This window comes from Girardinichthys multiradiatus, chromosome 12 (assembly GCF_021462225.1).
Source record: "Girardinichthys multiradiatus isolate DD_20200921_A chromosome 12, DD_fGirMul_XY1, whole genome shotgun sequence".
NCBI lineage: Eukaryota > Metazoa > Chordata > Actinopteri > Cyprinodontiformes > Goodeidae > Girardinichthys > Girardinichthys multiradiatus.
In genome coordinates, this window is record NC_061805.1 from 22,566,083 (window position 1) to 22,638,171 (window position 72,089).

General features: G+C 38.7%; 2 protein-coding genes across 3 annotated transcripts; one reads left to right on the forward strand and one right to left on the reverse strand.

Annotated features, from left to right (window-relative positions):
• Nucleotides 1-8,431: 8,431 nt before the first annotated feature.
• On the reverse strand, nucleotides 8,432-38,618 carry lifra (LIF receptor subunit alpha a). Its single transcript, XM_047380811.1, has 18 exons — nucleotides 38,463-38,618; nucleotides 26,451-26,653; nucleotides 26,156-26,292; nucleotides 25,743-25,896; nucleotides 25,296-25,571; nucleotides 23,601-23,727; nucleotides 19,877-19,995; nucleotides 19,559-19,695; nucleotides 18,771-18,927; nucleotides 18,615-18,679; nucleotides 18,235-18,466; nucleotides 17,953-18,138; nucleotides 17,681-17,782; nucleotides 17,393-17,539; nucleotides 16,220-16,354; nucleotides 15,969-16,059; nucleotides 15,726-15,792; nucleotides 8,432-15,586 (listed from the first exon to the last, which is right to left on the reverse strand). The coding sequence occupies exons 2-18, from the start codon at nucleotides 26,554-26,556 to the stop codon at nucleotides 14,900-14,902; spliced, it is 2,925 nt and encodes a 974-aa protein (XP_047236767.1). The 5' UTR covers nucleotides 26,557-26,653; nucleotides 38,463-38,618; the 3' UTR covers nucleotides 8,432-14,899.
• A 170-nt stretch (nucleotides 38,619-38,788) lies between these two features.
• On the forward strand, nucleotides 38,789-57,681 carry cep78 (centrosomal protein 78). Of its 2 annotated transcripts, XM_047380173.1 has the most exons (18): nucleotides 38,799-38,816; nucleotides 39,008-39,078; nucleotides 41,130-41,318; nucleotides 42,789-43,057; nucleotides 43,168-43,343; nucleotides 44,925-44,997; nucleotides 45,093-45,196; nucleotides 45,359-45,533; nucleotides 45,660-45,773; nucleotides 47,646-47,710; nucleotides 47,832-47,934; nucleotides 53,525-53,642; nucleotides 53,794-53,836; nucleotides 53,983-54,138; nucleotides 54,282-54,359; nucleotides 54,527-54,708; nucleotides 55,409-55,571; nucleotides 56,667-57,681. In XM_047380173.1, exons 4-18 carry the CDS (start codon nucleotides 42,796-42,798, stop codon nucleotides 57,231-57,233), a joined length of 2,379 nt encoding a protein of 792 aa, XP_047236129.1. In that variant the 5' UTR covers nucleotides 38,799-38,816; nucleotides 39,008-39,078; nucleotides 41,130-41,318; nucleotides 42,789-42,795; the 3' UTR covers nucleotides 57,234-57,681. The 2 variants fall into 2 exon arrangements, with proteins under 2 accessions (XP_047236130.1, XP_047236129.1); XM_047380174.1 differs by lacking the exon at nucleotides 45,660-45,773 and having other exon boundaries at nucleotides 38,789-38,816.
• The last annotated feature ends 14,408 nt before the right edge of the window (nucleotides 57,682-72,089 follow it).

A 72,089-nucleotide genomic window follows, 5' to 3' on the forward strand; every position in this document is an offset into this window, starting at 1 on the left:
AAAAACAAATTACAGTTTTGTAAGGAAAGTGTGAAATATCTGGGCCATCAGCTCAGTTCAGGGGGAAAAACAATAATGGAAGAAAGGAAAACTGCAATTCTGCAAGCACCAAAACCATTGACAAAGAAACAAATGATGTCTTTTTTAGGACTCACTAATTACTGTAGAAGTTGGGTGCCAAATTATGCAGAGCTAACAGCACCCTTGCAAAGCCTGATGTACAAAGAGGAACTTAAAATGTCTGACTACCTAAAATGGAGTTCTGAAGCAGAAGATGCACTCTGTAAATTGAAACAAACTATGGTGGGAAGTTGTGTGTTAGCATTACCAGATTACAACAAAGACTTTGTACAAATGGTAGACTGCAAAGGAAATTTCATGACCTCCGTGTTGACACAGCTACATGGAAGTAAATATAAACCAGTAGCCTACTATTCAACCAAAATGGATGCAGTGGCGTGTGCCCTTCCACATTGCGTTAGAGCAGTGGTGGCTGCTTCCCTAGCAGTCACGTCTAGCGCAGATGTTGTACTATTCCATCCACTCACTTTGAAAGTACCCCATGCAGTTTCAGCACTGCTTTTGCAAACTAAAATGAGTTTTCTGTCACCTGCAAGACATCTTTCCTGTATGTCTATCCTGCTGTCACAACCACATCTCAAAATAGAACGGTGTACAGCACTAAACCCAGCAACATTAATCCCCACAGAGGAGGATGGAGAAACTCATGATTGTGAAACATTATCTGAGGAAATAGCAAAAAGCAGAAAAGACTTAAAAGATACTCCTTTGACAGAAGGAGAAATATTATTTGTAGACGGGTCTTCCAAAAAGGATGAGAAAGGTAAAACAAAAACCGGATATGCTGTAGTGACTCTTAATAAAGTACTAAAAGCAGAAGCACTCCCTTCACACTACTCAGCGCAAGCTGCTGAGTTAGTAGCCTTAACTGAAGCATGCAAATTAATGACAGGAAAAAGTGCAACAATATACACTGATAGCCAGTATGCATATGCAACAACGCATACTTTTGCACAACATTGGAAAAATAGGGGTATGATTACCTCCACTGGAAAACCTGTAACACATGCAGCACTATTAACAGAGCTATTGCAAGCAGTCCAACTGCCAAAAAAGCTTGCAATATGCAAATGTGCAGCACACACCACAGGAACAGACACTGTGACTAAAGGCAACGCCTTTGCTGATAAAACTGCTAAAGCAGCTGCAGAACAACAACCAAGTAGTCTTCTCCTAGTAACAATGGAACTAAAAGATGAAACATTACTGGAAATGCAACAACAATCACCCCAAAATGAAATACAAACCTGGCTAAAAAAGGGAGCTCAACTTAAAGAAGGAATATACACCTGACCAGAAAATAAACCTATCCTACCAAAAAACCTATACAAATGGGCAGCAATATCGAGTCATGGAGTTTCTCATGTCTCGAGAGGAGGAATGGTAGGATTAGTGAACAAAATATACACAACATATGGATTTAACTCTTATTCAAAAAATTTTTGTAGAACATGTTTGATCTGTGCCAAACACAATGCACAAGGGAACTTCAGACCAAAAAGGGGACAGTTCCCCAAAGCAAAATATCCTTTCCAACACATACATATGGATTTCATAGAATTAAATAAAAGTGAAGGAAAAAAGTACTGTTTAGTAATAATAGACTCTTTTTCTAAATGGATAGAGTTATTTCCTACACAAAATCCTGATGCATTGACCGTAGCAAAAGCACTATGTAAAGATATCATACCTAGATATGGAATTCCAGAAAAAATATATAGTGATAATGGAACTCATTTCGTCAATCAAATGATAGAAAAAATAGGAGAAGCCCTACAAATGGATCTTAGACATCACTGCGCTTATCACCCTCAAAGCGCTGGTCTAGTAGAACGAATGAATGGAACAATAAAAAATCGATTAAAAAAGTGCATGGAAGAAACAGGAAGACCATGGACTAAATGTTTAGACTTAGTAAAGCTCTACATAAACATCACAAGCACAGGAGGACTAACACCCTATGAAACCCTGTTTGGGAGGCCATATAGATTACCATTCTTTAAAAATAAATGGGAAACTGATGATGAAAGCACACTAGCAGATTACATGAGAAAAATGTTACAGCAAAAACAACAAACAGATGAACACGCAAGTGACCATGAGCCTTTTGTGTCTACACAGGAAAAACCATTAGTTGAACCTGGAGACTGGGTCCTGATAAAAAGCATAAAGAAGAAGCATTGGCATTCACCTAAGTGGGAAGGTCCCTATCAGGTGTTGTTGACCACTGGAACTGCAATTAAGATTGCAGAAAGAAACTCATGGATCCATCTGACACATTGTAAAAGAATAATAGAACATGACTAAAATAAGTTTCTTAATAGCAGTGTATATTCTAACCATCATAATTTGTGTTGTGGTCATAGCATTGTGGTATCTGCTGTAGCATTGTGACTTTTCAACAAACCTACAGAGAAAAGTCCGGCTACAAAGGGAATTGTAATTATAGTTTACAATTGTCTCAAACCGGTGAAGATCTCCACAACTCTGTTTAAAGGTGCTTAGGAAAGGTTCCAATCTATAAGTAAGATGTACACCCCCACACACAAGAAAATAGTGCTAGTAGCTGGAATAATCTCAGTGGTAATTGTAGGAGCTATTTTACTATGGGAACGTTTTTACGAAGAAAGAAAAGATTTGAGTAAAAGACAAATAAATGTTAATTCCTGCCCAAATGATGTAAGCATCAGAACCACAAAACTATGTGTACCAGTACAGAAAACCACTACAGTAAAAATACCCTGGGGAACGCTTGGAACAGCACGTGATGGCGCAAACAAACATGCCGCATTGTATAAGAAGTGGGAGTGGTATTTGACCTATGGAGATGTGCAATGGTGGAGTTGGAAATACTTAGTAGCAGAAACAGGACAGGACTGGTCTGATTGGTCCACAGGTCCAGCAATTAAATGGAGAAGACAATTGACCCTGATAAAAGATGGAGGAGGTCTAACCTTGACTGTGATCTCCCCCAACAACACGGGATGTACAGACTTTGTGGCGGCACCATATGTAGATTCTAGCCAAGGCCAATATTACTGGCAGATTCAAATATGCGTTAAAAACATTACTGAGCCACTTGCGGTAATACGGCATGATGCAGCCACACCTGAAAACAAAACAAACAAATGGCATATGGGGCTAAAACTATTAGTGGAGTTCAAGACAGAACCAGTAACCCCAGATGACTGGTTCAAAATATCTACAGGAATATCTAAAATAGATAACAACTGGCTTTTAATGGCAGAACAGGCTGCCCAGGCAGCAAAAACAGATTGTGTAGTATGCATGGGAGCCAGACCACTGTTACAGGTGGTCCCCTCAACGTTGACAGAAAAATGCTTAGTAGAAGTAATGAACAGCACAAGACTCTCAACAAACTGTACTATGTGGGATAAGATTTATCCTTTGACTACCGCCGAAAAACAAAAACCGATGTTTTCAAATAAGGTTGCTCCAGGAAATTTTTCCTGTATAAACCGAACAGGTGTGGGATCAAACATAAGCAGACTCAATAAAGATCAATGTCACTCCATCATAGCAGTAGGTGTCAGCTTTAAACCTAAAGCACGCAGCGACATCTGGTGGTGGTGTGGAGACGATAAACTGTATGACAGGTTGCCATACAACACAACTGGATTGTGTGCATCAGTGTCATTAATATTTCCCGTGTCTGTTATTCCACTCTCAGTAGCAGAGTTGTTGGGTACAGTAGCCAGCATATTTCCACACACCTGGAAAAATAGAGAAAAAAGATCAGGATGGAGTAAAGACGACCCTACTTATATAGATAGCATAGGAATACCAAGAGGAGTTCCTGATGAATATAAGTTAGCAGATCAAGTAGCAGCAGGTTTTGAATCCACCATATGCTGGTGGTGCACAATAAATAAAAATGTTGACAGAATAAATTACATCCATTACAATGTGCAACGACTAGGAAATAAAACTGAAGAAGGATTCTCAGCCATCCATGAACAATTGTCAGCTACCTCTCTAATGGCTTTCCAAAATAGAATTGCTGTCGATATGCTCTTAGCTGAAAAAGGTGGAGTATGTTCAATATTTGGGCATCAATGTTGTACATTTATTCCAAATAACACCGCAGCTGATGGGAGCCTCACCAAGGCCCTGGAGGGCCTTAGGTCACTTAACAGCAAAATGAAAGATCATTCTGGAGTTGACACCACAATGTGGGATGGGTTTGGAGAAATGTTTGGTAAATATAAACAATTAGTGTTGTCTATCCTTATGTCAATAGCAGTCTTTGCAGCTATTCTCACATTGTGTGGATGTTGCTGTATTCCGTGTATAAGAGCTTTGTGCACTCGCATAATAACCTCTGCTATTCAGCCAGTCAAAACAGAAATGTCAGAGATGTATGCCCTCCTGAGACCTGAGGAGACAGAAGGAGCCAGTGATGATGATGATGATGACCAGGAAGAAGAAGAGACTTCTCTGCATTTCCCTGATCTGTATCTTGACCCTGACGACAATTAGTTGTATACAGTAAACTTAAAAGACCTCCTGCTACTTTTTTAATGACATGTACAGATAAAACACACCATGATGTCTTAACTGAAAATCTGAGAAGAAAAGGTTAATGATTGATGTATCAAGTGTTTAAAACATTTATAAAGAGGAGGAAAATGTTAGGGTTAATTAATGATTATATATGTTTTAACTTTAATAGAAGTGAAGCTTGCTGTTCAGAGTGATTATATCTTATATGTACAAGAGCTGCAAGATAGAGACAGGATGTTCTAGAACATTCTGTCAGTGCAGCTGTTTCTAATCAATATGAGTGTGCATCTCTCCCTGTTTTGTGCTTGGAACATTTTGTAACCAGGGCCTCTTCTCTTATGAATAAAAGGCAGAGAGAGCAGGGGCTGTCTCAGAGTGTGTTTGGAGGATTGTAATTGAGCAGCCTCTGAGACACTCTCACCTGCAGGTTAAAATGAACTAACTTCTCTGTGTCTTTCTTTGTGCAGAATTGTGAAAGTGTTTGGTGTTTAAACCTAACAGCTGCAAAGATCCAAAGCTCTGGTGGGGAAATCTGTTAATAGGACGACGCTAACAACAAATCTGACTTTTATGGAAGAGTGAAAACAAGAAAGCCATTGTTAAAACACAAAAGAAGTTGCATTTTTTTGTTTGCCACAAGCCATGCAGGAAGATGGCAAACATATCCCAACATGGCTTGTTATTCAGTTTTGCTCTGGTGCAAGCAAAATTAAATACAAAACACCATATGGCAGAAAATGGATACTGTACGTTACCCTGAACTAACCCTCCAAACTGTTAAACATAGTCATAGCATCATGCTTTGGAGGATGCTTTTCCTCAACAGAGACAGGTAAAGAAGTTAGACTTAATGCATGAAGGAATCACGGTACATACAGGGCAATTATCTGGCAGAAAATCTGTTGGAGGCTGTAGAGACCTAACAGAACAAAGGACATAAACAATTAATGAAATGAGCCCATTTTTCACCAAAAACCCCAGGATTTGTTTTATCAGGGTAATAGGAATCCCAAGGAATCTCATAATTCTTTTTCTATTGCCTAGAGACGTCAGGCCCATTTATTTAAATCAGCCTAATGATGTATGGGGAAGTCGAGAAGAAACCTGCAATACACCTTAATTCCAGCAGATGGCATTACTCCGTCTATAAACTAATAATTTTTTTCAGCTGATCAATATCAGATGAGCAGCTTTAGAGTTATACAGTTTGTTAATTCCTTCCATTATCCCCTAAGTCTAACTGAATCCACAAGCAGGAGATGTTTAAATCATTATTTTACATTCCATTTTTTACCCACCTGCACCTGGCCAAAGATTCATTAACTACTAAACAGTGATTAACATATTTATTTTCTTTTATTATCATCAGGTATACTCATATCACAGAACTACAGAACATGTTTTTAGTAATAGATTTACTATGTTTTTAGTAATAGTATTAGAATAAAAAAACTGATAATCAGTCCAGAATTATAAGAAATTGATATCTTGACTGTTTAATTATAAGCAAATATTTATATAAAGTAGAAAATGCAGAGGATGGCAGGATCACTGAGCTTCTGCATCCAAACCTGGAACTGTTGTCTTTCCTCCTGCAGAGCAATCTGCATAAAACTATGAAAATTCAAAAATATTAAAGATTTCCTACTCCACTAAAGTTAGGTTTACATGAAAAGACCGTGTTAGGGAAATGTGTATTTTTTATGTAGATGGAAAATTTAAAGTGCTCTGATCATCAGCACTGCATTAAAACATTTATCTTACAGAACTGGGGTGAAATAGTTTATAATTAATGTCTACAATAACTTAAAATGTCTCAAATTTCCGGCGAAACATATTCCATTTTATTATCTGGTACTTGTGGTTATTCGCCACATACCTACTAAACACTTTATATTCACTTTCAGCCGCCACAAACAGATAACAGGTAGCGGAAACCAGGGAGTCTTATCACAGAGAATGCTAGCTCATAGACACATTCATTTTCTCAGACTGAATCTATATTCGCACAATATGTAATGAAATGCATTTATTTGAAAAAGAATTTCACTAAATTGAAACTGAATTTAGTCATTTGAAACTGTATTGCCAAATCATCTACATCTGGATCTGCATCTGGATCTACAGATGCATTACCTGCAAAAAATGCACGGATGGGAGATATGATATTTGTACACTAGTAACAAAACTTAGTTATGTGAAGGTCAAATTTACTTTGAAAGTATAGTTTATTATATTGAAATTTCTGTTTGACTACTTTCACTTTCAGTTCTATAATTCAATTTCTATAATTTGGCATTTTGAACCGTAGCAATGGAGCGTACATGTCGGATATTATTCACCCAGGGGCGTGTCTAGAATGTTTTTCTTCGGGGGGGCAGGTAGGGGAACAGATTGTTGAAGGGTGGCACCCTGAAACTTTAGTCTAAGGTCTGAAATGTAAGCTATTATGTTTCTGTTCTGTTTCTGGTTTGTCATGTTTCTGTTTTTTAATAAAGCTAAGAAAGAAAATTGGACCATCCTAAAGCTTCCAGTTATATCTCCCAATTGTTGGAAGATTTGTGTGTGAATTATCATTGCTTAGTTTAAAAAGGTTCTTTATCTTTATGATTTACCATTAAAAGACATTTTCATTTATTTAGTTGGGTGAACTTTGATAGAAGTTCACCCAACTGAATACGTTTTTACCTTTATTTTCAAAGTACTTTTATGAACTATTAACCGAATTGTCATCATGTTTTAGAGATGCATTTAGGTAGTTGCTATGCAGACTGAGCAGGAATTTTTGTGTCCGCAGAGGAGTTTGGGAAGCAGGCAGTTCGCACCCCAGCCAATCTACGTGTCCTTGAATGCCAGATGTGGACATGTGTACTGTATCAGTTTATGGACAGAACCAGTTTTATTCAGTAGGACTTGTATTTGTGAAACTGTGTGTAGCCACATCCACGATGCTGTAACATGAGTGTTTTTTTTCTTTCTTTAATAAAAGGCTGTGACACAGGGCAGCTCCTCTGAGAGAATGGACTGTCTCTCCCTGACCAGCCAAAGATAACTTTGAGTGCTTGTGTCTTCATTGCATACCTTCTCTGAGTTTATTAGTCTGTCTAACTCTGACACCCATTAAAAAGCTTCAACCCTACAGCATCAATTTAATTTTGACTCAATAGTTGTTTATAGAACAAAATTTTGTTTTTCTGTATACAGTATATTTGTTGTGTTGTTTTTGTTCCTAAAAATTTTTTAAAGAAATTATACCATCATCAGAATGAACAAAAACTCTGCACATGTGCAGCTCATTGCCAGTTGTGCCTCCGTTCTGTGACAACCAATCGGCAGCCTGTTGTAGCCGGTTGCTGCGGTGGTAACAGATTCAGTTCATTTATTCGGCGACTTTCTCAGAATGTTTACAATAGATGTGCTAGATTTAGTGCTAGGTGCCCTTTTGATTAAAGTTGATTGGGATCTTTGAAAAGGTGCTAAATCTAGTGACAAAAGTGCTAATTTGGCGGGGATGTCCAATCAATCCAGGGGTAGCCGGTGCCACCCTCAGCCACCCCTGTGGCCACGCCCCTGTATTCACCATGTCACATGACCATCTATAAGAAGCGTCATATAAACAGATGATGGACTAACAATTATGCTACCTGTAGCTATTAAACCATAACTGTTTGCATCTAAATGAATGTTTTGCATGCAATCAGATCTTGATTTTCTACTTGTAAACAGTCCTATTAGATGAGGGGGTTGGGCAAACACTCTGAAGAGTGAGATGCTTATTCACAAAACACTGAATTTAACCCAAGCAACACTGACAAAGTGACAAGTGTTCAGACAAAAAGCACTTTATTGCATTTAACATGAATCAGCAATTTGTTGTATTGATGCTAACATTCACACAGAAGCTATTTCTACACTGCTTAGGTCCTTAATAAAATATTCTGCAATATACTCTACATTTTACAGAAATTCAAGGGAAAACATTTTTTACAGATAACATTAAAGCCATGTTATCATGCAATGTGTTAGTCAGAGTTAGTGTTTAAAGTCAAAGATAACAAAATCATAGGCATTTTAAAGGCTTACAAAGCCACTGAAATTTACATTACAGTGGCTTTGTATTTAAAGTTTATGCGGCATGCATCAAGTTCAGAAAACCATCGAGCTAATATTGAGATGTTAAACTGTACCCTGCATATCTTTTCCACAGAGATGAAGAAAAAAAAAAATGATATGCAAGAGTTTCCATGTATCAGTGGTGGGTATTCCAGCCTTATCCGAATCATCTCTCATAAAAAGAGTGTGTGATATGATAGAAAGTTGAGTTAAACAATTTTAATGTTTATATTTCTTTTTTGAAAAAACTTCTTGTGTTTCATTACGCGAAAAAAAAAAAACGATATAAAATTTTTGCTGTTACAAGGAGACAACATATAGAGCAATTACTTGTACATAAACCGTTAAAAGAAATCAAAAGTTGCCAAACCTGGAACACCATCTTCAATGACTTTAAAGGATATCATTAACAATTTTTCAACACTCATAACTATATGCACTCTTTACATCAGTTTTACAAGCCAAAGAAAAAAAGGCCAGTTTCTTAGTTGTAAAAAAAGCTGGGCTGATTGCCCATTAATAGTAACTTACTTGTAATAAACATCCATTAATAGCATTTTTATGTCACAGTAATTTTTATTAAAGCTTGTTGATTTGAGGCACTAAAGTAATATACCACTGTCAGCCGAAGAGAATACAATTTCTGACTTTGAAATATGATTAATTGAGCAACCCAGAAAATGTAAGAAGTGTCAGCTAAACTTTCCATACAGATACTTTTGTAAGGCCTCTCCAATGGTGCATCTTTACCAAATACACAGTGTCTGTAAAGGGCAAATATATTTTTGAGCCACGGAACTTAAAAATCTCAAAAACCTTAAATATAAAAAAATACCAAAAAACCTTTCAGTTGTTCTTCTAATTATTTTTAAAAACTCATTTTTCTAAAACCGAAACATATCAAAAAGAAGACACTTTCATATACTCATGATGACATAATGGTTTTATTGGCACCATCTTGATGCCTGTCACTCCCTGTGGCTGAAGATAAAAGAAAACAATAAAAAAAAAGACCTTTTGATCAGGAATGTGTTTTCAACCCCACAGGAAAAGGATGATGGTAAGTACTTTTGCTACAGACCATGCATGGAAAAAAATATAATTGAGCACAATGGAAGTAAACGGGTGACGAAGCTAGATTAGGCTGAGAATTGTCTCGCCTGGAACTACTTATTCCCACAGGATTATTTAACAATTGAAATTTTGAATTTAAGGCAAATACCAACCCGAACCTGACGGAAAAGGACACAACACAGTTCTTGCCATGGTGACTATCGAGGCAACTGCCAGTGTTGTTCGTAAACATACACTGCCAGCGAAGAAAATGCTTTCTTTTATAATGCTTTTTACTTTTATTTGTCATCCGGCAGTACAAACATCTGCTGATGCCTACAGATCACATTAATCACTTCCTCCAAATGTTTCCTCTGCATGTCTATCCACTATAAATAGCTGTAGCCTTGGCATTTTTTTTTTTCTGTGTGCTTGAGCCAAATGAAAGAGAATATTCAACTACAGCTGTCGTACGAGTATTTTATTGTCCCTTCCATCCACCACTTGAAGTGACTTTTGGTGCCAAACAACATGTGGGTTAACTAATTACAGTCTGACAGAGCTTGAGTGAAGTGTGTTGGCCCAGTAATGGAATGAAACCACCGGTGAACTACACACACAGAGAACAAAAGACTGGTAAAAACTCTGAATCCCAGAATGCAGTTTTAACCCATCCCCCTGCACAGCTCCTGATAAGAAATCACAGCTGGAAACCTTTGTGTCTACAAAGGTCTATGCGCAGCAGCAACTCATCATCTTTTAACAGACAGCACTGACTGGCCGCTTTGCACGTCAATGTTTGGACCTCGCTGGCTGAGTAAAAAAAAAAAACATCATATCTCCATCTTCTGAGAAACCTTGGATCCAAAAGTTAACTACGGTCTGCTGTATGCATAACCCAGTTACAGTCCTCCGGCCACAACTAAGACTAGTCACCTTAACCTCTCTGTCTGAGCTCCTGCTGAAAAGAACCTGAGCCAAAGATTCCCCGAGATGAGACGGTGTTCTCGACTACGTTGAATAAGCTTTTTTTGCCCCTGCGCTTCCCTGAGAGAAGGAACTGCAGCATTGCTCGGCGATCTTGTGAGAGTTGATAAAGGTTTTCCGCTACCATCTATGAGTCCATAACTATTCAATAAGTCACTGAGGGTTAATCAATACAACTTTAAGAAATGTCCAAAAGGTTATGAATTTCTAATTTGGCTAATTATTCTTAAAATATTATTTTATTTACCCCCCTTGATTTGCATTGTAAACAGGTTGTTTGAACACTAATTAATTTTAAAATTAATTTGACCTCTTTCCAAATTCCTTAAACTAACCTTGGTTTTTAAGCAAACAAATTCATACTGAAATATGATATCATTGCATAATATTATTGATTATGGTTCATTATTCTGTTTCCTTTTATTATAGTTTATTAGTTTTCCTCATAATTTTTACTAAGCAGCTTAGCTGAATGTTAGCCTAGTTAACGAGTTTGTTAACCAACTTGGAATTGAATTATCCTGTTGAGATATTCTTGAGAGAAATTCACTTCTTCATCTATTGTCCTAATACCACACCTCAACAGGCAGGTAATCATAAAACATTAACTGAGAGAGACAGAGCTGTTTGGCTATTAATTCCTGGTAATCAGGTGGTGCCCTGACTTTGTGATTTTGATCTTAATTACTAACCTTTTTAATAATTGCCTTTGGCAGCTTTTAAAGTCTTCATAGCCAAACCAAACACATTGTCCCACAACAAGTGACATGTTGTGTCCAGGTAATAATGTTTTGACAGTTTCATAATTCCAGTATAGTTTCACCCTTACATTTAAAACAGACCAATTATGTGGAGAAAATTAGATTTGCAAACTTATTTCTTGGCTTGCTAATACAAAGTATTCTGGGGACACAGTTGTTTGAAGAATAGGACTGATGACGGTTGTGGGCGTCAGAGTAACAATGCTGGTCAGAACTCAAATAAAGGTTTGGGCAAAAACTGTTACAAATTACAAACAGACAGGGCTCACCACAGAAATCAGTCCAAAGGGTGCTGGTTTATCAAGTCCTCAAGCTACTGCACTCAGACAACATTTCTCCTAGCCTATCACTTTCAGCTGCCTTGTGCATGCTGGTTTTCCTGTCAAGCTTTTATACTTTTGATTTCTGAACACGAAAAAGTATTTAACAATCAACAGCTACAAGTGAGAACACAACTGAAAGGGAAAGGCTGAAAAAGCTATATTTGCCCCTTGACATGTCTTCTTTCTTTCATTCAAAGTAATTTTTCTGACTGTTTAAAAGCCAAATGACGATTTAGAATCTCATTTTGATATATGGTTTCCCCTTGGTCCCTTTTCCTGAACTATAAAAACAAAAAAAAGTGGCTTTATGCATTTAAAAGACAACAAACATAAGCTGTAGTGTAGTTTAAACCAAACAAGGATTTTACATAAAAAATATATTTTCAACATTAACACTCCAGTAGGACCTGTATGTCCACAGTGCATTTTGGATCAGTTGTACATTGCATACCTGCAAAACATTTTTAACACACTTCTTGATAAGGCAGTGAAAGGTGAAGTGGTGCAAATTCTTGGAAGCATAACACCTATCAAGATAATTTCTGCGCTGTACACAGAGGATAGATTTAATATTCAGAAAACATTTAATACCCATAATCATCTCAATAATGCACAGCACAGCTTTACAAGTAGACACTGGCCAGAAGTTAAATGTTTTTAAGAAACAAAATGAACTCTACTGGTTATGGAAGACAAAATGAAAACTCAATAGAAACAACAGTTTTCTCAATAAGTGATATGAGTTTATATTAATATTGTAGCTTATTTTAGTATATCTAATGGGTTTGATCCCCACACATGTTCAGACCACAACAGAAAGCACCACTTCTTTATAAGTGCGTCTTTCGGTCCAAACAAAAATTAAAAACAATATATAAAATGTAACCTACTTCACTACTATTCATTTCTGTTAAAGCTACTTGACATATTTTCTTTCAGTAACTCATCAACTGACAGCAGAAAAGATAACCCCAACAGCAGACCGAGAGAATACTCCACATTTAGTAGCACCTCTTGTAGAGATGTGTAGAATCCTTCAAAAAAATTAATACCTAAGAAAAAGCCAACTTTGAATGAAATGTTTTGTGAGTTTTTTTTTTTTTGGGAAATAACTTTTTTTTTTTTGCAAATTCACTGATGTGAAAAGTTTTGTACCCCTTAAATCTATGTAGAATTTGTTCTTTTCTAAGCTGATCTGTGTCGGGGAACTTTTAATTACACATCAGGTAAAAAAAAAAAGAATAAGTTGCAGCTTTGCACGAAATGTAAAACAAATGCAGTGATTTTCAAATCTCATAAACCCATATTTTGTTCCCATTGAAACAGTAAACATCAAATGTTTAAACTACAAAATTGTCCTTTTTTTCCTTTAAAAACAAATAAGATAATTTTGCATTTAATGGTAGCAACATATCTCTAACAAGCTAGCAAAAAGGCAACAGAAGGCTGTAAAAGTAAAAAGTAGGATTAATAAAAAGCCGGAGGGGCATTCTGCAACTAAGTGGGCTAAATGACAACAGGTCAGAGAGAGAAATTGATATATAAAATATCTTAGAGAGGCTGAACCTCTGAGAAGTAAAGATGGGCAAAGGTTCACTAGTCTGCCAATTTGGGACAAAGTGGAATATCTCCTTATCCACAGTTCATGATATTAAAGGACAAGAGCAAAGGTCAATACTGGATGCAAGTGATTTTCCGGTCTTCAGGCAGCACTGCATTATAAACTGGTCGGATTCTGTTACATGTATGACTACATGAACAGTATGGGCCGAGGCAAAGTGAAAAACTGTTCTCTGGTCATGTTGACCATGTTCGGTTGAGATGTGTTGCCACCATCATTATTTATTCCTAAATATGGTACAATTTCCTAAATATCTGAATTGGTTTCTTTGTTCCACTGTGATTAAAATATTGGCGTATGGGTTTTATAAATAATTATATTTTAATTTTACCTACATTTTACACAACGGCCAACTTTAAAAAAAAAATTGGGCTTGTCATACCATATGACTAGTGGCCACTTAATCTTATCCACTCTTTAAAATTGGAAAGACAAGAAAGCACACCATTTATGTAAGACAGATGAGTGCTCAGGTTCATAAAGGGGGGATTGCTACAAGAAAAGAGCCACTCACCAAAGCTTAACCGTCACTACAGAGCAATGATTATGTTGCTGCAATAAATAATTCATTATTTTACTTATTTTATCTTCACCAAGGGTGCCAAAAATGTGCAAGGTGCTGCTTACTGTAAAAGGTATCAAATCTTCTGCCTTCTGTTTGTTCTTATATGTCAAACTAAAATCATAAAGTAGCAGCAAAGGCAAGCCTCATCAGGTCACTACCATCTTGCTACAAAGCTGCAACTAAAAACACGGTGAGGACAATCAGAAATTGTAACTCATTACATGTAATAAAACATCTGCAATGATTTGGGGACTCCATAAGTTATTTTGCAAGATAAAACAGATAGGCCTAATGATGTCTGGATGAAATCAGTCCATAATTAGTTCAGTTTTTAAGAATTTGCTAAGGTTCAAGATATATCTTTTCTTGTACTGTGTTCAGACTGAAACATCTGAGTTTAATATAAATTTACACATTGCAGGGATTGTTTGTGTATGCATGCTTTTAGTCAGAATTTAAAGTTTAGATATGCACAAAAAGAATACTAAACATTGCAATAACTTCTCTTTTCTAGTGTTTAAGACTCCTTTTAATAGTGCTCTCAGAGGGTTTCAAACTTATTTTTGTTTCCAGTTTTTTAGACTCCAAATATTTACATAACAAAACAACTAAGCTGAAATGTAAGCAAATCTGTAGATATTTCATGACAGAATACATTTTCTTATGCACATATTGATCTATATTCCACCAAAACGGAGTCAATGACTTGTATATTTGTAGACTCTTTTGCTGAAGACACATTGAAAATAATTTTTTAACTCAAAATGCAAGTTTTAATGAGGAGGGAAGATTCTTTCTTGCATGTCGATATGGGACACTGGTAACAGAAATCATTGAGGTTATCCCCACTGACAGATAAAATGAGATACTCTCACGGTTTGGCAGATGACAGCAGGTTGGTGAACCAGGCTGCGGCCGATGATGATGGCTGTCGTCTCTCTTCTTCGTGTTCCTCGCTATCAGGAAGGAGAAACTGAGTAGAAGCTACAGAGGTGGGTGAACCCAGCGAGGGGGGTGGGCTTATCTTTTCATCAGTCTCAGTGGGAGAGTCTAAAAGCCAGGAGCTCTGGGGCTTGTAGCCTCCAGAACTAACAACCTGGGGCTCTACAAGAGGCTCAGGAGAAGCTAGGTTTCCACCCAGGGCTACAGGCTGCATCTGTGGCTGGTAACCCCCTCCTCTATCCCCGCTGCTCACAGAGAAACCAGTGTGTGGTTGGAAGCCCTCAGAGGAGCACTGAGAGTCTGAACGGAAGACCAAAGAGGAGCAGGATGTCTGGATACCCGTGTACGTCACATCAGTGTTGGCTGAATCTACAGAAGACGAGGAAGAAACTGAGGAGTCTGGAAAACGCGGCCTTATGGGGCGTTCATCTACCACTTGGTTGTAGTAGCGCAACGACTGTGGCTCATCTGTGTCTACTGGCTCATCTCCAATTCCCTCCCCATCATCCTCCTCTTCCTCAGGAATGACAACAAGGGCGTCCTTACTAGAATCCCGCTCAGGTTTCTCTATGATGTGGACCATACTGTGGGGAGGTGGCTTCACATCCAAAAGTCCCTGAAAGAGAGAGAAATTAATCACTACAGGGTCAGTTTAAAATGTGTTTAATTAATATGATCCAAAGCAGGAGGATGGCGATTGGTCATTTGTATATGCAAGCACAGAAGAGTTGGAGTGAGTTAAGTTGGTACTGTACCTGTGTCCTGAACCAATCACCAGGCAGCTTGGGCTCAGGGATGTCTGGATAGAACGCCTTTTTTACCCTGGTACAATCAAAGCATTACTTGTTACACTGTGTGACAGTTAAGGTCATAGTTTTTACCAGTGTGGACAGTATGGTTAGATTCTGAAAAAATGTGGATTTGCATATAGTTGATACAATATTTTTAAGAATACAAAGAAACAAGAATGATACAAAAGAAGATCAAAACATTCTTACCATCTTCGTTTCTTGTAGCAAAAATAGGCAACAGTGGCCAGTAACAAGGTCATCATTCCCAAAGAAGCCAAAATTTCCAGAATCAGTCCATCTGGTGTTAGGAGTAAAAAAATATGAAATAGGACACATGCAAAGAACAAGTATTTTCTTATGTATGAGAGCGTACACTACACCCTGACCAAACCCAACCATAATTTCCATAAAAACAATATTTACATGAACATATTAGATTTAATTCCTAATTCACATACCACATGACTCCAGCCTGATGGAAGCGGTGCCGCCAGTATCCTCGCCTGCAGATGTGTAGGCCTTGACAGTAAATTTATGGATGCTTACAGAAAGACCCTTTTTAGTGTATGTCCTTGTTCCAAGGTCCAGATTTGCTATCAAAATAACAGGTTGAAAACAAAAAAGGGGAAAAGAAATGGAAGCAACCAGCATGTTAATGAGTGAGATTAAATGGAAGCTGAAAAAGCTTTGTGTACTTTAAAAAAAGTTTAAGGATCCAAAAAAAAAAAAAAAAAAAAGCAAGAAAGAAAGAATAAACAGTGGAATGAGAGGAAAAAGTCATGAAAAGATTTAACATCTAGAACAGGGGTGTCTTAAGTGGGCACAATTCAAAAATTACACAAATTTGGCCTGCCAGATTTGTTGAGAACACAACTGATGCAGGTGGATATTTTTTGGGGCAATTTCTTTGCCTTTCAAAAAATATTAAAATCTTCTTAAAATGGAAAATGTAAGGTACAGCACAAAGTATCTTATCAAACAGATTTTCTGCTTTCATTTAAATTTCCTGTTAAATAGGACCTCAAACATTCAGTGGCATTAACTCAAAAACAGACTAAGGGCACACCCATTCATTACACTTAAATATAGCAAATGTTTTTGAAGAAAGAGTGACCCATAAACTGTTCTTGTTGCTTAAAATAGACTAAAACAAAAATAGCTGAAGACCAAGAAAATAGAAAACAATCGACCCCACATAAGTTATGTATGCCTTACTTTAAAAAAGGCAAAAATGTGAGAGCCTTTTTGTTTCAGAACTACAAAATGTACTTATCCCTGACTTGCGTTGTTTCATTAACATATTAAGCTTTTAAAAATACTATATAATCATTTTGGCATATTTACTTAAAATGGTTCACATTTCTTGATTACTTCGAATTTAAAAATTTAGTCCCACATGACAAAAAAAGTTTGTACACCACAGATCTAGGCATCATACAGAAGATACAACCTGAATATTTTTACCATACTTATCTAGACTGGGAGAAAATATCTAAATCAATCTCTATACGTTTCTAGACTGCATAGTAATACTCTTTTCAGAAATTTTGTAAAATGAATGATTCTTTTGTTAGATTTTTTTTCTTCATTAAACGCTTTACTGTGAAAGATCTACCATTTGCAAAATTTACCAAGACGTGTGAGCTGGGAACCGTTGCTGATGTAAACGTTGTAGCCTAGGAGGAAGCCTCTCCTGCCAGCCAGTGGGATCTCTTCCCAGGTAAGGACAACATCACAGCCCTGCTGAGTGATCTCCAGCCTGACAGAGCTGGACGGCGCTGTAGAGGTCACAACAAACAGAGGTAAGTTAAACACAACGGTACATGAAATGACAACAACGGCTTGGAGATTAACATGCAGTATAGGTATAGAATATCTAAAATCATTGGTTCATTTTCTGGATAAAGCACTGTTCTTACCCAGCTCCTGCATGTATCCTTGCCAGCGATGCGTAAGTACTGGGAAATCTGACGGGCAGCCATAGAGGGAAAAGTTGTATCTCACCCCAGGCTGGAAGTCGGCTGATGGCAAAAAAATACATTGATGCGACATTATACAACCTATGTGTTGTACAAAGTGTTATACAATAAAATCTAAAAGATTTTACCATGAATCTACAGCAAAAATCAAAGACTTCATTTGAGTTTTGCTGAGAAGACTCTGTATGCATAGGCCTGAATACCAAGCATACCTGACTGAACAGAGATGTTAGTGTTTCCAGCGTCCAGTCTGATCCAGTCCACAGGGCAGTCACGCGTGCATAAGGCATTACACCACTCAACCAAATAACCGCATGTACTGTTGTCATTGTGCTGCCAGCTCAAAGGGAACCCAGTGCTGGTATAAACTGTCTGGGCCAACGCAGGGGGCTCATCATCTGAAAATGAGAGTCCACAAAACACCGAGACTTGTAAAAAACAAGCAGGCATGTTTGACTAAATATCCCACAGATTCACCCTCTCTCTGCACATACCTATCAAACGCAACAGTACACTTGCAGGTTGAGACATCCCCTCCACGTTCTTTGCAATCACCGTTGCAATGACTTTGTAATCACCACTGAATGAAGCCCATCGTGTGAGGTTGACTGGCAAAACTTTACTTTCCGGAGATAAAATCTCGGTGTGTTGTTCATTTTCTTCAGAATTCCAAAGAGTAACCTTGTAGCCCACGATCTGACCGTGGCTCTGCCGTCGTGTCAGAGGCTAGAAGAAGCGGAAGCAGAAATAAGAGAGATTATTTTGATAGTTGAGTTTGAAAATAAGTTAAACTTTTTTTTTATATGAAAGAAGACTAATGTAGAATTAGGGTAACAATATTCAACAAAATTCAAACTTTGAAGAAAAAGATCACCTTCCAAACAACCAGCCCAGTGTTGTCTCTGTTCATCCACATCCACACATCAGGGGCATCTGGAACTACAGAAGAAATAAAACGTAAATCATTACACTCAACAGGAAGTTATTGATATTTCTTACAAATAGAAATTAAGATAATTAAACTCATTACCATAGGGTTTGGTTTTAAAGGAAAGTGCTTTGCTCCAGTCTCCCCACTTCCAGAAATTCTTCTGGGATCCGCAGCGGACCTTAACTTTGTATTCCTCGTCAGGTTGGAGGTCCAGCAGAACCGCAGAACGGAGACCCACACCAGAGAAATTTCCGAGCTACACAAATGAAAACAAAACAAAACAAAAAACTTTTATTAAATTACTTAAGAAAAAATATTAAAATTAAGTTTTCTATTTAAGAACTTAAGTTGAGCATATCTCCATCAACTTAAAGGTGGCGATTCTCAGCCCTGAGATTATCGAACCTTAATACCACTTTAGGTAGAACTTTGGGGTAGCTGCAATGCATCATGAAACAGAGGAAGCTTCCCAATCAAGTGAACCAACACCACATGGATTACTGGACTTTAGCCATAATTAGAACACACATTTTTCTACAATGGAGAAGCTGGTAGAAGATTTTGATTTTAATTCCTTAAACTACAATAAACAGCAGAACTCTGTCGAGAGTTTCCCAGTAAAGGATCTTCCAGTTTTGTCACAAAGCAATAACACCCATATTTGTCAGCAGGAACTGAATCAAAAAACAAATGAAAGATCGCAGAGCATTTCTCAGAAAAAATAAATAAAAAATGAAATGAAGAAGCAACAACTGAACAAACTTAGTAATTTAAAATGTAAACAAATGTAAATTAAAACCCAGTATAGAAAATCTGGATGTATTTAAGGCTTTTAAATTATATTATCAAGTTTTTAATGACTTCTTAGAGATCCTGCAAAAACTTACCATTGTATTGTGACTAGCGAGTTCTACCTGGCAGACAAGAGCCAGAGAGGAATAGCTACTGTATGTCCACTCCCAGTGCACAGTCGCATTCCAGGCATGGGCAACAGGAGTCAGCTTAACTGGTGCTACTGGGTGCACTGTGGGGAACAGTGAAACAATACAAGTTCATGAGGAGCAAATGTCTTTGGCGAAGACTCAGAATCTATATTTGTCATTTGCATACTTTTATCGTGTTAAGTTACGATCAACCAATATTAACTGGGTCAACTGAAGTGTATATCAGAAGTACTGGTACTGAGCAAAGGTCGAGCCGCCTACCTCTGTGACTAACTTCGGCCGAGTCCGTCAGACTGTACTGACCAAGAGGATTAACAGCCAAGAGAGTCCAGTTACCGTCCCACTGAGACAGCGTACACCTCTGCCTCTTAGGACAGTCCCTACAGACAACAGATATCATGACACAACTATTTACTTCAACATACTACTTCAAATATCTAATTCAAAGCACAACAGACAAGATTCCTACAGAATTTCTATTTCAAAACTACATACATTTACCAGATTACCACGCATTTTTAAGAATTCACTAAACAACTATTTACTTGGGTTTTATTGACTGTGTTGTGAACCAATACAGCGCTAAAGCTGGTTTTCGATTGCACAATGTGGCAAAGCGTATACCATTATATATGCCTGGAAATGTCACTTTTTTGGCATCTGAACCAACTTGGATACCCTCTGTTGCAAAATTCACAACATCAGATTATCCTGCACTACAGAAAAAAAATCTTTAAAGCACATCTACACCAAACTTGTTTTAAGAACCTCAGATTCCAGTTTACAACCCAATATGAGATGGTCTAAATGCCACAAACAGTAATGAAATGACCTGTTTGGGAATGAGTGTGCATTTATCTATGGGTTCTCTATCAGTAACTCAAAAACCAAATTGAGCGGGCTAAAGGGTGATGTGGAAAAGCAAAGATAAAGACATCATCTACATACAAATGAATGCAAAAAGCATGTCATTATTCAGAAATTCAGACTTTTATTAACCGCAGAAGAACCTCAAGAAGAGGAAACAGGCACATTTTGGCCAGCTTTCAGATGATTCCTGTAAAATGTCTTGATGATAGCCAATCCACCATTAAGCAGACATACTGTAGCAAGTTGTTACTTAGCCTAAGTGCTTTATAGTTTTTGTCTCTTTCTCTGTTGTTTTTTGTCTGGAGAAAAATATTTTTTGGAGAAAACCAGATGAAATGACCGTAAAGAGCTCAGAGCTTTTATATCAGATAGTAAGTGAGTAAAATCGCTGCCTGGAAATTATCATTCAGTCACAGCCACATCAGTGATGTCCCATTAAGATTTTCTGCTAATATACAGATATAATAACTACACTTTTCAGTATTATAGCATTTTAAATGAGTGTGGGCAGGTAAAGTGCATTACATGGATTGGCAGTATTTTATCGGTTGTCCATTACTGACTTACTATTGCGTTATAACAGTCATCGTGCAATAATAAAAATTGATACTAAAGATAAAATTGTTACTTTTACTCTCAAACTCTCTTTTTACTGTTGGTTCCATGAAGGCAGTTCTAAATGCTGCATTTAGGTTTTAACAATATGGATAAAAGCAATCCTTGTCCTGTACTGCTTAGCAGCACAGTTTCACTACATAATGCAATTCTTGCAGCAAAGAGGCCAATTTTACTGACACTTTTATTTAAGACCGCATGTATTGATGTAAAGCCAAGAAGACAAATGGTATTTGTGATATTCTTTACTGTCACTTTTCTTGCCCTTGTGGAGGAGTAAGAGAGACAACGAAGAGCTCAGTTCAATCACCTTGTTTACTCAACTCCAACTTTGAACAACAGAGTGCAACAAGGCGCCAGAAACACACATAAATCTTTATGTCATGGAGTCTGGGTGTGAGTAGAGCACTTCCGTGGTCTACTCACACCCCTCAATAAATACTGCAACATATTGTGATAACGTATGAAGTCTGTTCATACCTTTAGATGATGATATAATGAAAATATAGGGATTTTATAACAGTTTTTCCATTAATAGAAACAAACCCCATAAAGGAAAACATCAAATGTTTACATATATATTTCCATTTTTCTGTTTGATTTTAATTTAAATTTGTAGATTACCTGTTAGTGCATGGATTTATTGTGTGCATTATTGTACTATTTTAGTTTAACCTTTTATTGTCATTCACCATCTTCATTCCTTCTCATCTAAGTGCAGACTGAAATGACTAAAGGCTAAAGAACATTTCTGAACAGATTATTGTTTTAAGCATAATTGACAATTCATAAGTACAAGCTGAAGTCTCAGACTGTGTTGCCCAACTCAAAAAAGGTGTAAATTAAAAAAGGTAAGGGACATCAGGTAATTGCCTTCTTGTAACATAAAAGCTAACTTTGCAAGTAAAAGAAAACAATGACAAACTGATGCATCTGTGCAATGGAATAGAAAAGGATTTGACAGAATCTGCATTATGAGCCGTGTTGTAATCTCTCCGCTTTGACAGTTCGTCAATGCATTTAGATCCTTTAAAACACTTCATATAATCATACTGCTCAACCCCATCTTAACATTAAGCTCCCTACATTTTTGAATTGCTAAAATGTTAAATAACTAAAATACTTTGCAGCACTATATTTCCCAACTCTTACTGTAGAAAGCTCATGTCCCTTTTTAAAAGCATAGTTGACAGTTGATAGTTGACAAGCATAGTTGAGTGTACTGAAACCTCCTTTTGTCTTTTCAAAAAAAGAAATATTACATTTCTACAACCTCTCAATGCAACACAATCAATGAGTTCATCAGAGATCACCTAAAAATTTGTCTATTCTGTTGAAAACAAAGTTGATATCTCTGTTTTAATTTCATACAATTCCTTGGAAATTTTTACCCTTCTTCATATAATTCGCAGGAAGATTGGTTTTTCCTAATGCCCCTGAAAGCTTCACTCACTTGATCTTCCTCCAACCCATCATGAAAACTGAGTGCCCGGTCTGTTTCAGATGAGCTGCAGCATCAGGTTGCAGGAAAGCAAATTAAACAGCTCGACAAGTCTTCCGAGTCACAGATGTTGCATCAATGTTAGCAAATTAGTTGCAAAGGAAAAAACATCTGAATTAGTTGCACCAAAATCTACTTCAGATTAGCTAGTCAGTCCCTCGAGACGACACCTCTCCGCTAGAAACTTTGGCTGCCAGGAAGCTGTGTTGTGTTGGATGAAACACAGACCAAAACTTTTGTCTATCAAAGAAGCATCAGATTTAAACTGATCATTTATGTAGCTCTGAAACGTTAGGCTTCCCTTATGTCTTTATTCTCCTTTTTCCCAACCCGTTAGATTACTAGTAAAGTTAAACCTTGAATTATGCCAGAAAATATATTTGAATGTTGCTGTTTCTGAGACTGGCATTTTCAGTGCTCTTTTAATGACCCTTGCACTGATAAGTAATTTGTAAACGTCTGTTTAATTTATTTGGTTTCAGTTAGTCACCAGTGAACATTCGCTCTTTCATAGAGAATTTCAATCTTTGTTACGTGCTGACAGGACTTTTAGATAAAGTGTTAATTTTTCATGTTTTCCATTTTAATACATATTCATCCTAAGAAAATAGAGAAATCGCTTTCGAAAGACAAAATAAATTGTCTTTTAAGTAAAATTATTAACAATATGGGGAAATATTTCATCCTTCAGATGAAATATTTTGTTGGTCTATGTGTTTGATAGTTTTTATAGTTTACACGACTCATGTATTTATGTAATTAAACATAAATGTACTTTATCAACGCTACAGCAATATTCCCCAGATTATCTAAGACCTAGTTAAAGTTTGCTGTGTTGTGCAGGAACCATGTGGTATTTTGCCACTGGTTCAGTTTCTGTTTGGCAAATGGTGGATGTTTCATCTTGTTGCTGAATGTGTGCAGCTGTGCTACACAGCAGTTTACGGCCGAGTAGAAGATCTTTATCCACGTATTTACTTTCTGAGTGCAACTGTGTACCTCTCGTTTACAGAGTAGTGGTTTGCGTTCTTGCGATACAGGTTAGTGCTTCGTCCTTCCTCCCACTGGCACTCAGCTATGATCAAGTCACGAGTCTCACACTCAAACTTGCTGAGTAGGGGTGGATCTGGAAATGGAGACAACATTAAAAACTGAGATGCTGTATTACATACATGGCGTATACAAAAACATAAAAGGTTTATTATAGACACATCTGAACAAAAAAACAGACACCAAGGTCCTCTACAAATACTGACACTCCTAGCAAAGATGTGTAAAAAAAAAAAAAACCTTGAAATACGTTATATTTACTCTATTGACATGTCATTTGAAAAAAAACATCCAACCTTTAAGTTGAGTACATTTATTCAGTGGAAAATGGTACAGCAAGCTTTTCTTCCCATAAATCAGGTACAGATATTGTTAGGACCACTGCTGTTCACATGTTGTAGAACCCGTCTTGGCAATTGGACACACTTTTACACAATCTCTGTGGACCGTGCAGAGTCCTGGGTCCCCTCTTACACACTCTCCTCCTCAGCTCACACCAGTACTTTTTGATAGGATTTACATGTGAGAACTGAGATGGCCATGGAAGTGGAGTTTATGTCTGAAGTGATTAATTTTTGTATTCTATGATCATGTTTTTTTGACCCATTTTTTCCAGCTAAATTCACCTAGATCAGCCGAAAAGCTTAGTTTTAGTCTCATCGGACCTAAGCACACATTTCCAATTAAAGTCTTAGGAACCTTCAGTATAACCCATAAGTTTGTTTGTCATGACATGTAGATGGTGTCCAATTGTGTTTTCATTTTACATTTTTATGTTTCCTTAACCTAAAACATTTCTTTTACAAGGTTATGACCAAGGCAGGAGGACAGAAGTGGTTTTAGACACAATATCAAACATGAAAGGATACAATAAGAGGTTAGGACAAGATGTAAAAGCATTTATAAATAGATTAACTTTGTTTCAAGTGCTTTAAATTACCTTTAAAAATGTTCAGCGAGACCAGCTCCTGGAGAATTAAGACATCCAGGAACTGATTCCAGGCAGATTAAGACATCTACCCAGTTCAGTCTGAGCTGTTGGACTGTGAGAAGGTACTATTTGCTAGGGACAACTGGTCATCCAAAGATGGCCCACTTCCCCGAGTTTTGAAGCTTATTGACCTCATCATTCTAACTGTGCAAGCAAACCTGGATCCAATGTTGCTGCCATAGTTATACACGGTAAGTTTTAAATTTTGCTGTAACTATACATAGGGACATTTATAGGCCAGTAACCGTCTCCTCATAGGCATTTCCTGACTCATGAAGATCAGCACCAATCTACCTTTATTTGAGATGTAGATAAGAAAATTGGGCCTATGTGTGATGGCATATTTATACCCCAGGGAAGTAGGTTTCCCCCCCCCCGCCCCTGACTTAATAACTGTCTGGATTGTCCCTAAATTTTCAGTGTGAGATTATCACCCTGTAATAAAATATTAATTTATTTTTGGGCTCCTTAGACATCTTTACTAGGCGTGCCACTAAGTGTGGACAGCTCAGTATCCCACACTACATTAAATCATGGTCTAATCCTTAAATAACTACTTTTGTCAAAACCTAGCTAACTCTTTATACCATAAATAGACTGATTTATCATCAGATGACTTTTCACACTTCAATCCACACACACACATCTCTTACATCCAACAAAAATGACAGCTCCTGTCAGTCTAGACGGGTAATTTGAAAGACAGACAACGTTGGTTCCACTTTGGCCAGATATATTCTGATTAACAGCTGTGGTGGCATAACTTCGTCGACTCAAACGTTTCACGTTCATGACTGTGGTGCCGTAGAGGATGCTTTTAAACTCCTTCCCCTCGTCAACAATGCAACAGAATGTTGTGTTCGCCCCTACAGGCACGGTGCGGTCCTGGGGAAACATATTTTGAACACTGTTGCTGGGAAGATCTCTTCCTGTAAAGAAGAAGAGATGAAGAAATAACAAAAAGGTTATGAGCCAAGAAAAAGTTGAAGTCCTTGCCAAATTTATGGTGACACCAAACAACCAGTTAAGGAAACAGTATTATGCTGCTTTAATAACTGGGAAAAAGTATTATACTTGGGAGTAATAAATTTCCAACTGACCTTCCAGGATCTGAGGTTCGCTCCATTCACTTATTGTTTTTCCTTCTCTTGAGCGGACTTTCACTGATAGTGATGTACACTCCAGAGGTTCGACAGAGGTCCAGGTCCATTGGTGCTGACCACCATCCTGGTTCAATACTGCAGAGACTGTGTCCTGCAAATAACAATGGAGGAAGAAACTCAAGCATATATCTATACTTACCTCTCCTTTGTTCCACTTACTCAGGGTTGGAAAGTGAAACAAACACTACTGTATGCGTAAACGACTAAACAAAGCCTTAGTTGTGATGTTGGTGCCAACCAAAAACAGCACAGCGTATGAAGGCACTTTTTATAAAACACACACCTTTTTAATAAAATTGGTTTAAAAACTAGGTCTTGGTTAATGAATTTAAAGAAAGTAAAATTCTTACATAAAAGACAGTTTCGTTGAATTCTGTCCTTAAAATTATGAGATCAAAGGTTGTGGCCTCTCCTCCCAACCAGGAAATGGATAGTTGCTGAGTGGAAAAGTTGGCCGAAAGGCTCACTTGCTGGGGTACAGTAATGGCTGCAAAAGGAAATAAAAAAAACGTCATTTATACTTACAATCAAAAAGTTTTTGTCACATGAATTTTCCATACTTTATTAATTTTTCTGAGAGCTGCACAGAGACCTTAACCAGAATTTAGAAGCTCAAATTTGCCATAAATAGAAATTTGCTCTAACCAATTTTAGCTTGAGTGTTTATAGCTGAAATGCCAAGAAGAACAAAGGCGAGCCAGACAGAGCTGTAGTTAGGCTTTGCGGTTGGGCTGTTGGGTAAGTGAGGCATAATTGTCCACTGTCTGTTGATGATAATGCGATGTTCCTCTGCACTATGGTTACAACAGGCTAAACATCCTGAGAGGCAAGTGAAAGACAAAGGAGACCTGTGGAAGAGAAAAACAGCAGAGAGACATCAGTTTTAATGCAATCCTGAGGCAAAGAAAATAATACCCAAGTGGTGTATAACTAAGACTAAAAGGTGACAGCTTTTTATTTTCATTTATTTTTTTCTTTTACAAAAAACAAATCTGAAAAGTGTGGTATGCATTTTTATCCAGCACCGCCGAGTCAATACTGAGACCCATCTTTGAGCTGCTACACTACACATCGTTGTCCATTTCCCTTTGCAAAATAACTCAAGCTCAGTCAGGTTGGATGGAGAGTGTCGATAAACGTCACTGTTCCAAGTCTTGCCACATATTCTCAATTGGATTTAGTTCTGGATTTTGGCTGGGATGTTCTAACATGAATATGCTTTGATCCAAACCATTCTATAGTAGCTCTGGCTGTATGTGTAGGGCTGTTGTCCTGCTGGATGGTGGACTTTGGCCCCAGCCTCAAGTCTTTTACAGCTTCTAAAAGGTTTTCTTTCTGCCCTACATTGAGTTTAAAAACTCTGTGGTTCATTGATGTGAGACAGACAACAAACTACTCGTCTGCAATGAGGATTCCATGGATCCCCATAGCATGATGATGTCACCAGAGATGTATAGTTGTGTTTTATATCGAGATAAAATGGCATAGTGTGAACTCCGTTTACTAATTGCGTGACTTCTAAAAGGAAACTGGTTGCTCCAGATTAGGGGTATCTGAGCAAAACAAAATATACATTGAAGCTTTCCTTAGAAACCAGACAAAGTATGGAAATGTTTAAAAGGAGTTGATTACTTTTGCAAGGCAATGTTGAAGAAAACCTTATCTAAAACCTATAGTGGTGGAAGGGGTCAGTGTCAAATGTTCTGGCACACACAGGTTTCACAGGATTGTTTTTCTTCATGGTTAAATTTAGGGAGGAGGCAGCTGTCTATTCCAGCAATTTCAAATCCCTGCAATGCTCTGTGTCTGGATGCATGCCAAACTCATTGGTCTGCCGGGAAAAGGTTTAAATCAACCATGGAAAAAAAAACCACTGACAGCTGTAAGGGTGAACTATGAAACACACAAGCCTGAGAATGCCATTTCAAAGTCTAAAAATGTTCCTAAAGTTCTTCACTTTTGTAGAAGAAAAAAAAGACAACATATAAAAGAGCCAATTAATAAAGTTGTATAATTCTAGAGGTTTTTACCAACTGCAATAAAAAAAGGATACAATCTGGAATAAAAAAAAGTTTTAGTATCTGGTTTTAAATGAAAACATTGGAAATGGTTATTAGAAAAAGAAACTAACAATTTGTTGTTTAAAGGGAGTGCTTACATTCAAGACTATTGGACTTCCTTTGTTCTTGCAGACTTTTGACCTGAACAGACTGATGGGAAACTATAGGCTTACAAACTGTGCATGTTGAGACATTTACACGTGCGGTATTGTGATAATCAACTGTGTCTAACAAAACCAACCTGCTCATCCTGCAAGTTTCTCATTTACCTGGCCTTGAAATGTTTCAAGAACCTATTTCATGGCTGTAAAAGCCTCAGTAAAGGAACATCTGAGCTTATATCTGTTTTGTATGAGCAATACCCGCGATCACCTCTTTTGCTTCATGTACATTTTATTCACTGCACAAAAAGCAATCAGGGCATTTTCCTGACAGATGCCAATTTCCGTGTTTCACTCGGCTCTGACAGTGATTTGGATTTGTTTTTTTAAAAAGATATGCTGCAGGTTCTTTGACAGAGGTATCAGTATTGAATGTAACAGAAAATTAATTAAACAATTGTCCCCATAATGCCCGATCCTTTATCTGATTTTTATCAAACACAAAAACAGGGCCTCACTGCTTGTTCAAACAAACAAAAATTGGGAGCTCTTAATTTTGATGCATTTATTTAATAGAAAAAATTATTTTTTTTGTATTTGATTTGCAATTCACCAATTAGAGTGAGTTGATCAAGGCAAAAATGGCTGATTCTGATCTCTAGTCAGTGATTGGTGAATCTGTACAACATCTGGGTCAAACTGATTTCTTTCACTTAGGGTAATATTTCTAAATTAAGTTGCTTCAAAATATGAAATGGAAATAAAAAAAATCTATGTTTTTATGTATTCTTGTCTAGATTACTGTAATGTACTTTGTAACATTCCTAACAAAATAAAATCCCTTAATGTCTCCAGATGGTACAAACCTCTTTAGCAAGACTCCTAACAGACGAACACACATGCCTCTTATTTAAATGTCTCTACATAGGGTTTATCTTAAAGCAGTCATCTTTTAAGGCTTTTCGTTACATTCTTCTTCAATCAACTCTGATCAGCTTCCTGTCCTTGCTGAAGATAAGCATCCCCACAGAATAATGCTTACACCCTGTTTCACTGGACTCATGTCAGCTAACCAGAGACTACATTACTCTGTTGCACCTCGATTATATACTTGACTTCCCTCCTCTTTGTGGTGTATTGATAATGTTGGTCCCTTAAAACAGAAGCTGAGGACTTTTTAAATCATTAAAGCTATTGGTTAATTATTTTATTTTATTTGACTGATCATATTAAAATGTATTGAATGGTTAATATTTTATGTTTAAGCACTTTGTGATTTTTATCTGTAAAAGATGCTATATAAATAAACCTTACCTAGCATCAAAATAACCTAAACTTGGTGTCCCTTATACAAGCCATTCTGAGTGGCATTTTCTGGAAATAATTAAAATTTCCAGGGTGATCCTCAGAGACTGGTAACTGGTAAAAATAACATGGTCATGTTGAGTAACTTATTGTACTTCAAACAGTTTCAAGATAAATATTACATTATTTTAGCAGAAAAACATTACATACAATTTAATGAATCATCCTCCTTGGTGACATAAATTCAATACATTTGTTAGAGCAGGGGTTGAAACTAACGATTTTCAATCATTGAGCCAATTTTGACAATGGCAGAAGATTCAGAAAAGAGTCATAATATGTAGGCAATGCACTATAATGTTATGATGCATAAATCCCAACAACACAATTATCCCACTTAAGACCACCTGTAGAGCACCTGCTGTTTAGTTTCCGCTGAGTGTACATTTTTACTTTGGCTCGCTGGGCATGGCCGACCTTAACAATGTAGTCAAAACAGCCAAAGCAGAAAATCGACTGAAAAGCTTCTATCTGAAGGTCTTGGAGCACATCTGTGATCACCACTGTGGATGCAGCATCAGTTATGGCCTTAAGGGAATGTGCACTCTGGGATTTCACACTGGTAAATCGAGAGCTTGCGGGATTAGGAAATATGAGAAAGCACCGAAATTGTGCTTGTAATACCGGTCTGCAGAATGGCAGGCAGCAAACTGGGGGTTCAGACCTTGAAATAAAATTTTAAATAGCCGCATAAAGTCATCAGTCTCCTTACGAGGGTCCCAAACAATCTTCCAGGGAACCCCACCTTCTGTCACTGAGACAAAACCTGACATCTAACCATCAATCCTATCTTCCTTAGGCCCGAGCCTGCACGCACACAAGCATACGCAAAAGACAAAGAAAAACCTTGCTAATTTATTCACCAGTAATACACTCACAAGACATGTTTACATCAGCCCCATTGTTAACACAAACAGCCAATTAGTCAATCACATGGCAATAATTTAGTTGCCAAATGGGCTGGTCCGGGTATGTCAGAAACTGCTGATCTGCCGGGATTTTCACAAACCACCATCTTTTAAGTTTATAGAAAATTGTCTAAAAAAAAGCACACATACAGTGAGCAGCAGATTTGTGGACGAAAATGCCTTATTGATGTCAAAGGTCAGACGAGAATCGTCAGATTGGTTAGATATGAAAGACAGTAAGCTCAACAATCCACTAGTTACAACCATGGTATGCCGAATACAATCTCTTAACAATAACGAAATGGAAAAAACGTTGTCTTGGCCAAAGAGTCTGAATTTCAGCCAGCAACCTTCCTAAATGAATCTGTGCCATAAACAATGAGGCACTTATGAAGGTGTAACAATGAGCCATTGTTACATGTATATTTATATATGTTGGTGAAGGACAACACAGTTAAACAATATCTTGTTTTGCAATTCAGTTTATTTTGGGTGCAAACGATTTGTTTGGGATGTGGCTTCTTTAGCAGGCCTCATCTTGGTTTTTCTGTAAAGGTAAATTAAATGATCTTTTCAAGATAATAAATGATTGTTAAATTTTAATTGCATTAAAAGGAAAACATATGAAAGTTCAATTTGAGTACTTACCCCTGCCATTTCCCTGTCCCAGCAGGTGTGCAGAGGCAAAACGTTCCCCGGGGGCTTGAGCACATTTATTGGTTCTGGGACGCACCATCAGGGAATGGGAAGGGAGCTTGGTTTCACATATGTTTTCTATGTCAAGTTTGGAGTACTTATTGGGATTAAATTAAAAATATTTTGTTTTGTCTTGATCTGTAATTTATTTTATTAGCTGTTCATTTAATGTAAATATTCTTGTTTGTTTATCCTTTTTGCAGTTGTATGTCCCTTGAAATGGTTTTTCCCAATTTAGTTTCACCTCCATTTAAGTAGTATGTCTGTCACTGTCTGGGTTGTTGTTGGTGGTGTGGCTTGGTTACTTTGCTGCATCAAAAAAGATTAAAGCAGTTTCAACCAAATTTTTTCGGAGTCTGCTCTTTTTTTTCCAACCGTTCTTGGGTCCCACCTCAAAGACCGCTAGTCCTCCTGACAAACATGTGACAGAAGGCAACAGGGGGTCCAACCTAATACTAGAGGTATACCTAATAAAGTGGCCAATGGGTGTATTTTCCAGGCATCTTGATCCTTCATACCTCTGCGCAGTAATCCGAAATGTTTCATCAGTCTGATTTAAGCAACTTCCAACAATACATTTTTTTTCTGTAGTTTATGTTTCTTTAAATTTATTTGAAAACACAAAAGTTCATCCAAACAACTGGATGTCTATGATAGAACTGTAAAAGGTGCAACCCAATTATCTGAAGTCAGACTATTATCTCCCGTTTGATTGTTTTGACTTTACTGTACTCATTCTTTTTACATAATATTTGATTTAAGATGCTGCCTGCTATTTAGACCCTGTTTGCACCACATCAATCCATTAAAATCCTTTGTTTCTATTTTCTGTAAACACATGGCAACGTTTTAATTACAATCTCTGTCCGCAACCTGCCTGCGATCCTATATAAGGATCACATCCAGTCTGCGATTCAGCTCACGTAACATCTCAGTCTGAGAGTTGATCGCTCTGAAGATCCCATCATACATGCCAGGCAGCCTTACAATGGCCAGAACAGCTGCTGACATTCTCCGAATTTCTCGATATGCCAGGTAATCGCTGACTCCAAAAGGCAGAAATCCTGATATCAAACATCCAATTATATACACATCTTCCACATCCTCGACTGACATTATCGACAAACACACAATCCTTCACTTCTGCTAGGAGTCCATCTTGTATCCGGAGAAAAATGTCCCGTCCGGGCAAGTGGGCTCTCCCGACCCCTGTCTTCTTTTCGAGAAAATTTGATCAATTGCATTGAGAGACCAGCTGACCAAATCCATATTTTGGAAGAATTTGGAAGATATGCAAAAAGAGGCTCCAAAAAAGACAAGACACAGAGCTGAAGCAGGGCAGATATGGGAGGGGTGCGGGAGACAGAGAAAAAGCGTCCACCTCCACCGAGAGCAGGAAAGCTGGTTGGTAGCCGTGGGCGTGTGCATTAATTTCTACTGATTTCAGTCATACTGCTCATATCCCAGGGGTTCCCCATATAGGGAGATTCTGTTTTTCCTGTCTACACGACAATGGGGACTGGGACATTTTCAAACTGTCACACTCTGGACCCCGTTCTCAAATTGTGCCATTTTCAGAGAAAATGTGCACCGTTATTATGTAGACGAACAGTAGAACTGCAACTAAACATTTTAGTTTTCCCCAGAAAACATTGTGTAAACAGGGCCTTAGTCTCAATTTAAAGAATCATTATGGCCACAAGGACTGCAATTGTAATCCAAAGTACATCTGTAGTACTATTTTGTGCATGCTGTTAACATATTGACAGCCTCTGTGCCTTTAAAGTCTTGCAAGTCGAGAGACTGCCCAGTTATATTTGAGAGAAAAATCACCATTACAGCCTCTTAGGGTTTGCAGCTGATAAAGTAAAAAATGTTAAACATATGACTTATGATCAGAGGTGGGACTGTAGTTGAGGAGTAGCATTTCTCTCAACTGTGAAATATTTACAGCAAGCAGTGAATGACTTATTGACAGATTAAGACCATCAAGATTATACACTGCAGCCCAAATTAAAATGTATTTTTTTGAGAAAGGAGTAATGTGAAAAATATCTATTAAGTCACAACATTGAAAAGAGACAAGAGGCAACCAAAAGGTCTAGAAGCTGGACTACATAAAGAGAAGAGAAAAACAACATTTAACAAAGACAGTGAATGCTAACTCTGTATGTTAAAAACTATATATTAAAAAAGAAATAAACTGTGCCATGGTGCACACAATGAAACCCTGTGGGAACAGCACATGTATAAGTTTGTTTGTAAGCCTTCTTTGCTCTTTTGGCAGGTTGGTTTGGTTTGTCCTCAAACAAGCTGTGGCAGGCCTAAACATTTCTGAAGAGCAACAAAACAATGTCAAAGAACAACCAAGCCCATTACAGTAACGGCACAACATGAGCATGAGTGTGTGCGTACACACACCTTAGTTAATGAACTCTGATCAAACACATCGTTAATGCTGCCTTTAATTCTCGTGGGGTATTTAATTAGGTCATTGCTTGAAGATAGCACATCTTTAACGATTAAACACAGTCCCCCCCCCCCCCCCCCCCCCCATCAGTGTTATAACTTATCTGTTTCCCCTCACACCCTCCCCACATCAGAACCCCTGAGCCTTATTTTATAAGTTCTGGATGGGGTGTGGTCCAGATAAATATCCCAGTTAATTATTTTTTACATGCAAAAAACCTATATAACAGACTTCCTTGCATATACAATAATACAGATATTATTTATATTTTGTTTATTTATGTTTTTATTTTCTATTTATTTATTTTTTATCATTTCACGCAGATTACTTTAAGAGAATCCAGTGAAAAGGGGCCATCCGTGCCGAGTCATGCTGAAAACTACCCAACCAGGTGTTTGATTAGAACATTAAGGCTGTACACACTGAAGAGGTTTTAGCTGCAGTTATTTGTGCAGCTGAACAGAACAGCTTACCAGATAATCTTAATAGGATTTCTTCATTTCAACATGCTTGGCAACAGAAAATCTTTTTTTTTTTTTTTTATCCAGGTTTATGCCTCTGAGTCACTCCAGACTTTGTTTATTAAGAGGCTTCTGGTAGCCCTCCCCGAAAAACAACATCTCCTTCTGAGGAAACTCAGAGGCAAGGTTCAACATAAATAGAGCAGTGCTACCCGTACGTTGCAAAACCAAAATAACACCTTCCAGGTCCCAACACAAAAGATCACTTGTGTCTTAGTATGTGTGCATCCCGAAAAAGGTTTAATTTTCAACTTTCGTACCAACCTGAAATACTTCAGGACCCACAATTCATTCTCCAAACCTTTAACTCCTGAGGGATGGGGAAAAAACAACAACTACAGTGTTTTGATGGGAAGCGGTAAAAACAGCCGTAGATTCTGGGAAATCTCATGAAGAAACCGATAGGTAAACACAAATCAATACCTCTCCGTTGGGCAGTGGTCGTCGTCCCTGCAGTTGTAACAAATGTGATCACAACATACTGGAACCACAAAGATAATGTTGTTACATAAAAACAAAACAAAATCTCAGTGTGTCTGAATTAATCCTATTTAGAAAGGTCTGATTCCTTTCAAAAACAAAAAAAGAAAGAAAACTGCACCGTAACGGTTGATGTTTGACATAAAGAAACTGTATGCAGCTTTATGAAGCAGTCTTGAAAAATGCCTGTAAAATTTCCATTTTATTTATGTATTTTAACATTAATAAAATGGAACGTGCAGGATGAACCATCAACTTAAGCAAAAGTTGGTAAGCTTACATCAAAACACTGGCTTGAAACTCTGGGCAAACACACTTTTCAGAACTTCCTGGACTACACAAATCTGGTAATATGTTTCAGGCTTATTCAAAGGTAAGTATTTGCAATGAGTGCAAATACAGACATTGATTAAATCAAGATAATCCGTTTCTCAAATCAAATTACGTAAAATTCAAATAATAAAGCCCAAATGACTTATCACAAGCAAAGAAACATGTTCAATGTGGATCATATTGTCTGATAAGCTGTAACTTCCGCATGACCTATATTAATGTTTAATTTAAAAAGGCTCTGCAAAAAGAGACTAAATGAGCTTTTGATTAATATTTACCTTGCTTACTAATCTGTCTGTTCTGTGAATATAAATTCAAGAGAATCCAAACTAAAGTTATTATTGCAAAGGATAAATAAAGCAACAAAACTGCTTCTACTTTAGCCTGTCTACTTTGACAGACATGATGGGTGGCACAATTTACTTTCCACACCACAACTGTCTGTTTTTCATGGATGGGAGCACTTAAGAGTCAGTTATCTTTCTTGTAAGGAAGGGACAAGTGTAGTAGGCTACCTTTAAGCCAGCTGACTGCAGCGCAAAGCAACAGGTCTGGGCAGGAAGGGGTTGGGCTTGTAGGGGTTAATCTGTGTTCTATATCAGGCTGACACAATTAATCAGATTAATTGTGATTAATCAATTATTTTATTAATTGTCAACTAATTTAGTAAAACGAATAATCGTTAACTGGAAAATACAGACTCTGAAACATGGCTTTTGCTGAAATAACAACCAACTCAGAGTAGTAATTAGACTAAAACTGTAAAAAATATATATGTTTTGCATCTAAGATGAAAAACCTTTGTCTGTAAATATGCTTTATACAGAACTCCTCAAGTGGCATAGCTTTAGCTTCACCTAAGCATTGATCATGTTCTTACTAATGTGTTGTACAACTGCACCTCGCAACACGTAACAAAATGCATTGTTGCTTTTTTTATTTAAAGATGTCATTATTAAAATGCCATGTTCTGAATATGGAACTGAGTTTAAAGTTGCAGTGGCTAAAAAGTTCAATCTTAGTTGTCTGTTTGTTTAGACAAAAACCTACCTGAAAGATCTAGTTTATTAATCACAAGCATACATTTCATCAGCAATCCCAATCCCAACGCTGTCATTACCCTGTCATACGACAACCACTAGAACCAAATAAGCTCACAGTGATCCCAGTGTATTATAAGAAAGTGAATACTTTGAAACACGGATTTAAATTTGCTGCTACTCATATCTAACATTGCAACAAAGTGAAAAGAGGATAGGAATCTGGAGAGAATCTATGAAAAAAAACAAGGGAGCGTTGGCTGACAAGCATCCATGTCAAATGTCAGCGCCATGACCTGATCTAAGTGGAAACAGGACATTCAGTCCTGTGTGTGTAGCTTTTGGAGCTGAACCAAACAGCGTTTCCTTCCTTCCTACTCCGTGCAATCATTTATAAATTCTAATCTTTGGAAGCAACAGGAAATGGGCAAAACTCACAAAAAGAATAGACAATTTATTTCACAATAAGTAGCATAAAACTAGTAAGGTGACTGGTTGCAAAACAATAAACAATAAAACAAGTAAGGTAGATTGTTTACCAGATTGAACAATGCTGTACAAGGAGGAGATTAATTTTTATCCAGACTGCTAAAGTGACTAATAAGAGAACATTTGTGTGCCAATCATACTAGAACATGAGCAGGTATAATGACCCCTCTTGCCTCTTCTCTGACATCTCATTTAAAAAAAAAGATTAAACACTAATTGAACTCAACTTTCTCCAAATTCAAGCTCTGAAATAAACATATAATATGTAAGAGGCCTTGTAATAGTGGTATGACCCCAAAGGGTACTTAGCTACTCACTTTGTGTGTCAAGCATTTTAATAAGGTTGCTGGTAAAATGTATATTTGAACTATTCCCTAATCAAACTGAGTTTATCTTAAAATAGAACAAAAAGAAAACTGTAAATATTGACAAGCCTCAGAGATCCCTGTCAGTAAATATAAGTTAGGGTCCTATGGATTCAATTCTATTTATTTAAACAGTTTTCTTCTTTTATTTTACATTTAAAGTTTTTTATCCTGAAATGTGTGTTTGAGGATGTAACTACAATTGTTTCAGAAGAACTAAAAACACTGGGAAAAAAAAAAAAAGAAGGTACAAACTTACTCTTAAAAAAATAAAACACATTTTGTAAGGCCCCAACACGATTTCAGCTGTTTACTTTCAGCACAGACATATCTCCAGACAATATATATACTTTAATGACATTAACTGTATTTTAGGTAGAATATGCTAAGCCAATTAACAATTTCAAATACAGAAATGTTAACCTTACACTGTCCAACAACTTGTTCTACCACTCTTTCATAAAAGAGCAAAATCCCAAATAGAATATTGTAGCCAATTTCAGTCTCCAATTTTTGTAAAGCTTTGACCTGTCAATGCAGGTTTTGGCTGACTTAGATTTTTCTGTAATATAAGACGAGATAAGAACTGAATTGTCAAAATGATTACACTGTTGAGATTTTAAAGAGGTTTTAGCATCTTATATTAGTAATTAGCACAGGTAGCATTAACAACGCAGTCTCAATGTGTATGTACGCTACCAGCTTGGCACAGAGATTTCCTAAAGGCTGCCAGTGCCGACATTTCCAAAACCAGCGTGTTTAATGACTGAGGCTGAAAGCTCAAAACGGAGGAACTTGGTTTAGCCTACCTGTTATCTCGCTCTCTCTCCTATCCTGAAGGAACAGTAGACATTTCTTAATATTTTTTTTCTTACTTCTCCATCATTCCTCTGCCTTTGTTTGTGAACACCTCAATGATACTGAAAGTAGCTAAAAGTGAATGTTCTTCATTCAATCACATCATTCACTTTTAAATGGGATGCTCTTAGTACAACATGGTAGTACATACATATATATACAAGCTTGTTCCTGGTCAGGGCCAATCAAGCTTAAATCCGACAATTATGGACAACAGTTGATTTCTCAGAGTATTTCTATCCAAATCTTTATTTCTAGATGTCAGACTCTGTCTTACAAGAATGGTGCCTTTACAGCCAGGAAAAATGAACATTCGTTGTTTTTTTTTTTTTTTTTTTTTCATTTAATACTTCAAAACAAAGAACTCAAAACATTAATTGTAAATGATTATTTTTCTGTCAGTTTAGGTTTCATAATTAATCTGAAGAAATATAAATATTAAAGCAGAAAATGATCACGACCACGGCGATTGCAGTCATAGGACCGAGGGGTCCCAAAAGCAAAACAACTAAATGAAAGGCTTTAAAATAACACACACCTTAAAGCAATAAGGTGTGTGAACTTTTTTTCAATTATTTTAATGATACTCTTTAAAAATAAAATCTCATTTATGGCAGATAGTCTGAAGTACATTTCAGGACGTTTTTCATCACTAGCATTAGCAGCAGCAGCAGCAGACGGTAACATGATCAACAACAAACACAGAGATCACATTACTGAGTTTAAATGTTCTGCCATCATAGCGGTCCATTTTTACTACTCACAGGCAGAGTAAATAACCAGTTTGAGCTGAATTTTAAACTGGCCTCGAAGACGCAGGCCACTAATACTGTGTGTTTGGAAGAAAGAAAAAAACACTGCTGCTGCTAGTCAGAGGAGCGGGGGCCACACCACCTTCGACATACTCCGTTTAGTTAAAAGTGTTACATTAAATCTGGTAGAAACTGAAAAAAAAATAACAACATAATTACCTCTGAGGTGGGAGAAACTCAGTGTCAACGCTCTTCGGAGGGAATAATCCAGTAATTCCGGCCTCTTTTCTTATCCACGCCGTGTATGTTTGAACCCTCCCAGCTCGCCCTTTCAGTAAACGGAAAGCAGCCGCGTCTCTCCACAGTAGGCTGGGATTCCTGGAAAACAGCGGACCCGCGGGATTGGTCGTTCTCACTGGCCAATCAGCTTTAAGGAAGCTGCTCTTTTTCTTTTTCTCTCTCTCTCCTCAAGGAGAAAAGGCAGCACTACGTCACGATGAAACATGGGGGAGTGAGAGCTTTCACCGGGTTTGACCAGGGACCGGAAAGGATGTTATTTCAGACATTTTAAAGGTCTGGCTTTGACAGGATCCAAAGAAATGCTATTGCGCATATATTATGAGTACTAAGAGTTTACATAGAATGTAATACATTTTTTAATGTTCATATGGTTGCATTAATTTCCTTAGTATTTGGTAAAATTGCCTTTAAATGGTATGGCCGGGGTCAGATGTTTTGGTTATCCTTTTTCATGCTTCCCACAGTGCTTTGCTGGTATGTTGGCCCGTTCTTACCCCATACATTCCTTCTGATGGAGCTGGTGTAACTGTGTCAGGTTTGTAGGCTGCCTTGCTGGCACACCATTTTTCAGCTCTGCTCACATGTTTTCTGTTGGATTGTATGGTCATTAAGGCCAAAAACCTTTTAATTTTAATCAAACCGCATGACTTCTCCAAACGTAATTTATTGGGCAAGTAAATAAAAGCAATTCTACAATTATTTTTATTTATATTTTTGCACTAATTTAAATATGAGCAAAAGTATTTTGTCATTGGTAATCTATTTGGTTTAGGTGAGTTTCCCCCCCTCATGTTCCTCATGTTTAAAGACACAGACCAACCATACTAAACTCTGTTATTTACAGGAGCAGTGAAGAAGACGTCATGGTCACATATAATGTGATGGCTCAGGATTTTTTTCTGGGCACCAAAAGCTCAACCTAGACACTGGTCTTCTAATCCGTTTTAAAGCTGTTTTTCTTATTCTGTTTTGTTGTGTTAAAAGACAGCAGTTAGGCTGGTCCATGTACTGTGTTTACTTAAGTCGATCTAATTTATCTTCATAACCCAAACACTAAGTAACACTGCCGTCCTGAGCTAAGAAGGTATGTGCTGTTGCTAAAACTTTTGTGATACCAGTTTGTCAGGCCTGGAACTGGTGCTTTGTTGATCAAAACAGATATAATTGGTTCTAACTTAGGTAATGACCCCAAACCAGCAATAGTGAAACTGGATTAACAGGAAAAAACCCATGAGTGGGCAATACGATTTGTGTTTCCTCTATTTCTGATCCCCAACCCCAGACTGACAGAGAGTGAAATTGAATTTATTAAATAAAACATTAGTGTTTGCAGAAAATATGTAATGCAGCAACCAGACATAATTCACATTTTAAGCAGAAGGACAAACAAAAAGCCAAGAGACAAGCTCAACACAAGCCTTGAGTTTATTGATGAAAACTGTAATTTCTTCTTTCAAAAATGGAAGCAGGAAAAACATAGTGGACAAAAGATCTGTCCCACCCCAGATGGTCTAGGCATTACAAGATTTTGCATTAACATATCACAGTAATTGATTAAAAAAGCACTTATCCAGTCTTACCAATCATTCAAAGAGATGTTACAGTACAAATTACAGTAAATAAATCACACGCTGATTTACAGGAACTAAACTCACAACTTCCCAGTTGCCAAAGAATTGGGCTTCTCGCAAATGGTGTTGAGAATTTTCTTCATATATATACTTAGGGTTTATTGTAATTTACTTATAAACAAAACACCTGCATTATATAAAATCTGTCCTTATGCCCTAAACCAGGGATCATTAATCTTTCCCCCTCACCCCCAGAAAACTGAATATACCGAGTGCCACAAGACCCACTCAATTATTTTTTCTAAAAAATATGCCTCTATGGATTTATAATATACTATTTTATTACAAACTAAGAACTAAAATTTATGTTATTTCTATTTTTAGGGGTTTAAAACCAAACAAATAAATTTAACAAATAAATTCAACTTTCTTGGGTTAACACATCCAACTGTATTTCACATCCAACAGTATTTCTACTGTCAGACAGGATAGATTAAAAAGAAACTTTCAAAATAATTAAACTTAACAATAACGGATTTTGCCAACATGTAGGAAATTGCAAGAATTAATGGGATCCCAAATTTGAGCCAATGCATTAAAGTTTAATTTAGTGAAAAAATGGTCTCTGTACGATGTTTTAATGAAGAGACAAAGCAAGAGTATGTACATCTTCAAGCGTCCATTTTCTTATGGTATTTCTTTTATCACAGTAAAAAGTTACAGCACAAAATTCAACAAATTAAAAACATTTTCTGCAGCCTAATGGTTAAAAAGGAACTGAACAAGAAAGAAACAAGCCTTGTACCAGAGGTGCACATCTGTTGTGGGTTTTTGAATAATATGTTTGGATACAAAACGTGTTAAAAACTATTTTTTTCCTATTCCAAGAATATATAGTAATTAATTTCTTATTTCTTTATCATATGTGATCAAAGTTTTAGTCATTGCTTCAGCCTGTTTGATGCAAACACTTCAGCGCCACATAAAGCTCTTTATTTTTAATCTGAGTCAATAGGTGGCAGCACCCCGCTGATTTGGAGACTGTCATGTAGAAGAAGAGGAAGTGGGCGCTAACATAGCAACACCGCCACTTTTGAGCTCTTTATCCACCGTTATAAACACACCGCAGAGGTTGTAAACAAACCAGCTTAGACACAACTCTAGAGCCACATCTTTCCGGAAGAGCCTTCAGGCATATACTAAGGTATATTTTATTGTTTATCTGTGCTAAATGTGACATAAACATGCATGAAATTCAGGAGCTTTAGGACTTGTCAACTGTAAAGACGGTTGCTATGAGCTGCGTTTAGCTAACCTCCGGCAGAATCAAAGCTTTCTTTAAAGACTTTAAAAGTGTTGCAGAACCTGAAAATAAGATTATTTTTTAAAGGGGACAAATCGTTGATGTCCTGTGTTTTTATTTATCTTTAGTTATTTAAGATGTGGGCTTCTAATTCCCAACTTATTATTTGTAAGGACAACATTTAGGTGTCGGTTCGTATGTTGTCACCGATAATGATTGCGGTTTGCTACTGGCAAACACGTCCCCCCCAAAGCTCACATATATATATATATATATATATATATATATATATATATATATACTTAAATGCTAACTGCTATGCCCAAAACAACCTTGCAATTGCCACAATTGTTGCTGTTTTCTGTTTCCTCAATCTAACTTTACTTATAACTAAATAAAGAATAGAATAACTTTATTTTCAATGTAGAAAGATACGTGGAGATCGGAGGTGCTCCATTCAAACAGAACGTACTTACACAACAGTTTCACACTCGCACACAAAAACTAAATCTAAAATAATTTGAACTAAAACTAAAAAATAATTTTATGATATAATTAAAGTAGTGGCAAATTGTCAAAAGTTCAATTTATTGTTTACTCCTTTTTTCATTCATAGTTCTTTGGGAATTAAATCCAAAAATACAAGATACAATTATGACGTTTTTTGAGTAATTCACTAATCTGGTCATAAGGTACTGCCTAACATGAAAGATCACTTTCAAAGTTGTAGAGAATAAAGAGAGGACACTGTCTCTCTTGCCCTCCACACTATTCTGGTCCACCTGATAGAACCAGGATCATGTGCAAGGTTATTATTTGTATTACAGTATGTGTTCAGCACAATTCACTATATACCTATAGTTTGTTATTGTATTGTTGTGGTGCAGCTGACAGAATGGTCCTGCTGAGAGTAATCAAAGTTACTCAGTACGCATTCATTTTTTGTTTGAATATATATTCGTTTCCGCGAGGCAACAAATATGTTTATAGACTCATTACACTCTACCTACCATTTTTTTAAAGCTGAATACAAACAACCTTTTAAAAACAATCACAACTAGACTTAATGAGGTCTTGAAGTCCCTTGTGCTTTTTGGTTTTACTTATATATCTTGTTTTACCAGTGTTACCTACTTTCTCTGATTTTATATACATTTATTTTCATTTCTGAATTTTTTTAATGAGCACTGTTTTTGATCTGATTCAAGGAAATTTTGCTGCATACTCGTACGAAGATTGTTAAACGAATCTTAAACAAGTGGTCTTGAATCGAGGCAGTCTGTTATAAATCACAACATGGGACACATCTGGCCTTTCCTAGAATAGAATATAAAATCTCATGTCTTTATAAACCTTTATTTTGTTTTCTAGGTCAAAGATGGTTCAAGGTAATTCTCAGATTCGACGGCAGGGTGCTCATGACTTCCTGGCATACTATGAGTTTTGCTGTGCAAGGCAGGATTCAGTCCCTCTCCCTGCTGTTAAGATAAACTTGGACAAGGGAATGCTTGACTTTAACGGAGACAGGGTCAAATTAACAGACTGGCCACCTATTCTCCACTCTATATCTATCAATAAGCACCTGCACCACATTGCAATAAGCAGCACATATCAGGGACGTCTAGCTTCTGCAGATTCAGGTAAGAAATGACAATGAAAAATAATCTTTGCTTCCTTAATGGCTTTAAAATGACAAACTTTGCATCTTAAATGTTTTACTGGTTTACCTTAATTCTATCACTAATATCAGATAAAAGGTACTCTAAGTCCACCTTCAGGAGGAAGATCCCAGCCATTCGCTCCAAGGACCTGACATTTAAACTGTGCAAGGCACTGAGAGAGTGTCTCACTGTCTCTCCCATCCTCAAGACTCTGCATCTTAGCGGACTTCCATTGAGAGAACGAGATCTTATCACTTTAACAAAGGTAAACACAGCCTACTTTATTGCACCAATAATTTAAGCGTCCTTTAACTCATGCGTTGAGATTGGTACGATACCAAAAGTTTGTTTGCATCAACGTCTGTTTTTTCTTACCTGTCTTTGTCCTGGAAAAACATTTTTAATAGACAAGAGTCCCTTGTATATTTGGACACTGACACAAGTTTAGTTTTTTCATCCATTTACTGTAACATATTTCAGTTATAGTCATATAATGGACATTCATGGAAGTAAATACAGAGGGCCAACTGCAAGGTGTAAGCCACTCATGAGGCTCAAGAATAGCAGGGCTAGATTGGACTTTGCAAAAAAAAAAACAAAAAAAACCCCATCTAAACAAAAAGCCAGCACTGTTCTGAAAGAGCATTCTTTGGAAAGATGAAACTAAGATCAACCTCTACTAGAACGATGGTAAGAAAAACGTATGGAGAAGGCATGGAGCAGATCATAATCCAAAGCATACTACATCGTCTGTAAAACGCGGGAGAGGCACTTGATGACTTGGTTGTGCATGGCTGCCAGTAGCACTGAGACACTAGTGTTTGTTGAATAATGGGACACAAGACAGAAGCAGCCAAATTAATTCTGAGGTGTTCAGAGACATACTACCTGCTCAAATCCAGCTAAATGTTGTCAAACCAACCGGGTGGCGATTCATACTACAGATAGACAGTGACCCAAAACAAACAGCCAAAGCATCCCAGGAGTGCAAAGAAGTGTATTCTTGAATGGCCAAGTCAGTTACCTGATCTTGACCCAATTGAGCATGCATTCGCTTGTTAAAGACTAAACGTCAGACAGAAAGGCCCACAAACAAACAGCAAATGAAAGCTGATACAGTAAAGGCCTGGCAAAGCATTAAAAAAAGGGGAAACTCAGCATCTGTTGATGTCCATGAGTTCAAGACTTCAGGCTGTCATTGCAAGCAAAGCGTTTTCAACCAAGTATTAGAAAAACATTTTAATTTCCGTTATTGAATTTGATTCACTTTTTAACCCCTAAAATATAGGGATTGAATTAAAACAATGTTTTTGTTATTCACATTTTTATGCAATCTTTCAATTAAACTCACTGAGTTAGAGGTAAAAGTCTACACTTTAACTGCATCTAAGTTGTCTCATTTAAATTCCTTGTGGTAATGTACAAACACATACAGTTACGCCCAGACATTTCTGGGCGTAACTGTATCATTGACTCTATCATGTCTTTGGGAGAAGAATCCAAAGTTTTTGTATAGAAATGCACCAGTCGGTGAATCCAACAGTTTTTCTTGGACCAGCTGTGATCAGTGGTCAGCAGTTTTTTTTTTTATTTGTTCTGTTGTTTCAGTTAATTTAATGCATTAAAACTAAGAATTCTTAAATGTTTTAGTTCATGAATGCATCATCCTGAATCCCCAACTCAAACTGTAAAGAAAACTGAAAAATCTGTTTATGCTTGGAAAAGTCTGAATGAATCTCTAATTCAGAACCTTGTATAAGACATAAAACCAATGGAAAAAAAACAATTAAAGCACTTGTTTTGTTTAAGAATAGAAAGAATGAGTGTTACTTTTCTGTGGTTCCAGGGTTTGGCAAAGAGCGCTTCCTTGGAAAATTGTTTTCTGACTAACTGTCCCATCTCTGACGAGGGCCTAGAGGGTATGTGTTGTATTTTCCTATTTATCTGTAGCACTAAGAAAGTCTTCTCCAGTTTATTCTGTACATAAATGGATTGCTTTTGTTTCTTGTTTCAGTCATTTGCCAAAGTGTGAAATATTCTGCAAGCATCCGATCGGTGGATTTCACTGGATGCAATCTCACCTGGAGAGGAGCAGAGCACATGGCTAACATCATTAAGGTGTAAAATCTCATTTTCTTGCTACCACCAATCATGATTGTATTAAATTAACAAGTCATTTTAATTTACCTAAGTAAAATGTGGTCACATATTATTGTAGACCCAGAAACCACATAAGAAACATTTTTACTGACAAAAAAACCTTCATTGTGTTTGTTTCAGCACCAGGCAATGCAGAGACACGGTACTGCGTGGGCAGAGTCCCTGAGGTATCGACTGCCGCAGTTTGAAGGAATGAGCGGTCTTCGTCGCGTTACCTTAAACTGTAACACTTTGATTGGGGATCGGGGTGCTGCTGCTCTTGCACACGAGCTGTCTGAGGACCTCTGGGTTAAAGGTTTGTAGGGATATGTAGATTTAAGAAGAAGAAGAAAAACACAATATGAAGTATTCTTTAGTTCCTCTTACAATATTTTGTTGGATTTTGCTAAAAGGCTTTTGGTTTTTGTGCTTTGTTGAGCAGCGGTGGATCTACAGAGGTGTGGTCTGTCCAACAAAGGAGCTCGTCATTTGTTAGAAGCTTTGAAAACAAATTCCTCTCTCTGTGTGTTGGATATCCGCGGTAATCCTTTAGTTGGTAAGACTGTTAATTAATTACAAGTAGGGGTGCACTGATTGCAGTTTTGTGGCCGATCATGATCTTTAAAAAGCCTGACCTTACGAGACCTGACAGTGTCAGGTGTTATAAGGTCAGAATACGCCTTCAATGTTCCAATCTTATGTTGGCAACAGTGGGGTGACTATTGTTAACCGAGCAGGTGCAGACGGGACCTGATGTGCGGGTCTGTCAGCTCTCACTCATGGCAGAGCAACAAGGGAAAGTGGCTAATTTTCAGACCTTTTGCGGAGGTAGATAAGATGGACCGATAAGAACGGTTTCACATGTAAGTATCGGCCGGAAATTGGGGCCGATTGATTGGCCAACCGATTGATTGGCGCACCCATAATTACAATTCCTGTGAATATTCATATCCATCATCCACTTCCATGTTTTGTGACATTTCAACTTCAACTTTCAACATATTTTATTGAGATTAAATGCTATAGAATGTAGTGCATAATTATGATGAGGAAGAATAAGAATAAAACCACAAAGATTTTAAAATTATGATGTGCATTTGTATTTAGACCCCAGGGTTAGATTAGAAAACAAGGACTCAAGTATTTACGATCTCATAGAACGCTGTTCTATCCATCTGAAAATGTAAATTGTAGAGCACCACTGACAGGTAAGGAGAGAGAAGTATGGTCACTCCTGAGGAGCTACTGAGATCTGGTTAAATAGCTCAGATTGGAGAATTAATTGACAGAACTATTAGTCTTGAAATCCACAAATATGGGCCCATTTTCACAAATTCTCAGAGTCCTCTCAGGCAGCTCTTAACTTTGCCTAAAATTTCCTAGCAGGGAGTCGTGGCTTAAGAGTGATTCAGGTAGCTGCTGAGAGCACCTCTCAGCGGGGAGGGAACAGCATTTTACAGCATTTTTTACAACCTATAAATAATATTTAAATTCTCCAAAAATGGTTGTTTGGAATTTTTTTTCACCTTGTATTCATTGTTATTCTTTATTATTTCTATTTTTTATTTATTATTATTAAAATTACCTTACAAGAGGTGCACCTTTAACCTGTCCTGATGCTGAAACAATTTAATTTTCCCCTAGCGGGATGATAAAGTTTATCTTATTGTTATTGTCATAGATTTTTATGTGCTCGTTTACTTGGCTGTTTAGGGGTGGATCCCTGCACAACTGAGCTGGTAGTGTCTTAATAATTCACTGTTGTTCATTGTACGGAGAATATCTCTCCCTGGTCTCCGTCTTTCCACCATCTTCTCTCCTCCTCACTACTCTTAACAGTTGTTCACTTTAGGAGCTCTCTTAAGGCCTAAGATGCTTTGTGACTAACTTTTATCTTACCGAGGTGAAATTCTAAGTAAAATCATAGAATTCGAGATATTCTAAGATTTTTCTTAAAATGGCGTCACTAGGAGCTACTTTTAGTCTTAGGATTCTTTGTGAATACGGACCCTGATCGTTATGGGATAGCTGCATGAAAAAAGCAATGCTAAAAGGATGCCATAGGAAGTCCAAGTTATATTTTGCCACAAGGCTTGAAAGTGACAGCAAACATGTGGAAGAAGGTACATTGATGAGATGAGACCACAACTGAACTTAATGGCCCGCTTGGAAAATACTGTGTTTTAGAAAACCAGCCCTGCAGATCACCCTGAACACACCATAATAGTTCCTAAATACTCTGAGCTGGTAGAGACATGAGCCAAAAAAGACTTGTAGCTATAATTACAAAGAAATGTGGTTCTACTAAGCATCTTCCCAATAACACCTTTACATTGTGTGGTGCTACTACTTTGGCCCTCCTGGTGCAGAATTGTTATGATTTAGAAACAACTGAACAAGCTCCCAACATTTTGTTTTTTCTTTACAGACAAAGTTTTAATTAAAACTGTTATCGAGAAAGTACTCATGAACGCCGAGGGAAAGTCACCTGAGGTAACGCTTTGATAGTGATATTTGCATTCCAAATCTTTTAAATTACTAATTACTGTTCTAAGTAAATTTGTTTTGTAGATCACGTTTGTACCTGTAACTGTTTTCTGGTGTTGTACTGTAGTACTGCTGGATAAAACCAACAACCACCGAGTCAAACACAGCGTCCGGGCCAAAAAGAGGAGCCATACCCTTTACAGTAAGACGAAGATCAACATATAGGAAAGGTATATGCATATTATTTTCTTTCTTTTTACATGTGGTTAAAAAAAAATCTGCATCGTTTACACTGGGGAGTAAGTCAAATACCCAACATGTGCCTAATATCTTGTATTTAAAAAGGTTGCAGTTACCAACTCAGAAAGGACTGGCTTTAGATTTTTAAAGATCTGTCGTGTTTAATGGAAGAGATGCTTTTGTTTTGTAGGAGCCGGTACAAGAGTTGACCACACAGACTAGCTCAGAAAAAGCATGAAACACTGTTTAAGTGCAGGGAAAGTGTGAAGTATGAAATGAAAACAGCATTTAACTTATTCCATACTATGTAGTTAAACATGGCATTCCTTTAAATGTAGAACTTTATAATGCACCTTAAAAAGGTCTAAAAAGAAATAACACTGTTTACTGGTGCAGACGCTGAGACGTTCATCAGGTTTATTTTACATTCAAACAGAAGACAATGTTCTACCCTCATGACAAAACAGCCCGAAGGAGAAATTACATAAAAATTATTCTCACATACAGTATGGACCAAAAGTTTGGACACACCTTCTCATTCAAAGAGTTTTCTTTATTTTCATGACTATGAATATTGTAGCTTCACACTGAAGGCATCAAAACTATGAATTAACACATGTGGAATTATATAGTGAACAAAAAAGTGTGAAACAACTGAAAATATGTCTTATATTCTAAGTTCTTCAAAGTAGCCGCCTTTTGCTTTGATTACTGCTCTGCACACTCTTGGCATTCTGTTGATGAGCTTCAAGACGTAGTCACCTGAAATGGTTTTCACTTCACAGGTGTGCCCTGTCAGGCTTCAGTGTGAAGCTACAATATTCATAGACATGAAAATAAAGACAACTCTTTGAATGAGAAGGTGTGTCCAAACTTTTGGTCTGTACTGTATGTAAACCAACTTAGACTCAATGGCCACTTTATTAATTAAACCTTCCTAGCAACCGTCAATGTACAGGTCCTTCTCAAAATATTAGCATATTGTAATAAAGTTCATTATTTTCCATAATGTAATGATGAAAATTTAACATTCATATATTTTAGATTCTGTCGATCTCCTGCTCCATTCTTCCCTCACTCGTGAACAAGACCCCGAGATACTTAAACTCCTCCACTTGAGGCAGGAACTCCCCTCCAACCTGAAGAGGACAAGACACCATTTCCGGTCGAGTACCATGGCCTCGGACTTGGAGGAGCTGATCTTCATCCCAGCCGCTTCACACTCGGCTGCGAACCGCCACAGCGCATGCTGTAGGTCTTGGCTAGAGGGGGCCAGCAGGACCACGTCATCCGCAAAAAGAAGAGACGAAATCCACTGGTCCCCAAACCAGACCCCCTCAGGCCCTTGGCTGCGTCTAGAAATCCTGTCCATAAAAGTTATGAACAGGACCGGCGACAAAGGGCAGCCCTGCCGGAGTCCAACATGCACTGGGAACAGGTCCGACTTAGTGCCGGCAATGCGGACCAAACTCCTGCTCCGCTCGTACAGGGACCGGATGGCCCCTAATAAAGGGCCCTCGATTCCATACTCCTGGAGCACCCCCCACAGGTCATCACGAGGGACACAGTTGAATGCTTTCTCCAGGTCCACAAAACACATGTGAACCGGTTGGGCAAACTCCCATGAACCCTCGAGCACCCTGTAGACGGTATAGAGCTGGTCCAGTGTTCCACGGCTGGGACGAAAACCACACTGTTCCTCCTGAAACCGAGGTTCGACTATCGGTCGGACTCTCCTCTCCAATACCCTGGCGTAGGCCTTACCAGGGAGGCTGAGGAGTGTGATCCCCCTGTAGTTGGAACACACCCTCCGGTCCCCCTTCTTATAAAGGCCATGAACTTTGGGTCATGACCGAAAGAACGAGATCACGGATACAAGTGGCTGAAATGAGCTTCCTCCGTAGGGTGGCCGGGCACTCCCTTAGAGATAGGGTGAGGAGCTCGGCCATCCGGGAGGAGCTCGGAGTAGAGCCGCTGCTCCTCCACATTGAGAGGAGCCAGCTGAGGTGGCTCGGGCATCTATACCGGATGCCTCCTGGACGCCTTCCTCGGGAGGTGTTCCAGGCACGTCCCACCGGGAGGAGGCCCAGGGGACGGCCCAGGACACGCTGGAGGGACTATGTCTCTCGGCTGGCCTGGGAACGCCTTGGGCTCCCCCTGGAGGAGCTGGAGGAGGTGTCTGGAGAGAGGGACGTCTGGGCGTCTCTGCTGAGTCTGCTGCCCCCACGACCCGGTCCTGGATAAGCGGAAGACGACGAACGAACGAACGATATTTTAGATTCATTGCACACTAACTGAAATATTCCAGGTCTTTTATTGTCTTAATACGGATGATTTTGGCATACAGCTCATAAAAACCCAAAATTCCTATCTCACAAAATTAGCATATTTCATCCGACCAATAAAAGAAAAGTGTTTTTAATACAAAAAACGTCAACCTTCAAATAATCATGTACAGTTATGCACTCAATACTTGGTTGGGAATCCTTTTGCAGAAATGACTGCTTCAATGCGGCGTGGCATGGAGGCAATCAGCCTGTGGCACTGCTGAGGTCTTATGGAGGCCCAGGATGCTTCGATAGCGGCCTTTAGCTCATCCAGAGTGTTGGGTCTTGAGTCTCTCAACGTTCTCTTCACAATATCCCACAGAATCTCTATGGGGTTCAGGTCAGGAGAGTTGGCAGGCCAATTGAGCACAGTGATACCATGGTCAGTAAACCATTTACCAGTGGTTTTGGCACTGTGAGCAGGTGCCAGGTCGTGCTGAAAAATGAAATCTTCATCTCCATAAAGCTTTTCAGCAGATGGAAGCATGAAGTGCTCCAAAATCTCCTGATAGCTAGCTGCATTGACCCTGCCCTTGATAAAACACAGTGGACCAACACCAGCAGCTGACACGGCACCCCAGACCATCACTGACTGTGGGTACTTGACACTGGACTTCTGGCATTTTGGCATTTCCTTCTCCCCAGTCTTCCTCCAGACTCTGGCACCTTGATTTCCGAATGACATGCAGAATTTGCTTTCATCCGAAAAAAGTACTTTGGACCACTGAGCAACAGTCCAGTGCTGCTTCTCTGTAGCCCAGGTCTGGTGCTTCTGCCGCTGTTTCTGGTTCAAAAGTGGCTTGACCTGGGGAATGCGGCACCTGTAGCCCATTTCCTGCACACACCTGTGCACGGTGGCTCTGGATGTTTCTACTCCAGACTCAGTCCACTGCTTCCGCAGGTCCCCCAAGGTCTGGAATCGGCCCTTCTCCACAATCTTCCTCAGGGTCCGGTCACCTCTTCTCGTTGTGCAGCGTTTTCTGCCACACTTTTTCCTTCCCACAGACTTCCCACTGAGGTGCCTTGATACAGCACTCTGGGAACAGCCTATTCGTTCAGAAATTTCTTTCTGTGTCTTACCCTCTTGCTTGAGGGTGTCAATAGTGGCCTTCTGGACAGCAGTCAGGTCGGCAGTCTTACCCATGATTGGGGTTTTGAGTGATGAACCAGGCTGGGAGTTTTAAAGGCCTCAGGAATCTTTTGCAGGTGTTTAGAGTTAACTCGTTGATTCAGATGATTAGGTTCATAGCTCGTTTAGAGACCCTTTTAATGATATGCTAATTTTGTGAGATAGGAATTTTGGGTTTTTATGAGCTGTATGCCAAAATCATCCGTATTAAGACAATAAAAGACCTGAAATATTTCAGTTAGTGTGCAATGAATCTAAAATATATGAATGTTAAATTTTCATCATGACATTATGGAAAATAATGAACTTTATCACAATATGCTAATATTTTGAGAAGGACCTGTATTTGACATTTACCTTCCAAAAGACATTATTTCTTTGTGTCCTCAGATATTTTGTTTCATAGTGACGTAATAACATCACGTTGTTGCTTTAGATGCTCCACATCCATAATGGGAATCTTGCCCCCCGATCCAGACACACACACACAAACAAAAGGTGCTTTGTTGGATTGAGATCCGGTGAGTGTGGAACCAGCTGGAGTACAGCGTCGTGTTCAGGAAGCAGTTTATTAGGGTTCAAGCTTTGTGGCTTGGAGCATCATCCTTACACCAAATTCTGACCCTTCTATCTGAATGTTGCAGCTGAAATCAAGACTCATTGAGACATATTGGGTACAAATCATACAATAAATCAACTCAAACATGCACCTGAAAATAAAAACTGTAGAAATTGAACATGCAGCCAAAATATCCCTTTCTACTAAAAACATTTTTTTTCTTCTTCTTTTTTTTACTTCATAGTAATCATCCCCTGTTGGCAGGTATAAAATTACACTTCAGCTTCAGGGCCTTCCCTGTGTTTCATTACTGACTTCGGTGTTCATTCCCTTAATTGAGATACTTGGTAGAATTATCCACAGATAAAAACCCATTTAAGCCCTGATGGCTATCATGGATGACCTTTTGGGGAGTTGGAGTCTTTGACACTTTCAGAATCCACAAAATGGTACTTTGATATGGAAGCAAATCGTTACCATATTTCAAATGAAAAAGCATGTTCAGAAATGCTTTTTCATTTTAAGAATGTGGCTGCGTTATTTGACTCATAAATGAAATTAGTAATCAATCATCCTATTTGCATTTTAATTTTCTTCTTAAAGACTGCTCATTCTTTCACTTAATTAAAATAAAAAAGAAAAAGACATTTGAGATTTATTTTTCAAAATGTACCCCAGCAAATAGATACCAAAATTCAATTTGAAATGTAAAATTTTAAAATGAAAAAGCATTTTCAGAAATGCTTTTTCATTTTAAGAATGTGGCTGCGTTATTTGACCCATAAATAAAATTAGTAATCAATCATCCTATTTGCAATTGCATTTTCTTCTTCACGACTGCACATTTTATGCCATAATCAAAAAGAAAACAAAGCAGACATTGCTTTTTCGTTTTCGTGGTCTGCCTGCAAAGTAATCAGCATCAGCTTCCACAAAAACAGCGGCATTGGCAAGCTTTTACGGCCGGTCTGGCACCTTCTGGGATCCTCGCGGGCTGCCACAGCCTGCCACCGGAACTACCAGTTCTTTCTGCCACTGCCACAAATTGAGCTCGGCCCTGCTGCAATTCAATCAATTTCTCGGCACGTTTGCAATGTAATGCAATGCATACGTGCACAGCGCCCCCTACCGAACAAGATGGGTAGCTCGGTCAGCAGGGAGCTGAGGAAGAGCGGCTGCTGACGTCACTCTGCTGCGCCCGCAGCTCGGAATGCTTTTTCGTTTTCTAGTTCTGGGCAGTACTTTGCGGGCAGACCACGAAAACGAAAAAGCAATGTCTGCTTTGTTTTCTTTTTGATTGTGGCATAAAATGTGCAGTCGTGAAGAAGAAAATGCAAATAGGATGATTGATTACTAATTTTATTTATGGGTCAAATAATGCAGCCATTCTTAAAATGAAAAAGCATTTCTTAAAATGCTTTTTATTTGAAATATGGTAACTATTTGCTTCCATACTTTGAGGGATTTGTGCTTTTTAGTGCATTTTGTTACATAAATAAATGAAGGCACTAAAACTTTGAGTTGGTGGAATCCCAGTTTTTGATGTTGCTCTTTTGTTCATGCAGGCCCTCATAAAGGAACATCTCCTAAAGGACAGAGTTCAGGTGTTGCTCAAACCAAGAAGCCCTTTTCTCGCTCCTGTTTTATTCCTTGGCGTGCTGCTGAAAGAGCTGGACGCCAAAGGTGAGGAGATGTGAGGAAATCTGTCTTTTTTTTTTGGTTATCGGGTGTCTGGTGTTAGTTGTAATGGAAATGTTGAACACCGTAATAAAACTTACAATGGATCCAAGTATTAAATGGATATTTTACTTTGTTTTTTATGCTTTTATTTCAGAGGTCTTCCTCCTGGTGTTACCGTTGTTGACAGGAGCTTTCAGGTAAGGTTTCCCCTGCTTATGAACGTAGTATGATCAGAGTATATCATTAAAAATAGGTCAGACTCCTTTTAGTGATTCAGATGTGCAACGGGTTACATCTGACCTTTTAATCTACTGTAAAATATGCTCGATGTGTGCTTCTTTAGGGTGCTACGACGGTCAAAGTTACTGTGGAGTCAAACTCGGAGGCAGAGGAGGACTGTGAGGATGAAGATGAAGAAGAGGCGGTGAAAGTGGAGCAGACATCGTCTTCTCTTGGACTTATGGACAGAATACCTGGGCGACAATTTGATCGTATCCAGGTTAGCATCATTACCAGCAACCATAAGTGCTTAGAAAAATGAAAGAATGTGTAGCTTTGTTGTTTTATTACTGCATCATTTTGGGACCTACCTGTTACTGATAAGCTGTTCAGGTTGAATGTATTTTTATGTTTGTCCTGCAGATGGAGCTGAAAGAGTGTCGTCTAAGGCTGGCAGAAGAGTGCAGGGCTCGACTAAAAGCAGAGTCAAGGCTCATGGAGGTAGATCATTAAAATTGACTTCAACCAGTTTTCTGTCTTTAGTTTTCAGCCATATGTTTTGATTTTAAAATTCTTGAAATGCAGAATTGTTTTGCGCTAATTTAGCAGTTTTTGTCTAAGAAGAAACTGTCAGCAGGTTCAGACATTTTTTTTAATTTTGTTCTCAGTATGAGTTGGAGAATGCCAGACTTCGCGATGCCAACCGTTCGTTGTCTGAAGCTCTTGTGGCTACAGGCTCTGGATCAGCACTTCGTACTCTCAGCGCTCTTGAAGACGAGGCAGTCCTCGAGAGCATCGAGAACTCATTTAATAAGTTCCACGCCTTCCTGGATCTCCTCAAGGATGCTGGGTGGGTTTGTCTTTTTTTTTTTTTTTTTTTTTTTTTAACTGTGCCAGATTATTTGAGAGTTCTAAAAAAAAAACTAATTCAAAAACGGGTCAATTAAAGGATCAATCAGTCAGTCTTTATTTACAGAACACCTTTCCTGCACAGCAAAACAAAGAATGTCAAACTGCCCAAACAAGAAAAAGGTTAGCTAATTAAGGCTATGCATTAAAATGTACAGATGCAGTTAACAGATGTATTGGTTTGAAGGACTTGGAGACACAATCATGTTGATGCTGAAGAGACACTAGATATAGAGATATTATTTACCTAAGAGAAGGTTAAATTAGTCTTCAGGTTACTTTTACAACATTAGTGGTCTCTGCTGCTCCCAGGTCTGCTCGAAGGACGATCCACAGTTTTAAGGCCATAATACGAAGCACTGTGATTTATTTTTCTTATTTTGAAGAAAAAATCCATCTAGGTGGCTAATACAATAAAATTATATCATACCAATCTGTGCGTCTTAGATCATTAATGCCTTTGAAGATGTTTAAAAGAATTATTCTGTCTCTCTTTCTGGTCTTTCAGAATATTAGCTGTGGAGTAACTGTGTATGTTTTACATAGACCAGAAAGCAAAGCATTGCATTGATCTTTTCTGCAGGTTGTAAAAGCATCTGTTGAGAACGGTAGCGTCAATGAATTTCTTTCCTTATGTTTAGCCTAGGTCAGCTGGCATCAGTTGCTGGGATTAACACATCAGATTTCCAGCCTCTTGGAAAACCTCAGCTCTCCTCTACAATGGGACCACAGTTAGAAGGTGCAGCCTCAATGACTTTAGGGGAGTTCAGGGATGTTCATGCAGAGGCTGATAACGTTTCTTTGGTAAGGATCTGGGAAAAGTATGTTATCATCTGCAGCAATAGCTACTACGTTGTGCTCGTCTTTAAAGTCTTGCATGTGTATTTTTTGGCTGTTAAAGTTTTAAGCATGTAACCTGGAATGTTTTTATCTGCGGTCTTAAAGTCCAAAAAACTTTTATATTTACCGTGCCTGTCGGTTGTACGTGTGTTTATGCACTGAGCGAAAACTGAACTCTAGGGTTAAATATGTTACGTCAGCTAACGCTAAGAGTGTCACTCCTACTCCAGGAGTCCAGAATGCAATGTGAGAAATCAGACCATTAAAATGTCTATCAGATTGTTTTACAGCAGGTAAATTCAGTTCAGTATTATAACAATGTATATAATGTCAATTCACAACAAATGATCTCTCAAGTCACTTTACGCCCATCTGCTGCGACTGAGCAAGGGTTTAAAAAGACAGAACAGATTAACAAAAAACACTGAAGCCATGGTCCAGCAGTACTTTCCACATAAAAAAAAAAGTAGAGTTTGCGGCAGTTACTGCTTTTAGTTGCTGTGTCCAGGAAAGAGAAACAGAAAGGCCAAGTGTTTCCTCTATAAAGAGAGAACATGAAGTTATTGGCAGTAATAACTCAGCTGATGACCTCTTCCAAAAAGGCATCACCACTAAATGGAAACACAGGGCAGATGTAACTTCTATGAGGAGGATAAAACAGAGAGAAAACAAAGTTCATGGCAGCAATAACTGCAAATAATCCGTAATTGGAGAGCAGTAAGAGAAAGAAGTTTTTGGTGGACCGTGATTATTAAGGGCTTCATATATAAGAAGGGGAAATTAAAATTCCACTCTGGATTTAACAAGAAGCAAATGAAGAGAAGCTAAAATAGGAGCTGGTCAAGGAATTGATGCAAAGCCAATTCCTCCATTATGTTGGGATCGCTTAGATAAAAAAATACCTTTTTACATATTAAATATAACTTGACTAAATAATGTAAGTAGGATCTAACTGGAATGAAAGTAGTTGAAATGTTCTGTCTATATGTTTTGACACATTTGATTATATTTCTGTCTTAAACTTTCATTGTTGTTTCTTTTTTGTTTGTTTTATTTCAGGCAGGTAAATTGGTACCTTCCTTTCCTGGTGGAACAGCCTTTACTCACTCTTGCCTGTCTCCTTCCTTGCATAAAGACAGATTAGTAGATGTGACCTTTAATCACCATGGATTAGAGCCAGCAGACCCAGCAGTGGCTGCAGAGGAGGAACCACATCAATATTGTCAGCCTGATATGCAGCCTGACTCAGGCTCTGAGCACAGTTTTCGCAGCCAAAAGTCATTTGATCAGTTTTCCATTAGGAAAACCCTCCAAACTCAGCCAAGCAGACAGAGGATAGAGACCAGCTCTAACAGAAGCAACAGTTACCACGGAAACGACTTCAGCAACAACTCCATGTATAGTCGAGCCTCTCAGAACAAGGGGACCCACAGTGGCTCCAACGAGAGTGTCAGTGAGATTATAAGTGATAAGGTGGGGTCAGTGGGGTCATGGAGTAGTGGGAAGGACAGCCCGATGGTTGGTCAACCAAGGTCAGAAGGGTCGGAGAGAAGAGCTTACCCTGGGAGGAGAGCTCTGAGACAAATCGGGTCTCTAAGAGTTCAGTCAGATGATGAATCCTTTTGATGCGACATGAACAAACTTTTAAACCTGCTTTTCTATTGTTTTCTGTAATTATTGACGCATTAATAACCAAGAGGCTTTTTTTGTAAGACACAATATCAGGATGGGTTTTTTTTTTTTTAAGAGACAGAAGTATGCTGGAGAAGTAATGGCTCTTGCTTTTTAGTGTATGTTTAGACATAGTTAGTAAAGTAAGATAAGATCACTGGGCTTGTAAATCAACACTGCCTCAGTCAATTCTTTGGTCATGTCTGCAGTGTTCCAGGTTAATGTTGAAGCAGCCTAAGATTATACAGCAGTGAGATCAAATACTCTCCTGGTTTATTTTCTTTGTTGCTCAGATTACTTTTGCTTCTTGGAATTACATAATGCAGTTGAACCTGTTTGAAATGTCTGCTTGGTTATTGTGATATGTATATCTTTTTTGTATAATATAAACATTTTTGGGTAACATGTTTGTTTCTTTCTCATTTATGGGTTTTTAAAGACATTTTAAAATACTTCAACAATGATGCTGCTAGTTTCTGCCATCGAACAGGATGTTTTGCTTTTTAACTGATGCGCTATAATCCACCTGATTTCTATGCTTCTTTTAAAATATTGCCATTGGTATCTGTTTTTATGAGTAGACATCCATCATGGCTCTTGAAAACTGAAAAGGATCAATGTTTCCTTGTTAAATATTTCAGAGGAAAAAGTGAAGAAACCGCAGCACCAATTTGGCAGGGTAGAGTTGAACTTGGTGTTCTTTTGGACAGTACATGGTTCATTACTGTGACCACAAAACCAAAGTAGAGTCCACAACAATCTCCCTGCAGAAGAGACAAAGATCACATGAAGCAATCCTGTCTGCTAAACAGTTTATTCTTCCAACTTCAGTTCTGAAGAAATTAGGTTTTTGTGGACTGGCATAGTTTTTAATTATCTTTTGATTATGGCTGCACGTCAGCGCAGTGTAGTTTTTGTTTATTTCTAAGCTGAACAAAAAGATGCTGAACATGAAATGGAAGCAATGTGAGACCCGATTTCTCAGGTGTTTGCATTTTCGAGAATCATCTGACTTTGAGTTGCAACATCCAAAAACAACTGGTGAGTGTGAACATATGATAGAAAACAGTTTCAAGTTTTATCCGGAAGAACTAAGGGCAACAATATATATATACAGGGGTTTGACAATGAAACTGAAACGTGTCATTTTAGTGTGGGAGGTTTCACGGCTAAATTGGACCAGCCTGGTAGCCAGTCTTCATTGATTGCACATTGCACCAGTAAGAGCAGAGTGTGAAGGTTCAATTAGCAGGGTAAGAGCACAGTTTTGTTCAAAATATTGAAATGCACACAACATTATGGGTGACATACCAGAGTTCAAAAGAGGACAAATTGTTGGCGTATTTCTTGCTGGCGCATCTGTGACCAAGACAGCAAGTCTTTATGATGTATCAAGAGCCACGGTATCCAGGGTAATGTCAGCATACCACCAAGAAGGACGAACCACATCCAACAGGATTAACTGTGGACGCAAGAGGAAGCTGTCTGAAAGGGATGTTCGGGTGCTAACCTGGATTGTATCCAAAAAACATAAAACCACGGCTGCCCAAATCACAACAGAATTAAATGTGCACCTCAACTCTTCTGTTTCCACCAGAACTGTCCGTCCGGAGCTCCACAGGGTCAATATACAATATACTATAGCCAAACCTTTGGTCACTCATGCCAATGCCAAACGTCAGTTTCAATGGTGCAAGGAGCACAAATCTTGGGCTGTGGACAATGTGAAACATGTATTGTTCTCTGATGAGTCCACCTTTACTGTTTTCCCCACATCTGGGAGAGTTACGGTGTGGAGAAGCCCCAAAGAAGCGTACCACCCAGACTGTTGCATGCCCAGAGTGAAGCATGGGGGTGGATCAGTGATGGTGTGGGCTGCCATATCATGGCATTCCCTTGGCCCAATACTTGTGCTAGATGGGCGCGTCACTGCCAAGGACTACCGAACCATTCTTGAGGACCATGTGCATCCAATGGTTCAAACATTGTATCCTGAAGGCGGTGCCGTGTATCAGGATGACAATACACCAATACACACAGCAAGACTGGTGAAAGATTGGTTTGATGAACATGAAAGTGAAGTTGAACATCTCCCATGGCCTGCACAGTCACCAGATCTAAATATTATTGAGCCACTTTGGGGTGTTTTGGAGGAGCAAGTCAGGAAACGTTTTCCTCCATCAGTATCACGTAGTGACCTGGCCACTATCCTGCAAGAAGAATGGTTTAAAATCCCTCTGACCACTGTGCAGGACTTGTATATGTCATTCCCAAGACGAATTGACGCTGTATTGGCCGCAAAAGGAGGCCCTACACCATACTAATAAATTATTGTGATCTAAAACCAGGTGTTTCAGTTTCATTGTCCAACCCCTGAATATTCCCCTTTAATCTTACAATTATGTATTATTTTATGTTGGTCTAACATAAAATCCCAATAAGGTAAAATATAGTTTTTGGTTGTAATATGACAAAATATGAAAAAGAGGAATAGATAAGACACCATAGACAGTTATTTTATAACTGCTCTATAGTAATTTAATTTGAGCTCAATTGGCACCTCGCCTTAGACTGCAGGGTCACTGGATCTTATTATAAACTTGTTATAATGGGACTTTTCATACAGTTTTTATTGTTTCAACGAAAATAGTTTTCTTCCATAAATAAAGAGCAAACTCTTTATGTAACCAACATAGTTGATTTTGTTCTGACCTTTGATTAGGTACTACAGAAATTCCTGTTTATTTATACAACAATGAAATTACTGCTTATGATGTAGAAGCAGGGTGTGGTGCAGAGCTGGAACCTGTTCCGCTCTTTCCTTTTAACGGGACAAATTGCCTGTGGAACCGAGTGCCATGTCCTTTAGGTTTCTCAGATTTGAACTTAGATCAGTTATTCACACATGAATACCGATCAATTATGTCTATCAAATGATCAGTTTAGGCTTCAGCATATTTCTATCATTGACCTAGGTTGATTCCCTTTTAATTTGATGTTTAAAAGCAACACCTACCACTTTCTGAAATAAAAATAATTCTTCTCACAGATAAAGTTTTTGATTTTACATTTTGGATAAAATAATAAAAAACAATATATATATATATATAAACCCCTATAATAAACTTCAAATGTTTGACTAAGTAATGATCAAACATAAAAAACACAACTACTGGTAGTATGTTATTTGTTTATCTAGTTTTGTGTGAAGATGGAAGTTTAATGAGTGAAATGTTATTGAAATGCAATAAGGGGCCACAAAAATTCCAAGCAAGGCTTTCATCATCTGTTTAAAAAACCCCCGCCGGTACTTGAGGTTAAATAGCTTTTGAACAATTTGCTGAATGAATGACAGCTCCACTATCAATGTACTGAGACCACGTTGATAAAGCAGATTATCAAAGCTCTTCCGCTTCTTATGGTCTAATAGAAATTTCTACAACACTAGCTCGTTATTATCAGCAACACCCTCTACTTTGCACTTTCAGTTTGAGCACCGTCAGCGCTAAATCAGAGGTTACAGTAGGAAAACAAACAAAAAAAAAAATCATGTTTTATTGCATCTACCTTAACTGCCCCTCAGACGGAGACTCCCTGAGCAGTATTAAGTAGCAGTGACATTTAAAAGATGAGGGGAAAACAGGAAATTTCCAGGAGAGACAAGAGCAGATGCATTTCAACATATAACGTCACACACTTTCAAATATTTAAACAAACCTTTGTCGCCAGTAAACTTTGTTAAGGGAACAGGAATGATATCTGTCAAGGTCAGCGTGTTATTCTGCAATAGGATTTTTCCATGCATAGAAACACTAAATGAAAACTGGGTGCATTGCAAGCCCTTGGAAGGTTTCCTTCTGAACCTCAGAGTTCAAAAAAACAAAAACGTATATGTATAGTCATGAAAACATGCATTTTACTGGTGAGTATTCAAGTAGAAGAAATAAAGGCTAAAAATCAAAACTTTTAAGTCTGTTAATCTAAACTTTGTTTACAAAGCCAATGTTTGTTTTGGGGTTTATAAAGGCAGATTCATTGCAAAAGTATTAATATCCCTAAGAGGTCCACATTTTGTTTCAACCTTAAATCTCCATGTGTTTTGTTGGGATTTTATGTGACAGACCAACATAAAGTAGTGCATAATTTACATAATAGCCCTAAATAAAACCCTAACCTAAAGAATTCAGAGGTCACCTAATTAGTAAACAGTTTCCACCTCTGAATAATTTATTAGTTTGAATTCAGCTGTTCTTTGAAGGCTTCAAAGGTTTGTTAGAGAACATTAAAGGACAAACAGCAGACAAGTTAAGCCTTGGAGTTTTTAAGCAGGGTTAGATTATAAAACAACATCCCAGGCTTTGAATATCTTAATGGAAACAGTATGGCACAGCTGCTGACCTACCAAGACATGACCATCCACTTTAACTGACAGGCCTGATAGGGAAGAAGCTTCACTGTACATGGCAGCAACACTGCACATCATCCTAAACACACCATTTGCAAAACACGGTAGTGGCAATATCATGCTGTGTTGATGTTTTTTTCCAGGAGGGACAGGGAAGCTGGTATAGACTGATGGGAAAGTGGATGGAGCTAAATACAGGAAAATCTTACAAGAAAAACCTGCAAAAGGTGGAAAAAGACTTGAGAGTGGGGTGGAGGTTCATCCTCCAGCAGGACCTCAATTTTGAATAAACAGCCAGTGTTACAAAGGAAGGTTTTAGATCCAAACATATTAATGTGTTAGAACGGCCTAGTCAATGTCCAGAACTAGATCCAGTTAGGAGTCTGCGGCAAGATGTTTTTAGTTCACTGATGTTTGCTGCTAATTAGTTTTATTTCTGGCTTGTAAAGCAGATTTAAAGCAACTTTGTCGTTTTAAATATGCGCGACCTTAACCTTGACCTAGAGACATACCGTGCAGTGAAAGGCATTTCAACAACATATTGAGTCAGGAGATGAATTAAAATAAACTACACAGTTTCAGACTTTTATTTGTAAAAGAATTGACAACCATCAATTATTTTCCTTTACTTTACAATTATGTAATGCTTAGTCTTACACGTAGAATCCAAATTAAAAACATTGAAGCATATGGCTCTAATGAGAGAAAAATGTAAAAAGGGTTAAGGGTTATGAATTATATTGCAAAGCTCTGTAAATGCTGGTAAAACCAGCCTCATAATTGTAATTTTCATAATAAATCTGACTCACATACAGAAGAACACTCCGGAGAGAAAGAATATGTAAGAATGTTTTTACTGAAATAATCAGGAAACATGACAAATCAGCAACTGTGCAGAAAGAGGGTATAGAACTGGTGAAAATAGGGAACTAACTGAGACTGAGTAAACGACAATTAATTGCAAAAGTCAAGTAAACTGCTTACTAAGTCAGGTCACCAGGGGTAGAGGAATTCGGATTCCGGGTTGTCGAAGCCGAGTTTGTTCAGATGAATACTTTGGTAACATTTGAGTGAGCTTGGTGGTTTTAGGAGAGTTCAATGTGCAGATACTTGCGTTGGAGGGTGGACAAGGTACGCTTATGCCTTGGTCCAGGAAACGGATGAAGTAGGAAGCTGCCAGGTTGGTCTGAATCCAGATGCAAACAGTAGTTAGGAGACGAAGTCCTCAGAACGTAGGCAATCTTGGTCGTCCAGAAACGTCCGGACACGAAGTCAGTGTTTAGTGAAGAAAATCCAAAGTTCAGGAGTTCAGCCTGCGAAGGAGCATAAACAAAGTTACTTGGAAGCGAAGAACAAAGCACAAACTTAGTGTTGGCTGAGCTTGTTACCACTGAAGGCAAAACACTGGCATCGAAGTGCTGGCAGCCTCCTGCTTAAGTACTCCTCCAAGTAATCAGCAAAATAAGTCACACCTGTCACCCAGCACACCTGAGAAATCCAGCACCGTCTGAAACACTGAACACATGTAGAAAACACAAAATACACAAACAACCCAGATCCCAACATCATCCCCTCCTTTAACGGCCGCCTTCTGGCAGCCCAGAAGAAGTGGAAGGTAGAGAGGCACGGTAGTCATCAATAAGGGAAGAGTCACAAATGAATGACCGGGGCACCCAAGAGCGGTCCTCGGGACCGTAACCCTCCCAGTCGACGAGGTACTGCCAACCACGACCCCGCCAACGGGAGTCCACGATCCGTCGGACCACATAGACTGGGTGCCCCTGACGATCCAGGGTGTAGAAATAACACAAAATTATTTACTCACTTAACATTTTCACATTTTGTCATGTTTCAAGTACTCAAGTTTTGAGACCAGCACAAAGTTAAGCACTACTATGTAATACTAAGGAATGGGATTTAAGGTTGTCAAAGCATTTTTGCTAGTACAAATTTGACAAAATTTGGTGTGTACAGGTCCTTCTCAAAATATTAGCATATTGTGATAAAGTTCATTATTTTCCATAATGTCATGATGAAAATTTAACATTCATATATTTTAGATTCATTGCACACTAACTGAAATATTTCAGGTCTTTTATTGTCTTAATACAGATGATTTTGGCATACAGCTCATGAAAACCCAAAATTCCTATCTCACAAAATTAGCATATTTCATCCGACCAATAAAAGAAAAGTGTTTTTTATACAAAAAACGTCAACCTTCAAATAATCATGTACAGTTATGCACTCAATACTTGGTCGGGAATCCTTTGGCAGAAATGACTGCTTCAATGCGGCGTGGCATGGAGGCAATCAGCCTGTGGCACTGCTGAGGTCTTATGGAGGCCCCAGGATGCTTCGATAGCGGCCTTTAGCTCATCCAGAGTGTTGGGTCTTGAGTCTCTCAACGTTCTCTTCACAATATCCCACAGATTCTCTATGGGGTTCAGGTCAGGAGAGTTGGCAGGCCAATTGAGCACAGTGATACCATGGTCAGTAAACCATTTACCAGTGGTTTTGGCACTGTGAGCAGGTGCTAGGTCTTGCTGAAAAATGAAATCTTCATCTCCATAAAGCTTTTCAGCAGATGGAAGCATGAAGTGCTCCAAAATCTCCTGATAGCTAGCTGCATTGACCCTGCCCTTGATAAAACACAGTGGACCAACACCAGCAGCTGACACGGCACCCCAGACCATCACTGACTGTGGGTACTTGACACTGGACTTCTGGCATTTTGGCATTTCCTTCTCCCCAGTCTTCCTCCAGACTCTGGCACCTTGATTTCCGAATGACATGCAGAATTTGCTTTCATCCAAAAAAAGTACTTTGGACCACTGAGCAACAGTCCAGTGCTGCTTCTCTGTAGCCCAGGTCAGGCGCTTCTGCCGCTGTTTCTGGTTCAAAAGTGGCTTGACCTGGGGAATGCGGCACCTGTAGCCCATTTCCTGCACACGCCTGTGCACGGTGGCTCTGGATATTTCTACTCCAGACTCAGTCCACTGCTTCTGCAGGTCCCCCAAGGTCTGGAATCGGCCCTTCTCCACAATCTTCCTCAGGGTCCGGTCACCTCTTCTCGTTGTGCAGCGTTTTCTGCCACACCTTTTCCTTCCCACAGACTTCCCACTGAGGTGCCTTGATACAGCACTCTGGGAACAGCCTATTCGTTAAATTAAAATAAACTACACAGTTTCAGACTTTTATTTGTAAAAGAATTGACAACCATCAATTATTTTCCTTTACTTTACAATTATGTAATGCTTAGTCTTACACGTAGAATCCAAATTAAAAACATTGAAGCATATGGCTCTAATGAGAGAAAAATGTAAAAAGGGTTAAGGGTTATGAATTATATTGCAAAGCTCTGTAAATGCTGGTAAAACCAGCCTCATAATTGTAATTTTCGTAATAAATCTGACTCACATACAGAAGAACACTCCGGAGAGAAAGAATATGTAAGAATGTTTTTACTGTGTCTGAAATAATCAGGAAACATGACAAATCAGCAACTGTGCAGAAAGATGGTATAGAACTGGTGAAAATAGGGAACTAACTGAGACTGAGTAAACGACAATTAATTGCAAAAGTCAAGTAAACTGCTTACTAAGTCGGGTCACCAGGGGTAGAGGAATTCGGATTCCGGGTTGTCGAAGCCGAGTTTGTTCAGATGAATACTTTGGTAACATTTGAGTGAGCTTGGTGGTTTTAGGAGAGTTCAATGTGCAGATACTTGCGTTGGAGGGTGGACAAGGTACGCTTATGCCTTGGTCCAGGAAACGGATGAAGTAGGAAGCTGCCAGGTTGGTCTGAATCCAGATGCAAACAGTAGTTAGGAGACGAAGTCCTCAGAACGTAGGCAATCTTGGTCGTCCAGAAACGTCCGGACACGAAGTCAGTGTTTAATGAAGAAAATCCAAAGTTCAGGAGTTCAGCCTGCGAAGGAGCATAAACAAAGTTACTTGGAAGCGAAGAACAAAGCACAAACTTAGTGTTGGCTGAGCTTGTTACCACTGAAGGCAAAACACTGGCGTCGAAGTGCTGGCAGCCTCCTGCTTAAGTACTCCTCCAAGTAATCAACAAAATAAGTCACACCTGTCACCCAGCACACCAGAGAAATCCAGCACCGTCTGAAACACTGAACACATGTAGAAAACACAAAATACACAAACAACCCAGATCCCAACATCATCCCCTCCTTTAACGGCCGCCTTCTGGCAGCCCAGAAGAAGTGGAAGGTAGAGAGGCACGGTAGTCATCAATAAGGGAAGAGTCACAAATGAATGACCGGGGCACCCAAGAGCGGTCCTCGGGACCGTAACCCTCCCAGTCGACGAGGTACTGCCAACCACGACCCCGCCAACGGGAGACCACGATCCGTCGGACCACATAGACTGGGTGCCCCTGACGATCCAGGGTGTAGAAATAACACAAAATTATTTACTCACTTAACATTTTCACATTTTGTCATGTTTCAAGTACTCAAGTTTTGAGACCAGCACAAAGTTAAGCACTACTATGTAATACTAAGGAATGGGATTTAAGGTTGTCAAAGCATTTTTGCTAGTACAAATTTGACAAAATTTGGTGTGTACAGGTCCTTCTCAAAATATTAGCATATTGTGATAAAGTTCATTATTTTCCATAATGTCATGATGAAAATTTAACATTCATATATTTTAGATTCATTGCACACTAACTGAAATATTTCAGGTCTTTTATTGTCTTAATACAGATGATTTTGGCATACAGCTCATGAAAACCCAAAATTCCTATCTCACAAAATTAGCATATTTCATCCGACCAATAAAAGAAAAGTGTTTTTTATACAAAAAACGTCAACCTTCAAATAATCATGTACAGTTATGCACTCAATACTTGGTCGGGAATCCTTTGGCAGAAATGACTGCTTCAATGCGGCGTGGCATGGAGGCAATCAGCCTGTGGCACTGCTGAGGTCTTATGGAGGCCCCAGGATGCTTCGATAGCGGCCTTTAGCTCATCCAGAGTGTTGGGTCTTGAGTCTCTCAATGTTCTCTTCACAATATCCCACAGATTCTCTATGGGGTTCAGGTCAGGCGCTTCTGCCGCTGTTTCTGGTTCAAAAGTGGCTTGACCTGGGGAATGCGGCACCTGTAGCCCATTTCCTGCACACGCCTGTGCACGGTGGCTCTGGATGTTTCTACTCCAGACTCAGTCCACTGCTTCCGCAGGTCCCCCAAAGTCTGGAATCGGCCCTTCTCCACAATCTTCCTCAGGGTCCGGTCACCTCTTCTCGTTGTGCAGCGTTTTCTGCCACACCTTTTCCTTCCCACAGACTTCCCACTGAGGTGCCTTGATACAGCACTCTGGGAACAGCCAATTCGTTCAGAAATTTCTTTCTGTGTCTTACCCTCTTGCTTGAGGGTGTCAATAGTGGCCTTCTGGACAGCAGTCAGGTCGGCAGTCTTACCCATGATTGGGGTTTTGAGTGATGAACCAGGCTGGGAGTTTTAAAGGCCCCAGGAATCTTTTGCAGGTGTTTAGAGTTAACTCGTTGATTCAGATGATTAGGTTCATAGCTCGTTTAGAGACCCTTTTAATGATATGCTAATTTTGTGAGATAGGAATTTTGGGTTTCCGTATTAAGACAATAAAAGACCTGAAATATTTCAGTTAGTGTGCAATGAATCTAAAATATATGAATGTTAAATTTTCATCATTACATTATGGAAAATAATTAACTTTATCACAATATGCTAATATTTTGAGAAGGACCTGTAGTGTCCTCTATCTCCCACCTAAGTGCTCCTACCGTCCAACTGGGCGGTAGGATGGAAGCTGGTTCCTCCACAGAATCCTCAGCAGCACACTGTCTGGAGAGGGCGTCAGGCTTTTCTTAGGACCGGGTCTGAAAGAAATACATAAGTCAAAATGAGAAAAAAATAAAGACCACCGAGACTGGCGTGGATTAAGTCTTTTGGCTGACTGAAGATAGGCCAAGATCTTGTGGTCAGTCCAGACTTGAATGGGATGTTCAGCCCCCTCAAGCCAGTGGCCCCATTCTTCAAGGGCTAGTTTAATGCCCAGTAGTTCCCTGTTGCCTACATCATAGTTCCTTTCCGTGTGGTTGAACCTACGGGAAAAAAAAAGGCACAAGGATGAAGTCTCCCATCTTCTGAGTTCTGTGATAATACTGCTCCAACCCCAATGTCAGAAGCGTCGACCTCCAAGATGAACCGTCTTGAGGCCTCTGGATGAACTAAGATGGGGGCTTGGGAGAACTTCTTCTTTAGCAGCTGAAAAGCTGCTTAAGCTTGAGATGACCAGGAGAAAGAGAACTTAGAGGAGGTTAATGCCGTAAGAGGTGCTGCAGTAATACTGTAATCCTTGATGAAACGCCTGTAAAAATGTGCAAATCCAAGAAAACACTGCAACGATTTGCGAGAGTCTGGGACAGGCCAGTCCAACACTGCTCTGATCTTCTCTGAATCTGAACATACCTGTCCACTCTCAAGAATGTAGCCCAAAAATGAGATAGAAAACTGATGAAACTCACATCTCGGCTTTAACAAACAGGCGGTTCTCTCAAAGATGTTGAAGTACTTGGCGTACGTGTCTGCGATACTCCTGAATGTCCTTGGAGTAAATCAAAATATCATTTAAGTACACAAAAACAAAACTGTTCAAAAAGTCTCTGAGAATGTCATTAACTAAAGCTTGGAAAACAGCAGGAGCATTACAAAGTCCGAAAGGCATGACCAAGTACTCAAAATGGCCTAGCGGTGTCTTGAAGGCCGTCTTCCACTCGTCCCCCTGGCGGATCCTGACCAGATAATAAGCATTTCTGAGATAAAGTTTGGAAAAGATAGTAGCACCATGAACTGGTTTGAAAGCAGAGGTAAGAAGAGGAAGTGGATCCTTGTTTTTAACAGTAATTTGATTTAAACCCCTATAATCAATGCAACGACGCAAAGAACCGTCCTTCCCTACGAAGAAAAACGCCGCCCCAAGTGGTGAGGTGGAAGGCCGAATAATACCTGCCGACAGGGAGTCATTAATATAGTTTTCCATAGACTGTTGTTCAGGACGGGAGATGTTATATAGTCTACTAGTAGGTAGACGAGCACCTGGAAGAAGATTGATTGCGCAGTCATTGGGTCTGTGAGGTGGTAAGGATAGAGCCTTGTTCTTACAGAAAACTCCCTTAAGATCAGGATATTCCAGGGGCACATGAAACAGATCTATAACCTTGTCCTCTTTATCAGCCTGTTGAGGTAGACTCGGGAAGAAGGCTGACTGAAGACAGGATGAGTGACAATTAGTGGACCAGGATTTAACACGACACTTAGACCAGTCTAAATGAGGGTTATGTCTTGCAACCAGGGAAAGCCTAAAACTAAGGAACCTTGAGACACAGAAAACACAAAAACGGATGTCTTCTTCCTATGATTACCTGACAACAAGAGTTCTATTGGTGTGGTTCGCTAAGTGATTTGTTGTAGCTTCTTTCATCTAAAGCTAGAACTGAACATGGGGAAGCAAGTGGTTCCACTTCAATACCTGCCTGGTTTACCAGCTCTGCATCTATCAAGTTCTGTTCGCCACCAGAATCAATCAAAGCAGATAAAGTCATGGTCTGCTGATTCACTATGATCGTAGCAGGTAGACTGAATCTGGGAGTTTTACTAATCTGTGCTTGGTCCACCAACCCCCCCTTCAAAGTTGGTGGACCCTGTCTTTTGGTGGCCCAGGGGAAACAGGACATGTAGCTACCAAATGATCTGAAGAGCCACAGTAAAAGCACTGTTTGGATAATCTGCGTCTCTGTCTCTCTTCTAAATTGAGACGGGTACGTCCCACCAGCATGGGCACAGGGTCAGGAACTGGTTGCTGAGGTGGGACCTTAACATAGGGTGGAGATTTATTCCTCAGCTGAGGTTTGTAATTGAACCTCTCAGCTCTGGCTCTTCCTCTATCTCTTAATCTGTAGTCCACTCTAGTTGCTATCATGAATCACTTAGGTAGTCAAAGTAGAACAAACCAGAGGATGAAAACAGACTCAACACACAGGATATAGATGGTAAGTGAGGTTTATTTCTAGGGTAGGCTTGCCTAGGAAACTAAGTTGGAGTAGTCCAGGAACCAGGGGAGGAGGCCAGAATCCAGGAATCCAAGGAGAGAGTGCTGATGGTGAGTATATTTACAGCGCAGTCCTTAGGAGGGAATATTACCAGGTGCAGGCAGGCAGGTAGGCAGATAGGCAGATAGGCAGGTCGGCAGGTAGACAGGCAGGTAGATAGGTAGGTAGCCGGGCAGGTAGGCAGACAGGCAGTCCACATAACAGAGGTTATGTTCCAGCAAAGGCCTGTACCAGCAGCTGCCTTAAGAAGCCCCGTGAGCTCATCAGGAGATGAGTTGCAGCTGCTGATAACAAGCTGCCAGAACCAACCAGGAGGAGAGGAGCTGAGATCCTACAGTTGCTAAGGAAATAACGTCATCTAATGTAGGTGGTTCATCAATCAAAGTTAATTCATCCTTCAAACTACAAAAACTTAGAAGAAATCATACAGCAACTAAGCTCTTCTTCCTGCTGTCTCGATATTTTACCCACAGCTTTCCTTAAGAAAGCTTTGCCTGTTATAACATCTGATTTAACACAAATAATAAACACGTCCCTTTTGTCAGGTGTTTTCCCCAAGCCCCTGAAAACAGCAATTATCAAACCTCTATTGAAAAAGAGCAGCTTGAACAAGCTGCTACTACAGAACTACAGGCCTATCTCAAACCTCCCCTTCATCAGTAGGATTATTGAAAAAGCTGCGTTTCAACAGCTAAACAACTTCCTAACGATGTCTTCCAGTCAAGCTTCCTGCTCACCGCAGTACAGAGACTGCCCTTGTCAAGGTGTTCAATGACATCCGTATAAATGCAGACTGTGGAAGAACCACGGTGCTGGTATTATTGGACCTTAGTGCAGCATTCGACACTGTTGATCACTCCATTTTATTACAGCACCTGGAAAATTGGGTCGGCCTTTCTGGTACAGCACTCAACTGGTTTAAATCCTACTTGAAGGACAGGGACTTTTTTTGTGTCAGTAGGTAACTTTACATCAGAGACCACAAAAATCACATGTGGCGTTCCCCAAGGGTCCATCTTAGGGACCCTCCTATTCAATATCTACATGCTCCCCCCTAACTCAGATTTTAATAAACAACAACATAAGTTATCATAACTATGCAGACGACACACAGCTATACATTACGATGTCACCAGGTGACCATGAACCCATTCAAGCACTGGGTAAATGCTTAGAAGAAATCAGTGCTTGGATGTGCCAACATTTTCTTCAGCTGAATCAAAACTGAATTAATAATCTTTCGACCAAAGGAAGAGCGTTTACAAGTTAGCACACAGCTTCAGTTAATACAGCTAGAAACCACCAGTCAGACTCGAAACCTGGGTGTAGTGATGGACTCAGACCTGAACCTTCAGAGGCACATAAAGACAGTAACAAGTTCAGCCTTCTATCACCTAAAGAACATCTCCAGGATTAAAGGACTAATGTCTCAGCAGGACCTTGAAAAACTAATTCATCTTTAGTAGAATTGATTACTGCAACAGTGTCTTCACAGGTCTGCCTAAAAAGTCGATCAGACAGCTGCAGTTGATCCAGAACGCTGCTGCCCGCGTCCTCACTAGAACTAAGAAAGTGGAGCACGTCACCCCGGTTCTAAAGTCCCTACACTGGCTCCCTGTAGCTCAGAGAATAGACTTTAAAATACTTCTGTTAGTCTATAAATCACTGAATGGCTTAGCACCAAATACATTACAGACTTGTTGTCAGTGTATCCACCAACCTGACCTCTCAGGTCTTCTGGCTCAAATCTACTCTGCAGAACCAGAACCAAACATGGAAAAGCAGCTTTTAGTTCTTATGCTCCACTAATCTGGAATAAACTCCCAGAAAACTGTAAAAGTGCCGAAACCCTAAATTGCTTTAAATCAAGATTAAAAACTTATTTGTTTAGAGTGGCCTTTGAAAGTGTTATCTAAACATTAGTTAAGTTTTCAGTCCAAATTTGCTTTCATTTTCTTATCCATCATTCTATTCTTTTTTTCTCTTAATTACCTCTGTTGTTTGATTTTCTGTATCATTGTATTGTTTTTCTTATGTACAGCGCCTTCAGTGCCTTGTTGCTGAAAAGCACTATATAAATAAACTTGACTTCAGGGAATCATCTAAAGCGTGCAAAAAGGTAGTTTTCAAAGCATCATTATTCCAACCAGAGGTAGCAGCTAAAGTATGAAATTTGATAGAAAACTCAGTAATGGGTCTATGATTCTGCTTTAGGGCTCTTAACTGTTGACCAGCACTAGATTTGTCTAAGACAGAGGAAAACGTCCTCTTAAACTCCTTAACAAAGTAT

Excerpts from the sequence above, each read along its gene's own strand:
- cep78 (XM_047380173.1), top strand. The coding sequence starts at position 42,796 with ATGGTTCAAGGTAATTCTCAGATTCGACGGCAGGGTGCTCATGACTTC. Across the intron at positions 43,058-43,167 it reads TCTAGCTTCTGCAGATTCAG|ATAAAAGGTACTCTAAGTCC; the intron begins GTAAGAAATGAC and ends CACTAATATCAG. Across the intron at positions 43,344-44,924 it reads ATCTTATCACTTTAACAAAG|GGTTTGGCAAAGAGCGCTTC; the intron begins GTAAACACAGCC and ends CTGTGGTTCCAG.
- lifra (XM_047380811.1), bottom strand. The coding sequence starts at position 26,556 with ATGCCTCACTTACCCAACAGCCCAACCGCAAAGCCTAACTACAGCTCT. Across the intron at positions 19,696-19,876 it reads GGCCGAAGTTAGTCACAGAG|TGCACCCAGTAGCACCAGTT; the intron begins GTAGGCGGCTCG and ends TGTTCCCCACAG. Across the intron at positions 17,540-17,680 it reads AGGATACATGCAGGAGCTGG|CGCCGTCCAGCTCTGTCAGG; the intron begins GTAAGAACAGTG and ends TGACCTCTACAG.